The following is a 70,814-nucleotide window of genomic DNA, read 5'->3' as shown; positions in this document are numbered from 1 at the left end:
GAGGGAGTTAAGACCATGTGATATAAAACAATGTCAGAATGTGTTAGTGTCATAGAGAGCAAACCTCAGTTGTCACCTTGAACAAACGTTAACGCATGTACAAAATGCACAGAAAAAAAACAACTTGCTGTAGACTTTCAAATGTCCCCGATTCCATAAATAGCACAGGAGCTAGAATACTTCATCATCTGTTTCCTTGGATACCAAGCACCTCCCTGCTCCTTCCCCTCACTCCTCCCTGCTCCTGCACTCTTTTTTTGTCTGCAACTCCAGCTTCTCAAGGCGGGTCTGTGCTGTCACGGCAGTGGCTGTGTGATGCTGCGGTTCTGCCCGGGCTATATTTTTTTTTATTATGTGCTTCTTGTAAACACAAGTGCAGCACAGGCCCCCTTTTATTATATGAGCAGTCTGTTGGTAGTTTAAATGTTCCCACAGCTCATTATCATAATGCAGCCTAATCAATGTCATTAACTAAAAAGCAAGTAAAAGGCCTTAGATGAAACGATCATGATAATAAGTGAGTTGAATTCATCCTCTTGTGTATTAAAGTTAGTAAATGTGTTAAAAAATACATTATTTTTAATGATACAGTGCATGTTTGTATGGTATAGTTAATAACTGAAGGTTATTTTTACTTTTTGCTTTTTAAATACTTTTATTGAAGTTCAAACAATAACAACCACAGGATACATCACATCTCCACGTCACGTGAACACAAACGAGCGGAGATGCTATATATATATATATTTCTGGTTTATTTTTTTATCTATTAGTGAGTAAATTATTGTTTTATAATTGATATCCATGTTAAGACAATTGTTTTTAAGTTTTTCCCAGACTTCCTGTGCTCGATAACAGTCAATTAAGAGGTGCTGTTTATTAGGTTATTTGTACTGCCCCAGGTCACTACATGACTTGAACTTATACACAAATGCTCACTGAGGGCCCCCAGTGGCTGATTGTAGAAATGCATATCTGCTGCTTTGTGCTTTTTTCAGTATAGGGTATAAGAATGTGCAATATAGAGTTTCTAACATCCTTTTTTTTCCCAGCACAACCTAAAGGCAATCAGATTGGGAAAAAAAGATAAATATAAATAAAAATATAAACACACATGAGCAAAAAGTAGTATTGAATTAGTGAAATTTGGAAATACGTCACAGTCCAAAGTTCACTTAGAACTTAGGTCATAACTTTGACTCAACAACAAAAAAACACCTGAATATGTCACCTATAAGCATTAATTTATGTGTCATGTGTTGGCGTTAACACAGCGGGGACCTGCAGGTGGTCGGCAGTGCTCACTGCGCCTACAGCACTTCCCAGAAAGCCATCGGTAAAGACGACTTCACCCTCATCCCAGAGGGAACCAACGGAGCGGAGGAGAGGATGAGCATCGTCTGGGACAAGTGTGTGGTGAGCACTGAGCGTGTGTGTATGTGTGTGTGTGATCGCCGTGTGTGTAGCAGTGAGGTTTTTAAACAACAGCTGTATTTGTCTCTGCAGGCTATGGGGAAGATGGACGAGAACCAGTTCGTGGCAGTCACGTCCAGCAACGCTGCGAAAATCTTCAACCTGTACCCGCGCAAGGGCAGGATAGCGGCGGGCTCTGACGCCGACGTCGTCATCTGGGATCCCGACTGCGTCAAAACCATCTCGGCTAAACTCCAGCAGTCGGTGAGGACGAGCGGAAAGTTTTGGTTTAGGGAAGGTGACGAGGGGGAAAGGGAGGATGCATAAACCTCTGTAGGGATAAAGGTTTAAACCTCCATACATACTTTTAGCAAGATGAACTCACCCTTTAAATACAGTATAAGCAAAATATTGCATATTCTGTACGTTCAGGAGTCAGGTCTCAGTGGGGGAAATTTGCCTGGAGCAATGTTATACAATACAGTAGAGATATTCTACAGTGGTTAATGTATTCAGTCAGCTCTGCCACTGTCAAAAGCTCTAATCCAGGCTGCTCCTGGCTTTAGGATATAATCCCTTTCACCCCACACCCATTCCATGGTACATCTTCCTCCCCCTCCCCCCCCATTTTACTGCATGGCTTAAGATCTGATGCTGCGATACAATGCTTGCCCAAATAGCTCAGCGCGAGGGTGTCTCTGTTCAATTTGGATTTATCTGTCTCCGTGCTTAATTCCCCTTTTCTTTCCCACTCTTGTATCTGCGTTTCACGCACACACAGGCTTCAGAATACAATATCTTCGAGGGTCTGGAGTGTTGCGGAGGTCCGGCGCTGGTGCTGAGTCAAGGTCGAGTTGTTTACGAGGACGGTAACCTGCACGCTCGTCCCGGCACCGGGCGCTTCATTCCCCGCAAGCCTTTTCCGGACTTTGCCTACCAACGCGTTAAATTCAGGAACCAGGTACAGAAAACGTGGATTTAAAGAAGAAATAAAAACAATGTAATATCAAACGTAGCGGCACATATAATGTGTTTGTTTTCCGTCCCTGGTGAAGGGGAAGCAGGGCGTCACCCGTGGGATGTACGACGGCCCCGTTCACGATGTCGTTTCCACGCCCAAATATATCACTCCTTCTCCGTCAGCCAGAACTTCACCCACCTCCAACCAACCACCAGCCCCAATACGGAATCTACACCAGTCCAACTTCAGCCTGTCAGGTAACACAAAATACACCATTGGCTCACTTAGAAATGTCCTTATTTTTGAAGGAAAAACACTTTTTTTCAATGAATATAACATTAAATGAATCAGAAAAACACTCTATACATTGTTAATGTGGTAAACGACTATTCTAGCTGCACATTTTTAATGGAATATGTTGTACATAACAAAAAGTGTATAGGTGAGCCCAAACTTTTGAACGGTAGTGTATATATTTTATAGTCAAGTCAGACAGAAAGTAAAAAATGCCTTTTTCATGTGTCATTTAAGAGATATTGATTAATTAAGACGCCGTTAAACGCTGTTGACGCCGTTGAACACTGTTGACGCCGTTAAACGCAGTTGACGCCGTTAAACGCAGTTGACGCCGTTAAACGCAGTTGACGCCGTTAAACGGCGTTAATCGCAGTTGATGCCGTTAAACGCTGTTGACGCCGTTAAACGCTGTTGACGCCGTTAACCGCTGTTGACGCCGTTAAACGCAGTTGACGCCGTTAAACGCAGTTGACGCCGTTAAACGCTGTTAACGCCGTTAAACGCTGTTGACGCGTTAACGTTCGACAGCACTGGAGTAAATCTGATACCGAATCTCGTCTCGTGCTTTCAGGGGCGCAGGCTGACGATAACATTCCACGCAGGTCTGGTCACCGCATCGTGGCGCCGCCTGGTGGTCGCTCCAACATCACCAGCCTTGGTTGAACACACTTGAATGTGCACAAAAAAACAGTGTTGTGTGTGTGTGTGTGTGTGTACGATGTATGACTGAGAGTGCGAGCTTATGAGTAAGAAAAAGAGAGTTAACGTTACAATGGACAAAAAAAGCACCCAAGCACCTAAATGTCACCCCCCCGGTATCATGTCATAACTTTGTCGTGAGCGCGACGTCCTCCGCCGTCTTCCTCAAATCACGTGACTTATTGTGTAGATCTGCTCAGACACGGTGCTCCTCCTGACGGCTGAGGAAATAGGCTTCCCATAATTGCATGGACACATCGCTGGAGTTTGCACTAAGTGTTTCGATGGACAAACACTCTAAATATTGTACTGATGGCACATTTGTAATGAACAGCACAACCTGTACAGTGTTCATATTTTGTCATTTGTTCATATGTTCACATTTTGCTTGAGAATAACTATATCAGTATGCAATATGCTCCTGTCATGTGTTAGCTAGACGAGCAGCTCAAAGAAACACACATTGACAGATGAAATCTCAATTTCTGTGTTTCAAAGTTTCTGCAAATCACTCTCGCCAGGTATAGATTTTGCCGTAATGACACGAACGCGCTGCTGTAAAAGGGCTCTCGCTCTCAAACGTCACTCCTTTTGTTGTTGTTGTTTTTTTTTATTTAAATGCCATTTCTGAATTGTACATTTGAGTGTTTCTATACGGTTTGTGTCGCTGTTGTCTCCAATGCAACCACTTGTGCTCAATAAAGACTTGTAAGACTGTTGTAAAAACAAACCAACAAACAAACGGTTGTCGATTCATTTCTGTTTCAGTTTGAAGCTTCAAAAACAAACGAGAGAAAAGGAAAAGCAATTTCAAAAAGGAATTAAGATGAAGGAGAAGCACAGACTCATTTCTTCACTGCATTAAAGGAAACAAAGGAGATGTATTTTAACGTCAAATTCTGACTTTGCTGTGACACATTTTGGAATTTATGTCCTTAAATCTTCTTCCGCAGTTTCTGAAAAATAGAAATTATACATCTTTTTTGTTCATCTTTCTAAATGTAATGACAGCTCCTCATGTTTAAATCAGTCAGTCTGAGAATCCTGAGAATACTGTGTCACAGTCTACAATTTATTTAGATCAACAAATCTCGCATAAACATAAGATAAACACACATGTGCAGGGTTTCACTCCTCTATATGCTTTTTATTAAAAAAAACAAAAACATTTTTGTCATAAAACTCTGTATAAATAAGTGATAATACATTTATTAACACTTCACCTAATACATTTATTTATTCACCTAATTTCCACTTTTCTTCTGGTGTATTAACACTGTTTTTCAGACTCTTACGTGATCATATAGTTGTTTAATTATATATATATATATATATATATATATATATATATGTACAGTGTATTTCATTTATTGGATAATTAATTTCAATTATATGAATAGATTTTTAAAGAATTAAAGAATAAATGTAACCAAAGATAGTGTAAAATAAAGGTAACTACTCCGCAACATATTGCAAAATAACTAGTATTTTTTACTAATTCAATTTATTTATACAATGATACACTGCGATCTAGTGGCGGTGCCCGTCACTTTGCGGGTAACGCAATCGCCATGCATTGTGGGAAATGTAGTTTATGGTCAACGCACGCCTTAAAGCAGCTTTTAAAACAGATTTTTAAGACCAATTAATCACTCGCGGGCCGCATAAAATGACGTGGCGGGCCACATCTGGCCCCCGGGCCTTCAGTTTGACACGTGGACTAGATATTCCACCCATAATACTTGGTACACATCACATATTTTACTAGTTTCTACTGAGCTACTATTTAATTAAAAGGTTTTTTTCTCCCCCATAACATACTTCCTGCTTATTTGGAGATAATAGGAAGACAGCTAAAGGTAGGAGGAAGTACACACACACACAAACACAAACAGAGATGCAGGTCAAGACACTGAAAGAGGACTGGGAGAAATAAAAAGACACACAAAGGACGCAGAGAATAATTGGACACGGGTGAAAACAGCCAGAACAGAGTGTCACAAAGATGGAAAAGGAAATATAAGGAAACACGTTCAAGATGTTCTTGTAAGGTTTCTCATGGGGGGTGAAGTCATACAATGATATAGAAATAAAAATGCAAAGCGACTTCACAACAACACAAAACAGCATTTGCGATCTCGCCGGCACCTCTTTTGCCTCCAAACACCTTCATATATATTTTATTTATAACCTACACGCCGCATATAAATTGAAAATTTTTTTGGCCTTGCTGCAAATGAACTGATTCCAAACAACATCGACCAACAGATCCCCCCCCCCCACCCCTCATATGCTGCTGCTGCTGCTGCTGCTGCCATCTGCTCTGGGAGCAAACCAAAGGGATGTAATATTGAGTTTGCAAGAGTGGAATTATGCAAGTTGTCGGTCGTAAAAATCACACAAAACTGGAAACAGTCTCTCTCTCTCTCTTCTTGCTCGGTGTAAAGACTTGAAAAGGTGCCATAACAAAAACACACAAAAAAAAGGGCTTCCAGTCCCTTGAAAGGGAACAGGCGGCTGAATAACAGGGAGTGAACTGCATTCAGGGAGACGGTTAGTGAGCCAGCTGTGCCGTTCTGACACTGACGCTGCCTCTGATCCCCGCTGTGCACATCTGAGCTCCAGCCAGTCGCTGTGCAACTGTGCAAACGCAGTAAAAACAACAAAATATGCTGCAGCTCTCGTCCAGAGAAAGCGGCCAGATTCTGAAGCAGATCAAATAAAGAAAGCAACACTGACGGGGCGTTAATTCAGCACAACTGTGTATTAAATTAAATTAAATTAAATTAAATTAAATTATGTGTTGTTTTTGACTGTAATGTTCAAGGTGTTTCACATGGTAACCCTTCCTTTTACAGTCCCCTTATTACCAGGTTTTTACCTGGTAAATTCATGGTAACACAAAAATGTTACTAGATAATTGCCAATGGTAATAATAAAGTAAATACAATGAAACTATGGCCAAAATGTTACCTGGTAACTATGATGAATTTTAGTGTATTATTGGGTAATTACTGTTGGTAATAAGAAAGTAAATACAATGAAACTATGGCCAAAATACTGGGCATTTACCTGGTAACTATATAGTAAATTATAGTGTTATTGGGTAATAAGCAGGCAGCTACAGTCCCCTAATTACTAGCTATTTACCCAGTTAATACATGGTAACATAAATGTGTTATTAACCTGTAATAAGAAAAAAATAATAACAATGAAACCATAGCTAAAATACTGGGTAATTACCTGGTAAATTATAAAGCGTTATTGGTAATAACTACTGGTGATAAGTGGGTCAATACAGCAGAAATACTAGGCATTCATCTGGTAAATTATATTGTGTTATTGGAAAATCACCACTGGTAATAAGCAGGTAAGTACAATGAAACTATGGCCAGAATGTTGGGTATTTACCTGGTATCTGTATTGTGAATTGTAGTGTATTATTGGGTTATAAGCTGGTAATAAGCAGGAAACTACCGTCCCCTAAGTACTAGCTATTTACCCAGTAAATATATGGTAACAGAAATGTGTTACTAGGTGAAACTATGGCCAAAATACTGAGTAATTACCCGGTACATTATATTGTGTTATTGGAAAATTACCACTGGTAATAAGCAGGTAAGTACCCAATTTTTTATGTATTATGTGAGAAATTGGTTGCAATGCCCACTTTTGTCCAGTTGGTGTCGACATTGAGCTCTGAAAGCAGACACAGCTGCACCAAAGTCTTCTCTTAGGGTGGGGAAAGCCTTTAACTCTTGGCCAGTGAAAGTCAATGTGAAGCCAGTGGAGTAGTTTTTAAACTTTCTAACTTAGCATCAAGGTTAAATCCAAGATAAACCAATCTCTTAAACGCACCGTATCAAAAACAAAGCTCTTTCTTTGGGCTGCGTCTGATTGCAGTCTCCACACACAGCGAGACTTATCTGCATTGCTGATTTGGCATAGATTTTTCTCCCAACAGATGCCAAAACAAAAGAAAACAAAACACAGCAGTAAAAAATAAAGAAAGAAGACTTTTCAACCCTACTACGAAAACAACACAACTATACCCAGTTTTGTGTCGGTATAGAGCCGATCATAATTTACAAATATGTTTTTCGGGGGGGAAAATTACACCCTTGAGCTAGCAAATGGGCTGCTCGCACATCACCACTGTCATAACTCCAGCTCTGAGCTGTCAGTGATGCATGCAGTACACACACACACACACACACACACACACACACACACACACACACACACACACACACACACACACACACACACACACACACACACACACAGAATAGCCAGGGCTGAGCACTAATTTGGGAAAAACAACAGGAGAGAGTGTATCTGTCGGTCTGGGCTTTTAGGAAGCAGGAGGTGTCAACTAACGGCCAATCAGAGGATGAAACACACCCCTGCAATCACTAGAGACAGAACTACACACACACACACACACACACACACACACACACACGCAGGTCATCAGTCTTACTCACTCACTCACTCACTCACAGCCATTCTGCAGCAGAGGAAACTGTATGGCTTGAAATAATGTGCCACCATAAACTGCATTTGATTTGAATTATATTTGAATTTAAATGGCTAAACTTGAATAATTGCATTAAAAAACAAAAACAAAAAAAAAATGAATTTGACTCACATCATTTGAATTTGTCAAAAATAATTTGTGAAGGTGTTGATTGGCCAAAGATGAGACCTGCGTATCTGCACTCGATTGCTCTTCCTTTGTTTACTAGTACCAGGATGTCTGTCATGTGAAAATATATAGAATGTTTTCCAGTGCAATGATTCAAATTAAACAACACAAATACAAAATAATGTGATTTTGTTTAGCAATTTAAATTCAAATATAAATGATTCAAATTCAGTTTCTGGTGGCACATTATTTCAGCCCACAGAACTGCATTGACTTCCTTTCATTATGTCAACCTTAACAAACCATTATCCCTTACTTTAACCATAACAAATGAATGCCTAACCTTAACCTTAACCTAAACCCAGGGCCGGCCCAAGCCTCCATGGGGATGGGGCCCTAAGCAAAATATGATTTTGGGGCCCTCTGTTACTGTCAATAATAATGATTATTGATTATTCTACTCTGTCACGAATACGAATACACTTGTAAAACTAAATGTGAGAACTTTTTGTCGCATGGACACCAGATTTGCTCAGCAACCCCCCCTACTGGCGACACAGAGAATCAATACATAAAACCAAACATGTTTATAAATAAAATATTAAGATATTAAGGTCTGAAAAAATGTGCACAATCTTTGGGGGGGATTCAAAATACACTCCTGTAATACAAAGATTTGACTTTTATATGTAAAAAAACTAAAATAAACAAATAAATATCAAACAAATACTTAAATAATAATGTAAATCAACAGAGGCACACGGAACAAGGTAATAAAAACGGTTTTATAAATAAAATATAAAGTTTTCTCAAAACATTTTTTTTTTAGTTAATTGCTCTTGGGGGCCCTCTAGTGGTCACGGGGCCCTAAGCAGCGGCGTCGTTCGCTCATGCCTTGGTCCGACCTTGCCTAAACCTAACCACAATTCAAAATAACCCCTTACCAGATTAGGTTCTCCCTCATTATGATCTCCATAAGGACACTCCTGGTCCATGAGAAGATCATCTATGCACACACTTATAGTAGTATGTGTTCATATCCTGCTCTTCTTACCCAGAATGCACACGGCTCTTCAGCGTGTCCATAAAAAGATGGAAGAGTCATAAGTGACAGCCTTACTGAGGAATCTCACATCAAGTGTCTGGCACACAGCAGCGAGGAGGGATGTTTACAGCTCTGCTGCGAGGCTTTTCCCGAGCAGAACAATGCACTCTGACAGAATTGATCACGTCTGCGATGCTTTATGCTCGTGGCCCGTTGTGTTCCTGAACGCTGCTTTGCTCGTTGCTGGAAGGATTGCAACGCTGGGCTATAGATGTCAGCTTATAGTGACTGTGGGCATCAACATATCACACGATTATATTACACCCTTTTTCCACTTTGAGAGGCCCCTGGGTTTTATGCCTGTGCGTGTGAAGGCGATTCAAAAGGCATTTGGATTCATTTGCTTGCTTACAACTCAGAAACGGCGACTCTACTAAAGCAATTTTGACAACTCTTAAGACCTTGCGATGCACTCGACTGTGTGTGTGTGACATTCTCAGTGTTGCCCTGTCTTTTATGAAAATCTGTAAAATGTTCGTCCCTGGACTTTTATTAAGAGTTCAAATACTTTCTTTTTGCAAAACATACAACCGTGAGTCCATTTAATCTGCTGAGCTATTGATTTACAGGACTAAAAAAAATATTTTCATGTGAGTGCATGCAGAGGCGCAGTTTGTGAACAGGCAAGGGCAGGCAACTTGCTTGGGGCCCCCCGAGCCGATAGGGGGCCCCCCGACACTCGGAGCATGAGGGCTGTTTTTACTGAAATGGGCAGTGACCAGCCGCCTCCCCGTCCTCCTTAAACAACAATGGGGCGATTTGCAATGACATCTCAGTAGGAAACCTCCCTAAAGGGGCCCCACCTCACTTTAACCTGTGTGAAGTTATCGTTCTGCAAGTTGGATTATTTACAGTGTAATGCATATCTTTTTTACTCAGTTTATATATGTTTTTTTCCAGTATTTTATTGTTCTATATATCTATATTGTTTCATAATGTGGGTTCTTTACAGTGTAATGTATTTTTTTATACTAGGTTTGTATAGTTTTTTAAGAGCTATTTACAGTATTTTATTGTTCTTTACATTTATAGTTTCACATATTTTTTAATTAAAAGGTTTTTCCATGTTATTTCATTCATTTTGAACATTATAACATAATGGTGATGAACACTGGTTGGAAGGGCCCCCTGGGAAATTTTGCTTAGGGCCCCTACAGACTGTAGATTCGCCTCTGCTCGACTGTGTGTGTGTGTGTGTGAGGAGGTTGACATTCTCAGTGTTACCCTGTCTTTTATGAAATCAGCAAAATGTTCGTCCCTGGACTTTTATTAAGAGTTCAAATAGCTGGACTTCATTTTCTTTTTGCAAAACATACAACTGTGAGTCCATTTAATCTGCTGAGCTATTGATTTACAGGACTAAAAAAATGAGTGTATGGCTTTTGTGTGAGTGCATGATTGATATGATATGTGATGTTTCTGATGCTCTAAAGACACTTGTTAATAGTTTGTAGTGTGGCGCTGTAATGATTTTATTTTATGTGTCTTTTTACGACTTTACTGCCGGCTGCAGGACAATTGCTCCTTTGAGGATAGTAATGTCTGGACCGTTCTTTCCTGAAGACCCACAACTGTGCACAGTTATTCCCTTTTTCTTTTTCTTTTTTATTAGCTTATATACTCTCGGAGGATGTACTATGTGACAACCCAGCAACAAGTTGGCCCAGCACAGGTCGATTACCCGAATATGCGAGTTGGAAATCACGAAGAAGAAGCTACTGCGCCTGCGCGTCACGGAGGCAACACATGGCTACTTGATATGCGGCTCGTTAAGGCTACTGCGGGAAGCTACGTGTGTTTTCATCGTTGAATGACCACGGACAAGGAAAAACACATTGCAGAAGGACTATATTGTGGCTGTTACAGCGCATATATGTGGCTGTTCTTCTCAACGAAGACGGAGGACGTGGAGCTAACGTCTGCTATGCTACGGAAATGCTACGGAAGTAGTAGCCGCAACCTGTAGCCGCAAACTATCTTCTTTACTGGGTGAGTTTTCACTGCTGCCGTTAACCTACTTTACTTTAGTGTTAATTGGAAGTCACATACAGGAATTAAAACTGTGTTTTTCACTTTTAATAATCCAGAACGTTATGTGCCTATTGGCTAACGTTGTTGTTAGCTAGCTCAGTGTTGTGTTGTCTTAAAATGCAAATGTTTTCATATTCAAAACTTGTGTTCGAAGCTGTACCGGTAATATGTGAGGATACGCTATTAATATGATAATGTAATATGATGATAATAATAATATGATAACATAATGTGTGAATGACACAGCTTTGTGTATGAAGTACGATGCTAATGATTTAGCAACTAGCTGAGTTAGCACATCAGCAGGTTCAACAACAGACTGATCCATCCACACTACGTCCACAGAGCCACTTAAATGTATTTTTATATGATTTGATATTAGAAATATATATCTATATTAGATCCTTCACACTCTGAAGTATATAACCTTTTATTGTTTTTCATTTTTATGAAATTTATATTCATATTTCATTTGACTCTTCCCCTGGGAACCCACTGGGACCTATTCATAGAACCCTCGGGGTCCCTATACATGTTATTGATAACCATTGTTTATACTACTAGAATAGTTTCTGTCCTGTGGACTAAATGTATGTATATCTGATGTGACTGACAGCTAGACCAGGAGGGTGTTGGATTATGTAAATGTCATGGTATAAATCTTTGAGGCTAAAATTCTCCCTACATTGTTACACGTGTTACACAGTGTTATAAAGCTTAGAAATCCCACTTTCAGAATCTGTAAATAACTCAAAATGCCCCCTGGGAGATTTGTTCCTGTTTTTTCCATGGCTGGGCACATCATTTTTTGGCATCTTCACCTAAATGATCACACTAATGGTGGCGATGGGGAGTAAATCGGAGTAAAAAAAAAAGTGAGTAAATGTCTCTTTAGAGTTTGACAGCTGAGATAGGGATGGTACAGAAGTGGGTCCCCACATTGAGTTCAGTGTATAAAATGACTGCAGAGAGAGAGAATCCACTAGAGAGTCATTCACTTCCTTATCTCTGAATATGGTTGTGGCGTACAACAGCCAGACCTTTTACAAAGCTTCATCTCTTTCCCTGATTTACTCCTCCGAATCGCACCTTCAGAAAAAATGCATTATCCTCCTATTATCATTTTTTATTTGCAGTGACACAAATTGTGAAATATGACTTTGTGCCTTCCGCTCGCGGGGCTTCAGGTATACGCTTTCCAGTCTGACTCGCAGTGAATGTCTTCTCAGTGTTTTATAGCAGAATGGGGCTATAATCTCGGTCATAAATTAATCTGGAAGACGTAGCTTGTCACCGTTTGCTCAAAAAGGCCGTTAAACCGGAAATGCAGATAAATTAATTTGTAGCTCTTCTGTTTTTTTTGTTTTTTTTTAGTTTCCCATGTCTCTACTCCATCGAAACTGTTTTTTAAAGCGTCGTTTATTCAATCCTTGAATATAATTAAGTGAATTTGGAACAAATGAGAAGAGCTCACCAGAGAATGATTTAAGCACTCTGAGGAAAAAAACGGTTCGTCATACTGATTTATGACCACATGATGTCACTGTTGTATACTAGACTTGAGGGAATGTATTTATTATTTATTTTTTTGACATTTTGATTCATTCACACTAATCTTAACAGGAGTTAACACCTCTGAGGCATTTCCTGATAGGTCTAAGTCCAAATTGCTCTCTTCACTCTCAAAGTTTTCTTGCAGCGGGACCCCGTTTCAGAGATAAAAGTTGATGAATGTTGCCACGTTTTAGTGGCGCGTTAGAAATATACTGTTCTTGGGTGTCAGCCAGGCGCAAATTGACATTGCACATTAAAATGTGAGAATTAAGGTGACATTCTGCCAAACGGGAAAGATTTGGTCCTGTTGGTTGGACATGAAAGCGTTTGACCTTGGAAAGAACATTCACAAAAGCATATCTGGCTTATTCTGAGGCTTTCTGCAGTGCAGCGATCTGATCTTCAACCGCTGCGTCTTCAGTGTCAAAAGCTCCTGTCCAATTTTGCGAGCAGACCTTGAACGCAGTATTGTTTCGTCAACAATGTGGTGCCGTTCGGAAAAAAAATCTGAGATTTTTTAACACACCACCTGCTGTAATGAATGGCTATTCAAAGATGTTAAGCTTAAAATGTCAGTCCATCTTAAACCTGCTTCTACAGATGACCTGAAAGCGCTCGCTTTGAATGGTATTCAGGAAAAGAAGTACAGTGAATGTTTCCACCAAGGCCAAACAATCCAACACACTGGTAACCTGAATGATTAAATTGAATAATAACAATAATAATGATTCACATATTTGCCCCTCAATGGCACACCCAAGCGACAGTCTAAAATATTTCTAGCCTTGCTATGGACTGAGCTTCTTAAGTGAGTGGCAGAGACTTCTTGTCTTCTTCTGGTTTGAACGGAGCTTGACATTCGCCTGTATTTGGAAGTTACTCCACCTATGCTGGAACTTGGAGTCACACAGTAATTGTACAACAGGACACGTAGTGTGGAATTCAAAGTAAATACTGTAGACAGACGGGGAAAACACAACCTCATTAGTGGACGTAAAAACCCACTGGCAAAATGTTAGTCACTCGCAGCGCCATCGACAATGAATAGAGTTGTTATCTATCGTGTCAGGAGTTGTTAATGTTGATCAATTATAAATGAGTTTTGGTCGCGGTGCCCTTTTCCATAAAGTGAGTGGTCACATTTGAGTGTGAGTCCATTTACTGGGGTGTTTTTGACCAATAGTGTGAGTTTCATGCTGATTATAAGGATTTTCTGCAACCTGGCAACCCAAAGGCATGTATAAATAGCTCTCAAGACAAACAATAAGCAATTAAGGGCACTCTTGCATGTACTATGGCACTTAGGGTACTTTTATTATTAATTAGCCCCAAAGCTGTCTATTTTACTTTTTTAGAAATCGTATCGTAGCATAACGTAGCATATTTTGAGATTGCATTGCTGTGTGTTGAGCCAAAAAGATTTTTTCTGATTCTGACTAATAATTGAACCATTAAAAAGGCCACTAATTACATATTATAAACAGTTAATGTCAGTTTATTTCCCTTGCTGTCATAGCAATATTATCTCACAGTCACAATCTTCAGAAACAGAATGGGAAAAAAAAGAAAGACAAACAAGAGTATTTGAAGTTTTAATGTCAAAGTCAAACTTTTACATTATTCATCTTCATACCAAACCATTCATTGACGGCTCCTCTTCTCCCTCATCATACCAAATGCAATTAGTTCATTATGTAATTACAGGTTGGGATACAGCAAAAAATAGAGCCAGTCCCATAAGGAAAGAAAACAAAGGAGAAAATAAAAATAGTATTTTTTTTCCTCATTTTTTCTTTTCAAGTGCAGATTTGAAGACCTTAAGCATGCCATTGTCTGTTATGGATTCCAGCTGTATGTTTACAGTGTAGTTTTATCTGTACATGGCTATAAGGATAACAGCAGGAGGGGAAAGTCAGGTGTCCACTGAAGCATCTGTTTTTGAAAATGTCTTGATCTCGGGGCTTTGCCGCCCTTCTCCGTCTCGTCTCGTCTCCCCCCCCCCTCCTCTGTGCTTCGCAGTAGAATAAAACATAGTCATGTTTAAACGTGCAGTATAAAAAAAAAAAGATACACACACACACAGATTCATTTACAGCAAGTTCCCTTAAATCTAAAGTGGAGAGTTTGAGACGTGTCGTAATGGAACTGCGATAAAACAGCAGTTTGAGAAAAATAATCCGTGTCCTTTTCACATCTTCCAAAACCTTCGTGACATCCGAGGGTTTGATCCCAGAGAATGTGCACCTGTCTCGGTGAACGGACTCTGCAGGACTCACAAAAAAAACCAACCTTTTTCAGTGTGAACTTTACATTTGTTTTGTCAGCACAGTCCATCATCATCAACAACAACAGAGCTCGTTTAAACAGCCATGCTGGGAAATTGGGGTTAACGAAGGCTGAGAGAGAGCAAGTACGTCAGGGATCCAGAACAAGCTACGGAGTTGTAAGGTCGAGGCCGTATGCAGGTATACAATTTGAAATCACATCGACACCCACTTTCAGACTGAAAAATCGACCGTGTTGCCTACTACTTTACTATTTCCACACATTAGTGAGGGGCAGCCAAGCAGCAATGTGCAGCCAACGCCGCACGTACTTACTTAAAGGTCAAACACTGTTGTGCATCCTACCTGAGTGTTGCTTTCTGACTCCAAATCATACAAAAATCTATGAAACTTAACTACATCTGATCCAAAACTGCCAGCAGACAAATTGAGCGATGCGCTTACTTGCTAGCAATTTTTATTTTATTTTTTTTTACATTTGCCTATCTAAACCGTAATGAGACCTTTGCCGATCGAGAGAGGAGAAAGGAAGCTCATTAAGACCAACGGGGAACGACCTAACCCTATTATCCCTATCACACCACTGAACCGAACACTGATGATGAGAATTAAGACGTGCCGGCCTTGATCTACGCCCACTCTTCCGCGCGGTGCAGCAGAGTGTGTCTGGAGCTGTGCAGAAGCTGCTGGAAAGGACAGAATGTGAAGGAGTTTGTTATCCGCACGGTTCGGCACAGCGGCATTGGGGTGTGTAGAGGTCGCCGATGCGCGGCGAAAAAGGGTCGCGGCACTATGCACTCCCACTATATTGTGTTTTTTTTATTTGGCCTCAGCCTGCAGCAGCCTTCGTGCCAACTCTATGGTGTGAACCAAACAAGAGGAAAAAAGCCAAGGTTAGCCCAAACTCGCCCTGTGATAGATAAAGAAGCATCAGTTAAATCCACTGAACGCTAACTCCCTCGCTGCCTTCATTATCGCAATTTCCGCCCCGTAAGCAGACACACATTTAGTACAGATGTATCCAAATAGGCAGGGTATTCAAAAAGGCATGTGGTTTTTTTAAAAAAGAGAGAGAAAAAAGTTAGCATTATCTTTCTTTCATGCAGAGTCTTTTCTTCTTTTCCTTTTTTTTTTTTTCTTACAGAAACTACAGAGATTTGGTTCGTCTATGAGTCCTAGTTACAGTATGCGGAACGTCTCGTAAATTCCGACGTTGTTTTATCATTACATTACAGTAGATGTGATTTGAAATTCCCTCTGATGTAGCCCCAGATATCGGTCTGAGAGATGAATAATCATTTAAATACACTTCATGTTTAAGTACTGGCTGGAGAGGAGCAGGCAAATGCTACAGCTAGTTCAATGAGAGGCGATATGTTAAATAAAAGTATGATGGAGACATACGCACATAGTGCATATGAATTTTGCACATTGCACACATTTTTAATATGGTTATATTTTATTTACTTATGTTCTTATATGTGTGTCATGTTTGTAATGTTTTCTGTATGAAAATCAATGCAAGTCATTATTATTATTATATACTTTATATTACACTGCCACGTAATCTTGTTTTATAAACTGTGGCCCAATGCATGTTCACATTCTGCTGATGCACGGTTTGTGTTTACATGCTAAGGTCTGTTCGAGTAGGCGCGTGCATGCGTGCATGTGTGCGTAAATGTGTGTGTGTGTGTGCGCGAAAGAACGCGGTTATGATACATGATGAACACCGTTGGGGTGCTGTCGGCGTGAAACCGGCAACCTCAGTCTACTCTGCAATGGTGCGACAGCAGCAGGGAAAGAACACTGCCATTTTTCTTTTTTTATCAAATACACGTACAATATATACATTCTGGACGAGAAAGGTAAAAACATAAAGACAGATTTTTCACGTGAGCCTGAACCTTGAATTTGAACGGTTACATGTGTATAAAAAGTCACATTTTTTTGCAACTTGAATATTGATATTCTCTAAAAGTACAAGACCTGATTTTTTTTACATTTTTTTTCTTTTAAGCGCAGCACATTTTTTTCTCCAGCTATTGTTTAACTCTACCGTTGCACACCTGTTGTGTGATTCTCAATTCATGACTACAATGGTTACTTTCATTGGTTAATATTTCCATTTTTGTTATACAATAGACTTGATGAGGCTTTGCAAAGTTGATCGTTGGTCACAATCGAAGACCCACAGCCTCTTTGTATCTACGTTGACTAAGACCTCTGTGGTTTTTTCAGAAGATATTTCATCAGTTGAGTTCAAATCTGTTTTTTGCTTTCGCCTCAGAGAAAGTTTTTGTATGTACCAAGGCATTTAGAACACCAGGATTTACTCAGTTTCCGTCTTCTTCACAGAGATCCCTCTGTGGCAGAGGGTCAGGCATGCATTAAATTCAGGTCAAAAGAGGAGATGAAGCTGTCCTCCGCTAGGACATAGTTGGATATTTGCCTAGAGGCAATGTTCTCTGGTAGTTTTAAAAAAAAGAAGAAGAAAGATTTTTTTAGAGAGTACTTGTGATCAAAGCTGACAGGGATGATTGATCCATCACTTCCTGAAGTTTAAGTGCCAATAAATATTAGTCAGAATTCAAAACTTCCAATCTGGTGCACAGCTTTTTGGAAAAACATCTTCATGTTCACATCTTCACAGGTTTGTAAGGCTCTCCAAATGATGACTCTTGCCAGTAAAGTCTTAGCCCCTCCCTCTCTTAACCGAAGAGGGAGTTGTGCTCCAGTGCAAGGCTGTCACAGGTAGACCTCACGACGCGACAACGTGAGACAGGACGTGGTTTTGTAGTCCCCTCCTGTCCGAGTCAGTGGTATGACCTCGGGTGGGTTCTGGCCCTCTCCTGCCTCCTCGTCTTGCTGGCGCCTCCCGAAGCCTGCGCTGCTGAAGGTGTCGTAGGATGCCGAGGTCATCTTGCGGTTGAGAAGGTTGCGGTTGTGATCGCCCATGTTCCTGTTGCGGTCTCCTCTGCCCAGGGTGCCGAGAGGATCCCCGTTGACCAGCGGCAACCGCTGGCCTTCTCCGCCGCCGCCGCCGCCGACCACGCCCGGCTCCGAGCTCCCCGCGCTCCCGGCGCTCTCGCTGTCGCTCTCGTGGTCGTTGCCGCGGAGGTTGTTGTTGTCGTCTCCCGGGGCGAAGGTGGAGAGCCGCGGGGGGTCGCTGCCGTGACGCTGACGCTGGCGAGGTGAAGGGCGCATGGGCATCCAGCAAGTGTCGGAGTGGCCGAATTCATCACACTCCCGGGTACACTTTCCCGTCAGAGCGACGTCTGGCAGCTGTCTGGCATCTGGGTGGAGAAAATGAGAAGAAAAGAGTGAGGAAAAACCCATCAATAACTGGCAGAGAGGAAGTAGTTGATACACATATAAGTGTGTTTTTATGTAAAGCACTTATATTCATAAAAAGTGCTGGTAACACTTTAGATTAGAGAACACATATTCACCATTAAGTAGGTGGTTACTAACATGTATGAGTAGCATACTAGCCCTTTATTAGTAATGATTAAGCACGTATTAAAACCTTATTCTACATCTATTATGACATGAATTAAGATTTTTCCTACATAAGGTGTTAAAGGGATAGTTCGGAATTTTGGACATAAGACCCATTTTCCAACTCAGCTGGTGCTATGGCTAGCGCAAGTCAATGGTACCTGCTAGCATGGCATTAGAAGGCTATGGCAGCGGCGGACTGATTCATGCGATGCGAGGTTAGTTTTGTTTCGAATATTGTTCTATCAACACAGATATGTACATGGATAGTCTGCCGTTACAATTGATTTGCCTCGGGTGCACTGTGGAGTCGGTATGAGTCTTTCTAATGCCATGCTAGCTTGTACCATTGACTTGCGCTAGCCATAGCACCAACTCGGCAACTAGAAGAACTGAATGAAAGTTCTTGAAAACGTCTCCATCACACTGGCTGAGTTGGAAAATAGGTCTTATGTCCAAAATTCCAAACTATCTCTTTAATATGTGCTTAATATTTACTAATAAACGGCTAGTATGCGACTTAGATGCAACCTAGTTAATGGTGAATGTGTTCTCTAATCTAAAGTGTTACCAAAGTGCTTTATAAATAAAGATTGATATCAGATAAGACAATTCAAATGAAAGGGAGATTAAATACAGGAGGTGAATGTTGGCCACGGATACAAATGTGTAAATAAAAAAAGCTCGAGACAAAGGTTAGGGGACAGAATCTTAAGGGAAGCGAGACAAAAATGCAGCGAAAGCAAAAAACGAAAAATGCTGACTCCAAAAGAATCCTGAAGAAAAATAGCTCTTTGCTGTGCTATAAGCTTTACGCAGAAGGTGAGAGGTGAGGTCAAAACGACAACTAAAGATAATTATCCGATATTTGAATGACCAAATTTTTTCCTCGCGTGCAAAGGAAGGGATTACGTTGCATCCCGTGGGCGCTGGATCGAAAGGTTAGCGAGGCACCAGAGATTGAACGCTGCTGTCCCACACAGTCCCGTGTCAAAGGTTATGTTTATTATCTGTGTAAAGCGGTCATTTATGAATCAATACTGACATGGCGTTTAATCCGGACAGCAGTTGTAAATGATGATTGACGAGGGTAACTGTTACTCGTACGCGCGTTTTGGCGCAGATCGTAATGTATTCCATACATTCGACTGAAATCCATGTGGCGTTCACTGTCAATTATTCTCCTCTTGAATAAGAAAAATAATTATTCCTTTTCACGCCTGGCCACGAGGTCAGCGCTTCCCATTTTGGTGAAAAGACAGCATTTAATTGGAATCTGATATAAAGTGATAGAAGTCAGCCAAGGTCAAAATGACCTTGTGTGGCTGTGTATTCTCTGTTCCAGCTCAGGTATAAGCACATACACAGGGATGAGGGCGAAACACGGTAAAAATGAAACACAATATTTTTTCTTTTTGCCCATTTCCATTCCACAAAAACCAGTTAGAAAAAAAGGTAAAAACACAATTTCCTCAGTGAAAGGGAATACGGGGCCGCTGATTGACAGCAGCAAGGCCACGGACGAGCGACAACACTTTAGATTTTCTAAAACACTCTTCGCGTGGCACATTCAAGTGTTGGCACGGAATATGTGCGGCAAATGCAAACAAATACAAGGCAGCTGCTTCTTTTTTTTTTTGAGAAAAGACTCCTGGAACCTTGACAGCAAGTCAAGGTTTAAATAAAAATGTGTGTGTGTGTAAGAGAGATTGATCGTGTGTTTGTATAAAGCATTTTTATGTCTTGAGTAACAAAAAGTAAGTGAATGACTCTGGAAGGCCCCTTGACTGCAATTTGAAATTATATTTGATTGGTGATTCACTGAATTAATCAAGCTCGGCGCCCGAGAGAGAGAACCTCGCTTCAGAGGTGTCTGATTAAAGTTAGCTTAAAGTTGTCTGTTTGTGATTATTATCAGAGCGAGTGGTCATTTTCATATCTGTGCAGATCTGTTCTCTTCAGTCTGTAGCATAAGAGGAGTATACCATTCAAAAGTTGGGGGTTACTTACTTACTGTTAATGCGGTAAACGACTATTCTAGCTGCAAACGTCTGGTTTTTGATGGAATATGTACATTGTGTAATGGTACATTGTGTTTGCTAATGGCATTAGAAGGCTATTGAATGATTGGAAAACCCTTGAAAACCCTTGTGCAATGATGTTAGCATCAGTTTTGCTGGTTCTTTGACGATTATTTCTAATCTTGTCAATGTCTTGACTATATTTTCTATAACTATAACTCTTTTGATTAATAAAAGTGTGACTTTTAATGAAAACACCTTTTGGCTTTAAACAAATATTGCGCCTCCCACGTTTTGAAAATATTGCAATTTAGGTAATATTTTCGATTAATTGTACTCCGGCTTCCTCCCACAGTCCAAAAACATACAATATGGGGATTTAGCTAAATTGGACACTCTGAAATTGACCGTAGATGTGAAAGTGAGTGGTTGTTTGTCTTTATATGTGGCCTAAAGCGGTAGAAAATGGATTGATGGATGGAAGGAAAGGATTTGGCTTGGTGTAAATACTAGTGCTGTAGTGTTTCCATGACGACTGACCGGAAAAAGACCCACGTGACGTCATGTTTACGTGACTCCCGATTGTTAAAACAAGTCTCTAAAGTAACGCTAAACTTTAAAAACAGAGGCACACATACGCAGTACACAGGTACAGCTGGTTATTTGTAGCGCTGCTCTTTTCCTTTAATAAAACAGACCGCTCCAGTTCGACTGTAGGCGCGCTAACCAGCGCTAAAAGGAGCTAATGCATCTAACGGAGCTAACTGGTAAACGGTGCCTGGACTCCTGTGTCGCGGCACGTAAACGTGACGTCACGCGCGTCTTCTTCCGGTCAGTCGTCATGGAAATGCGCTAACGCGTGTTAACCTTTTGCACAACTCTAGTAAATACACAATAAAACATTAGTCGCATTGTTTTGCACATATTTTCATGCAGAAAATGTCACATAATCATCAAACTGTATCTTTAATGATACCTGGTTATGGTTAACGTTAGGGTTTAGGTCAGACTGCAGTATCCTAACAAGAATAGCTAGGTGTGCATGTTTGTGTTGTTGTTGTTGCTCTGACCGTTCTCCACGTGCTCCTCCTCCCCCACGCTGCCCTCGGGCGTGGTTCGCTCGTATCCTTCCTCGGGCAGCGGCAGCGCTCCCAGCCGCGGCCCCGACGAGCTTTTGCTGCTCGGCGTCTCCGAGTCCTCCATGCCGCTGTCGTAGCAGCCGCCGTCCTGAGGCTGGCTGACCACCGAGAAGGTCACTCGTCGGAGGGTCCCCTGCAAGGGAAACGCACACAAAAACAATATGGGATTAATCATACAGATTATCATCCTCTATTGAAATTCTAAATCTAGGGATTTGGCAAAAGTAGTGAGGCAAAGACATCCAGATTATGTGAACGTGTTCGCCCTGATTATGGGATAAACTGCTACAATGCTGCATAACAATCAACCAATCTTGTTATTTAAAGTTTCTCAGTTGGCTTTTAATCCAGGTTTGGATTAAATGCTGCTGGACGTGGCCAATGTTTACAGACCTCTGTTTTTATTTGGAGTGTAGCAACAGCTGGGCCATAAACTGTAAAAAAAAAAACACTTGACTTGCGATGCTATTAAAGCAAGCGAAGGTTTGAGCAATAATTCTAGCGATCGTCTATAGTTTTCAACAAATGGATGAACTTTTCTTATTAAAAAAGACTTGCTGTGTAATCCAAAGCCTCGTGTACTGTAGCTGCTTCCTCTGTGGCACAGAGACTGTTGTCAATTAAACACACACCAGTGCACCGGGTGACGTGTTCCTTCTTAATAAACAACATCGACACTGTAGTTTATTTTAGCTCAGTCTCACCTGCACTGTCCTGACTGCTTTGTGTGTGTTTAAAAAAAGCTCATTAGGTTACATAAAAGTGAATTAATCCATGGCTGAAAAACCAATTAAACCCAACTAAAGAACTGTAAAACTCTATATTTACAACCCAAAACATAGAAATTCAAATTCTGAATGCCACAGATATGACGGATGAATACTTTTTTATTTTTATTTCTCACATTTAAATATGAGAACAATATCTAGTAAAACAGTCAGCGTGAGGGTGTGTGTTGGAAATCTTCATGGGCACATTAAGACATTTTTAATTTTGGATATAGAGAATATATTGTTATTATTTCAGTTTTAAATAATTCATTTTTTTTTTTGCAGTTGTATCTTATTTTTTTTTTTTCCCCATTAGTACCAATTTCTATTATTTTACATTAGGCCAGGGGGCCAGTAGAAACCACGGTGTGCAAATTAATTGTAATATGAATAAAAATGAATATCCCTTTCTTCTCGTGAACGCAGGAAATTGAACCACGGGGGTTTTCCCCGAGTTATACTGCGGCCACAAACCAGCTCACAATCCACCTGTGTGTGTGTGTGTGTGTGTGTGTGTGTGTGTGTGTGTGTGTGTGTGTGTGTGTGTGTGTGTGTGTGTGTGTGTGTGTGTGTGTGTGTGTGTGTGTGTGTGTGTGTGTGTGTGTGTGTGTGTGTGTGTGTGTGTGTGTGTGTGTGTGTGTGTGTGTGTGTGTGTGTGTGTGTGTGTGCGTGCGCGCGCGTGTATGTATATGTGTGTATATGTGTATATATATATGTGTGTGTACGTATATATGTATATATGTATAGTATATATACTGTATGTGTGTACGTATATGTGTATACTATATGTGTATATGTATGTATGTATAGTATATATGTGTATGCATATGCATATGCATATAAATATATATATGCATATACACATATATATATGTATGTATGTATGTATGTGTATATGTATGTATATATATATGTATGTATATATATATGTATATGTATGTATATATATGTATGTATGTATATATATATGTATGTATATGTATGTATGTATGTATATATGTATGTATGTATGTATGTATGTATATATATATATACATGTGTATATACATATACATGTATGTATATGTATATACATATATTTTTATATGTATATATAAAAAATGTCCCAATCCTTTAGTGGACGTGTTGTAATTCACAAACAAATCATTTCAATCACTCACACCTGCTGTGATCTCAACACACGAATCATCCCGCTCTATTTAGCAGAGCAGCTTTCACTTCAGAGAGAAGGGGGAAAAAACAGTGTAATAACTCCATGCTGAGGGAATATCAAGAGAAAGTTAAACAACTCCTGGCCTGGAGGCATCACACTGCACCAGGAAGCCCGTGTTCTATACCACACCGCTACTATCTTTTCTCACACTCATTTAGCCGCCTGCAAAATTACAACCCTTTCAAAATTAGACCTGCTTTGAAACACGCAGCATAAAGAGAGGAAGTGAGGGAACAGAGGGGAGGGCGGGAGGGCAGGGGGGGGGCGGCAGATTACAGTGGAAGATCTTCAGCTCAGAAACGATGCCTCGGGATAATCTATAGGGAAAACTGATGGACAACACGGGATAAAAGCCAAACCTGAACTAATCCTTTTTTTTTCTGCTCCCCAACGACCCCGAAAGAAGGGAAAAGGAACATTTAAACATCGCAGCTAATGAACGTGTAAGACAAGAGGGGAAGAGAATGAGTTCAGCAGAATGGAGAAAAGTCAACACAACATTTGTTTCCTCCTGCCGCGTCTTCACGTTCAGATGAAAGAGGAACGAAAGGGAGTCGGACAGGAGGGGATGGTGCAGACTGAGGAAGAGATATTAGAAAGCTAATGGAAAAGCAACAGCGGCTTCAGAGAGAGAGGGAGAGCCATTTATTTTTAGAGCATTAGCTAAGATGAGGAAGTCCAACCTCTTTTCCACTTGTTCAGACTAACTGAATACACAGCGATGAAGTGAGACGACTTTTTTTTTGTTTTCCTGTAGCTGTGACAAAGACAAAAAAAAAGTTTGTTTGCAAACTCCAGTGTCAGTGTGCAAACTTTCATTTGTTTTTGCAGAAATTGAAGATTAAAAATCATCACAGTTGTATTTCAATGACCTAATTATATGAATTGTTGTGTTTCATTGCCCCAGAATGAGCCTTTCAGCCCTGTGGCGGCCACCATTTGGGACCACAACGGCAACATCCTTTGAGATTTGATGCTAAATGGGCGGAAACATCCAACACACAGGTGAGAGAAACGTGCAGCTCCACCAATAAATGTTGCTCTGTTTTTACGTAATGTACCTTTAATTCTCAACCTAACAGTGTTAATAAATACGAGTTAGAATATTTTTATTTATTCAGATGGTTTGACAGAGTTTAAAAAAGTGACACGTTTGCACACATTCCAACGTTTTTTTGACGCCAAACAACGAGGTTATTACGGTAATTTCACTGGCGCCGTTTCAGGAAGCTCAGAGAATCGGCGTCTTTGTTGCCAGAGTGGAGAGAGTGGGAAGAACACCTGTACATAGTTTCCATTTTTTGGCCTTGATTTTTTTTGCACATTGAGACAAAGAAGCATTCAGAGACTCAAAAAAGTGATGTTTTATACTGTTCAAATTTCAAATTGAACATTGTTTGTGTGCAACTGCAGTGTTTTAACATGGATTAAATAGTAAATAACTGCCAGATATTGGAAGTTATTCTGGAAAAATATACATAAGCACTTAGTTACAGGACATTTTGGCTCTTTTATGGTTGAAATAAGCAAAGAAAAGTCCAGGTGGGACATTTTAAGGATTAGGTGTTAAAGGGTTACAATATTTTACATTACAATTGAGACACTGGATCGTGAATACAAGATCTACGGCCACCAAATCCCCATTTCAATTGCAGTCTTCAAATTGTTAAAACAGTGTTTTAACATGGAGTAAATTGTAAATAACTGCCAGATATTGGAAGTTATTCTGGGAAAATGGGCAAAAGTACTTAGTTGCAGGACATTTTTGGCTCTTTTATGCTTAAAATAAGCAAAGAAAAAGTCCAGGTTGGACATTTTGAGGGTTAGGTGTTAAAGGGCATGACAATTGAGACATTGGACCATGAATTAAAGATTTATAGCCACCAAATCCCCATCTCACTTAGGGCCGGCCCTGATTTCATCTGCCGATCAGGTGCTTTTTTTTATTACTTTATTTGTCACACACAGAGAACATGAGGCTTTCACAGATACAGCTACAAAAAAACCCTTGAATACTTTAAGTGGCCTCTTCACATTCGACTAATTCACTGCCAGCTTTTACATCTTAAAACACTGAGGTGTTTTTTTTTTATTTCTCCTTGGATTTTTTTTTACCACAGAATGAGAAGTTGTGTTGCTTACTTTATTTCTCGTATCTCATCGCTTTTCATCATTTCTGATGGCGCGGGTGTTTGTTCTTTGCTTGCGTTTGTCGTCTTTTATGGATTCCAATTTATTTATTTATTTATTTGTTTTTAACTCAACACCACTTTGAGCAGCAACAACAGTGTTGTTTTTGTGAAGAGCTTGATGAATAAAAATTGGATTTAAATACGTCCACTTCGCTGAACGCTCTTATGTCTTATGTCACGATGGAGCATGGTTTAAGGGAGTGATTTACTGTTATTGAAGACCAGGTGATGCTTGTATATGTGTGTGTGTGTGTAGGGACAGAATTCATTTGCTCACCACTGATTCCTTCTAATTTGATTTCCCTCTAACCCTCTCTGTCTGACCAGAGCTGCCCCCCTTTCATTTCTTGTCCTGGTAATTTTATTTTGCTGTCTCCCTCCTGCATCCCTCCCTCCCTCCTTCAGCTGCAGTCCACTTCCTTTCACAGTCATAACTCTACTCCCCATCCCTTCTTTCCTTTGTCAGTCAGCTTTATGATGTGGCGATCGATGAGGTGTCCTTGACCTCGTTATGAGTCCCACTGCTCTCTCCACAGAGCAGGCTTTATTGACCCGCGACGTCTCTAACCCCTCTTTTCTCTCTCATCTTCCATCTCAGCCTCTCACTCGCATTGACAAACTTCTCTTCGATTCCTTTTGCCAAATCCCTCGTATTCTGACATCCTCCCGTATATTAACTTCTACTTATTGTGCACGCTTCACAGTCTGCCGCGTCTCATTTCTTCCCAAATATTACTGTGTATTATTTCTGTTGCACCCAAGGCACAGTGCTCACATTTTCCTGTCAAGGATGTCCTTTAAAGCCGTTTACGTCTTTTTCTTCTTTCGCTCGTATGTTAAATTTATCTCGCGTTTCCTTCCCACTTCACCCGCTGCAACCTGTAAAACTAAAAAACCTTGATGTTTTGCGGGCCTCATTCTCTGAGCACAAAGAACCTTTCTGTGTGTGTGTGTTTGTGTGCGAGCTTTCTATTATTTGGCTGAGTAAATGCAATAAAGAGATTTGTATGTGCGAAAACACACACACACAAACACGCTCACACACATATGGATAAATTGGCTTAAGTCCAGCGTGGCCTATGAATTCATGCCTGATGGAATATTAATTGAGTTTGACGAAGGACATTAAAAATCCTTCCCCTTAATCTGACATGGGCCATTACAGTTCAATACTGACATGGGAGCTGCACTCATCTGCACGCCACGGCGAGCGCGTCTGAATGCGTGTGCGCGTACGTTTGTGTGGCTTTCGTCATCGGGCAGTATATACGAGTGTTCAAAAGTTTGGGGTCACTTAGAAATGTCCTTGATTTTGAGGGGAAAAATGACTTTTTTTCAAGGAATATACCACATTTTGAGAAATAAATTAACATAGTGAGAAATAAATTAACATATTGAGAAAAGAATTACATATTTAGGAAGAAATTAAGATTTTGAGGAAAAAAATTTGGGGCAAAAAATAATTTGAGAAAAACTTTTTTTTGGGAAAAAAAATTTGAAGACATTTTTTTTGGGGGAAAAAAATTTGAAGAAATTTTTTTTTTAAAGATGCCTATATTTTTGAAGGAAAAGCCCTTTTTTGATTTTGAGAAATAAATTAAAATTTTGAAAGAAAATGTCTACAAAGAAACTAAAATTTTGAGAGAGAAAAAAATTATTTTTCGAGAGAAAAAAAAATTTGAGAGAAAAAAAAAACATTTTCGAGAGAAAAACATTTTTTTTGAGTGAAAATGTGTTTTTGTTTCAGAAAAAAAAATTGAGAAAAACTTTTTTTGGGGGAAAAAAATTAAAATTTTTGAAGAAAGAATTTAATTTTTAGAAAAAAATATTTTTTTCATTTAAAAGGAATAAGTGAATATGAATGAATATAACATTAAATGAGAATTCAGAAATACACTCTATACATTGTTAACGTGGTAAACGACTATTCTAGCTGCAAACGTCTGGTTTTTAATGGAATATGTACATAGGTGTATAGAGGCCCATTTCCAGTGTTCTAATGGTACATTGTGTTTGCTAATGGTGTTGGAAGGCTATTGGATGATTAGAAAACCCTTAGGTTTGAAGGACAAAATAATTATTTGGAATAAAAATCATAATTTCTAATCTTGTCAATGTCTTGACTATATTTTCTATTCATTTTGCAACTTTTTCATGAATAAAAGTGTGACTTTTATTGGAAAACGCAAACCAAATTATACAGGTGACAGTTAAGTGTTAATTTATTTCTGACAAATCTGACTGATGCCTCTGATTTAAGAATAAACATCATTTGAATCTCCCAGTTTCCTGAGAAGGTGTTAAAAAAAACATTCAACATAGTTTTCATTTTTCATTTTAGCATATGCTCACACTTAAGAGTGAGACTTCGCACCTTCTCTCCCGTCTCATGGCTGCGGATGAGTGCGAGACTTTTCAAAGCCTGCAAGGATGTGTTGTGGCAGACTGCGTGAAGAAGACACACTCGTGTGTGTGTGTGTGTGTGTGTGTGTGTGTGTGCGTGCACGGGCACAGGTTGGCTTAGTCATCAAGGTAATTAGTGAGTAAACCTCCTCGCTGTCGGTTCAAAGAGAATTAACGTGCTCCAGTTAATTAACAGTCTCCCTCTCTTCTCGTTACATGTGTATGCATATTCAACACATGTGTTTCTTGTGTGTGTGTGTGTGTGTGTGTGTGTGTGTGTGGAGTGGAGGCACTTCATTTACACATCTCAGGGTTTGTGTGTTTGTGTTTGTGTTTGTGTCGGTGTCCTGCAACCGTCTGCTGTGCATAACGGATCAAGAGGATGCGGCTTATGCATAAAACAGAACTACAAACATGGTTCTAGGACGAGTGGAGCCCGCATTTGGATCTCTATTCTCATTTATCTACAAAGTTTTGGGGTCACCTGTACAATTTTTGTTGTGTTTTCCTTTAAAAGACACACTTTTATTCATCAAAAGAGTTGCAAAATGAATAGAAAATATAGTCAAGACATTGACAAGATTAGAAATAATGATTTTTCAGCTGTGCTAACATCATTGCACAAGGCTCATCATCCGATAACCAGACATGTATTTCTGATCATTTAATGTTATATTCATTGGAAAAAAAGTGCTTTTCCTTCAAAAATAAGGACATTTCTAAGTGAGCCCAAACTTTTGAACGGTAGTGTACATCACTTCTGAGTGTAGGTGCAGGAATCTACCATGTAATGGTCTGAATTTATCATTTATCACCTTGTTAGACACATACAATATATTCTTCAGTACTTTTTTTGTAACAATGCACAAAATGGAGGTCAGATTTCTACTGCGGCCACACATTCATCCGTTCACTAAACTCAAAGTCACGCTTGCATGTCAGGAGGAGTCGGGACGTCATGCATCATCCATATCTTACTTTAGTTGAACTGCAGTGTTACTTTATAAACTTTATAATCACTCATTTACTGCAATAACAATCCAACTGCATTTGAACAGTTATGGCTTATTTAAGACTGATCCCGACATCATTGAGGATCAATACCCCCTGATGGTGTCTGATAGCTTTTTTTGCTCTCAAACTGATATTTAATAGAGTGAAAATAAGCTAAATTAATTGATGGGAGGCTGTTCAATAATCACATTTGGAATAAACAGCTCTTAGATTTTTAATTACATAAATGATGTTTTTTTCCCTCTCTTGCTTTTGTTTATTACCAGTGTGGTACAGACTGTGGCAGAGAGGATTTGTGTGTTTTAACGACCCGGAATGAGCCATGACCGTTTTCTAATACTTCACAAGTGTTCATCAGTTATGGCGCCGTTAGCGTCGCGGTCGGGGCAGCCTCGCGAGCTATAGACGACGTTTTTATCTCGCGTTTCCAAAGCCATCCCGCTCCTCCTTTTCCTGCACGATGCCGCGGGCTTGCATTTATAAGTGGTAAAACAAAAGCAACTAGAGGTAAAAAAAAAACAAAAAAAAAACTGTTTTTCCATGCAGAAGGTTCGTTTTGTGTGTGTTGAAATAGGCAGAAGTGGGACAGTATTATGAGCCTAATGTCAATCACACTGACACCTGACACCCTGTTTGCAATTTCTCCCTCCAGACACCTGGAATTTTTCCTCACGTTGACTGAGAGGTGTAGCTTTGCATGTTAATTTAGTTGTCAGCGACTGGCAATTTCAGCTCATGGACACATGATATTTGAAGCCGCGCATCAATATTTTTTAAACGTGATTATCCCTCTGCCAGAAATAGGATTGTGTGTGTGTGTGTGTGTGTGTGTGTGTGTGTGTGTGTGTGTGTGTGTGGCCCCTTCAGGGATGCTAAAAGTCGCAAATGAAGTCCAGACTTATGGAGTTCCTTAAGTGGCTTAGCAGCTCTGCAGTGGATCGAGTGGCTTATTGTGCACGGCGAGGATAAATCTGCTAATAAAACACGATGTGTTTTTGTGGAATAATTACTTCACAAATAACATCACGGGGCGCTTTTATTTATTTTTTTTCTTTCACGGCGATATATATCAAGCGGATACACAAGTCTCGAGTCGCTGGATCGATAAAAAAAATAGTCTAATACGCGATCAAATGATGTCACCTCATCCTGTTTCCTCATAATGTGATAGCTTATTTACTACCTAAAAATAAACGTCCCCCATCAACAACGCCGAGCATGTAAGGAGATACCGCGCAATAAACGCTAATATGTGTATCTGTTGACACCACACGAATAAAGTCTGACTTTACAGAAACGGCGTCCACTTTGACGATCAATCACGTTGACATTTGCTTCCGCTCCCGTGTCGTGAATCTTATTTTAATGAAGTTATCTTTGCGAGGCGAGGAAATGGAATTAGAGTGAAATTAATAACTGTTTCTTTATTATAATTCAAACATTATGGGTCTGAACTGATTGTTTTTGTGTGTGTGTGTTGAAATTATTGAGTGTTTTTTTTACAGCAGGGAATGCGATGTTCGTTGCATGATTGAACTGCCAGGTTCACGCCGAGACACCGTCTGCACGGATTTATTCATGCTTTTGTTTAATTCATACATACCAAAGTGAAGGATCACGCGGTGTCAATTGTGTTGTTATACCCACCGGCATCCGTTTTTTTAGGATTGATTTTTAAATTTTTCATCGTCGGGGTTTTTCTGAAGCTCTTAACAGTTTGGCACCGTCTTACCTCTCTGAACTTCTTTTTCTTCGCGCCCCCATCCCGAGCTCTGAGGTCTGACAACAGGCTGCTTTTTAGATGTTGCCAGAATCCCGGCTAAAAACTCGTCTACTTTCTGTGGCTGCCCTCAAACTTTGGAGCAAGTTACCCTTGGAAATTAAATCTGCTCCCCAACATTGAACATTTCAAACATCTTCTAAAGACCCAGGTCTTCTCCTTGGCCTCTATCATTTTATTCTGTTACTGTTTTACTTTTATGTTTTTACTGATTTAAACTTTTTGTGTTGCTGGGCCTTTAACGCTGTAAAGCGATTTGGTTCGACCTTGGCTGTTTTTAAATGTGCTCGACACTCTTAGAAATAAAAGCGCTTAGTAGAACCATATAAGGTTCTTTGGCTTGTCCTCATAGGAAAACCTTTTGGAGGGTTCCACCAAGAACCCTTTTAAAGAACCCTTTTAAAACCCTTCATTCAGGAAAGGGGGTTTAAAAGGTTCTCTGGATCAAAATGGTTCTTACTGGAACCATTAGTGTTAGAAGCAAATGTTTCCAGGTAGAACCTCAGCCCTTGCAGTAGGACCCTGTTGGAACCCTTAAAGTGCCAAGTAGAACCATATAAGGTTCTTCGGCTTGTCCTCATAGGAGAACCCTTTTTGGCTCCAGATAGAAACTTTTTTTTAAATAAAGGTTCCACCAAAAACCCTTTTAAAACCCCTTATTCAGGAAAGGTGGTTTAAAGGGTTCTCTGGATCAAAATGGTTCTTACTGGAACCATTAGTGTTACCAAGAACCCTTGAAAAACCCTTTGTTCGGGAAAAGGGGTTTTCAGAAGCAAATGGTTCCAGGTAGAACCTCAGCCCTTGTAGAAGGACCCTTTTGGAACCCTTATTTCTAAGAGTGTAGAAAGAAAGTTGGCTTTAAAGCTGCAACTAACGATTATTTCCGTAATTGATTAATCTGTTGATTATTGTCAGAAAATGCTAAAATCGCCGATCAGCGTTTGTCAAACCTGGAAATGACGATGTTCTCAAACGTCTTGTTTTTGTCCACAAACCAAAATGTTTCCGTTTTAATGATTTCTTTGTTATGTGGAGCAAAGAAACAAAGAAAATATTCACATTTAAGAAGCTAAAACAATCTTGTTTTAATCATGAAAAAAGCTTGAATCGATTATCAAAATAGTTGACGATTAATTGTTTCAGCTCTCGTTGACTTGACTTGATTTAAAGGTGATTTGTTGGAGCTGGATTTGCGTCACCTCGTCCTCCCTTTTCCTTACCCGTCCAAGCGAATTAGCACCAAAATTCAAACGGTGTTTATTTTATCACTTTGTTTGCGGGCTAAAAATATGAAAACAACCAGGGTCGCCTAATAAAGCCTTTTTAACAAGCGTGAAAACCACACGAATATCTTTGGGTGTTTCAGTTGTATTTGCACGTGCTAATTTCACGTGTGAATTTTTAGACACGCTTTCTTTCAATCGCTTTTCCTTCCCCGTTTTATCACCTTGTCAGATAAAATCCAACGCTAAAGCGACTCTGACTAAGTGAGCGAGTCACTCGGTCAGAATGTCTCGATTCTGAGGTCACATTTGATCAAAAACCTCTGAAACAAAAAAGAAAACCCTTTGCTGTCGACTCTTGTCTTATGTGTCAAAGACGGCGAGGGAGGAGGAGGAGGAGGAGGAGGAGGAGGAGGAACAGTGAAACGTGCTGACAGAAAGCATCTCACCGGGGCTCCGTGAATGGCAACGACGTGTTAACAATTCATCTCGTGATGATATATTTACACTTTTCATTTAAATATAGACCTGATCTAAAGCTGGTGCTGTCATGGACTGACGTGTGTGTGTGTGTGTGTGTGTGTGTGTGCAGGGGCTGGAATGCACTGAAAAAGACAGAGTGTCCTGTTTAACAAACTTTAGCCGTCAGGTCAAGCAAGACAGGTGAGGTGTTGAGATAGAGAAGCAGGGAGACTAATGGTAAATAAAACAACTGATAAAAGAGTGTTGTGCATCACCACCACCACCGCTGACTCTGAGTCTGTAGCAGAAGTAAAGAAATTAGGAGACAAAGACGAGCGCCGTTTAGAAGGCGAGACGTTTTCTACGACTGTCGCGGTATTTGCAGAATGCAGGAAAATGGCTTTCGGAGCAGGTTGGAACTCGGAGCTCCTCGGGAGGAGGAAGGAGGAGGAGGAGGAGGAGATGAAGCAAACGCGAGCGGCGTCTCTCTTCAAGTGTCTGACTCGCAGACGTTGACGAGCAAAGGCGCCGCGTTACCACAACACACACTCTCTGAGACACATTTTCCATGCAGATACAGTATAGTCACACACCTGTACACACACACACACACACACACACACACACACTACTACATTTATGAGTGTGTTGCAGTGGGACCACCTCTGCAGTAAAGAGCTCTCCTCCCTTCTTCATGCTACCACTCATTTCCTACTCTTCCCATGCTTCTACATCCCATCTTTGTTCCTTTATCAGCTTTTCTGCACTCTTTTTCTTCTGTCTTTTCTAATTCTGCACTCCCCCTTTCCTTCTTTCTTTCCCCACTCTCTCTCTCTCTCTCTCTCTCTCTCTCTAAAAGCAGGTGATGTAGAAGGGTGCTCAGCAGTATCTGACTATCAGGCCTGACTCTGTGAGAGGAATGATAATCACTGTGCTGCACTGCAGAGAGGAAGAAGAGAGAGGGAGAAAGAGACGTGGGGGGGGGGGGGGCGAGAGGGAAAAAGGGGCATGAGGTAGAGGGGAAGGGGGGAGTGCAAGTGCGGCAGTAGCATGAGGGGAGGGGGCAACATGAAGTTGGGGATGTGAGAGGAGAAGGGCAAGGCAGTGGGACAAAGAGAAAAGAAAGAAAGGGAACGAAAGAGAGGAAAAATGAGCACTATTCCCCCTGTATACACACACACACTCGCACACAGACAGACACACAACAATGTCACTACAATAGCTTGTAGTACAGCAGCCCCCGCGGTACGAGGCAGAGCCTTAGCCTTGTGTCTGAACGCCAGAGAACATTAACTGCAGCAGCGAGGTCATCTGATCGGCACTATGCGGTCCCTCTCTCCTCCTCCTCCTCCTCCTCCTCCTCCTCCTCCTCACATTGCTGCAGTCTGCATCAGGCCCCCGTGTGGCCGCTACCGGAACTGCGCGGGCCGTGCTGCCTGCAACAGCAGTCCTGATAATCACTTTTTCTGTGTTGTACAATGTGTGTATGTAATTTGCCGGAGCGTGTTGGCTATAAATCACTTTCTCTTACTGGGAGCAATTTAAGCCAAACCCTGTGGCCGGTGCTCATTATCATAGTCCTAACCAGTCGCTGTGAGCGTGCGGGGGTGTGTGTTTTTTTTTCTTTGAAGGTATGCTGTGTATGTATAATTTGTGTAGAGAGAACAGAAAGAGAGACTGCAGGTCGACTGCATCCCTATCCACCGCTGCGGCTTTGTTGCCGCCAAACTCTCCACTCTGCCACTGAGCTTTCTTCCTTCTCCATCTGGGTTGTCCACCGTGGAGATAAACACCACCAGAAATCACTCTCTCCATTCACAGCCTTTGAAACGTTTATCCTTTTGTGCAGGCTCCGGCGGACAAAACCGAATCAGAAAGCTTCTTCTAGTGAGACGTAAAAGCGAAGGCTTATACGGAAAACAAACGGCCGTGATTCAGATTAGCTCCTTTGTTCGGTATGGTGTCGAGAGTTGATGTCTATTGCTTTTCCACTGCCGGTGCCTAAAACAGTCGTCGCTTATTATATCCATGACGGTGGTCATTGTTGAGGCAGATGCAAACAGGATGGCGGGGCGAACAACGGGGCCCTCTGTGTGCGCTCGTGAGTAAGGCGAGAGCATGCATATGTATGCCTGCCATTTAGATGTCAATTACTGGCCGTTGTGAGCACATGTGTGCATGTGTGGACCGTCACGCTAATCGTGTGCGTGATGGGAACAGCCTTTTTTTTTTTTTCCCCCACACACCCCCCCCCCCCCCCCTGGCCATTGTCCATTAAGACTGACCACACAATGGCTTCCACTGTGGGGGCCAGCGCATGAAAGAGTAAAAGTGAGGGACGATGAGGGCTAAAGATACGTGCTTGTTGCACACAAGACGCACAGACAGACACACACACACACACACAAACCTCCCTGTTGAGAGTGATTAGGAGTGCTGCTGTGAACAATAGACAGAGTCAATAAAGGAAAAGGAGACATCCGCATACAAGAGCAAGGTCTCTATCCAACCACCGGGCCCTACCACCACCACCACCACCGCCACCGCCACCACCTCCACATTTTCTCTTTCTCTGCACCGTTTCTCCCCTTTTCTGTTTTGCTCTTTCTCTGCCAAACACTTTCATTTGTCACGCCTGACTCTGAGCCCGCTCTATCTCTCGTTTTCAAGTCGTCCCTGTCCTGTCGTTCTCTCTCTTTCACTCTCTTTGCACTTGCATATACTCTGTCTATGTTATTCTGTGGCATTCTTCTTGTCTTTCGTATGAAAAAAAAACAAAACAAAAAAAAAACTGGCAGACGTGGCTGCGCTGACACGGGCTGACACGACAGAGCCGCGCAGTAAACCGAAATCCATCCTGTCAGTTTTGGATCAGTGTCACTCACTTTTTTTTTTTTTTGCAAGGTTAAAGATAGCTTTGCCTAATTCGCTGTCGGATATAAACAAATATGCACACAGGGCTTGGCACACATACACAAAAGTATATGTATATATATATATATATATATATATATACATATAAACACCTGAGACTTGGAGCTGCTGTCATCTGTAAACTGAGATTACAGCAGTGCATGATTCAACATTAGCACACAAACTTGAGCTGCAACTAATGCTTATTTTACCGATTCACCGAGTAATCGTTTGGTCCATACGTTAACGTTAAAAAATGTTCGATCGGTGTTTGTCATACCTGGAGATTATGATGTTGTGATGTCACGTTCAAAATGGTTGATGTTCTCGAATGTCCACGAACCAAAAAGTTTCACTTTCAATGATATCTTTGTCATACGGAGTAAAGAAATTAAGAAAATATTCACATTTAAGAAGCTGAAACCTTGTTTTAGTCATGAAAAAAGCTCAAACTGACTCATCGATGATCAAAATAGTTGGCGATTCATTTAGGAATCGATTAATCAAGCAATTGTTTGGTCCATAAAATGTCATAAAACGTTAAAAAATAGCGATCAATGTTTGGCAAAACCTGGAAATTATGATGTTGTGATGTCACTTTCAACAATTTCTTTATGTGGAGCAAAGAAACAAAGAAAATATTCACGTTTAAGAAGCCGAAACAATCAGAAACCTTGTTTTAATCACGAAAAAAGCTTCAAACTGAGATGTCGATTATCAAAATAGTTGACGATTCATTTAGTAATCGATTAATAATCCATTAATCGAGTAATTGTTTCAGATCCAATTAGATTTGCAACAAAGATTATTTTCATAATCGATTAAAAATGTTGGTTTTTGTCAAACCTGGAAGGTATGATGTTCTCGGATTTCTTTCGAGTTTTGTCCACAAACCAAAAAGTTTCACTTTCAATGATTTCTTAATGTGAAGCAAAGAAATTAAGAAAATTTTCACATTTCAGAAGCTGAAAACCTTGTTTTAGTCATGAAAAAAGCTTCAAACCGAGTCATTGATGATCAAATCAATTCATTTTGTCATCGATTAATCGAGCAATCGTTCGGTCCATAAAATGTCCGAAAACTTTAAAAAATGGCAGTAGGTGTTTGTCAAACCTAGGAATTATAATATTCTTGAATGTCTTGTTTTGTCCACAAACTTTCTTTGTCATATGGGGCAACGAAATGAAGAAAATATTCACATTTAAGAAGCTGAAACCTTGTTTTAATCATGAAAAAAAGCTTCAAACTCCGACACAAACCCCCACATATGACTATGTAAATAAGTGTCATATAAGATATTCCTGAGCGTGCATGTGCGTGTTTGTGTGCGCGTGCACATGCGTGAGCGCGAGCCTAGTCTGAGCCCTCGCACGGCTGTGACAGACTCAGTGCCACAGAAAATGTCTGGGGGGCTTCTCTCTTCCCAATGTCTCGACAATAGTCTCAGTGTGTGTGAGTGACACGGAGGGACTCTGGGGACACAGAGAGGGCGTTATGCTGCGGTCGACGGCGACGCCACCACGCACACACTCAAATGCAGATACGCACATAATGTTAAAGAGGCAAAGACAGTGCGCTCTCTCATTCCCTCCTCTCCTTGACGCACTGAGACTCCATCATTCTGTCTTTTTTGACGCAGAGAGGAAAATATTAAACTGGTCCCCTGCTGTCTGTGGACGGTAGAATTAAAATGTCTTTCATTTTCTTTTGCGCTATGAAGTACAGCATGCTTATATATATATATATATATATATATATATATATATGTATATGTATATGTATATATGTGTGTGTGTGTGTGTGTTTGAGAGTGCTCTCTCCGATATACACCAGAGACTGAGTTGCAGAGTAAGGCTGGCTACCGAGCCAAAGCAAAGAGGAGGAGGAGGAGGAGGATGAGAGTTAATGAGAGCGTAGTGGTTGAATCCAACCAGTTCTCACTGATAACCTCAACACCCCACTTCAAGCACATACTGTACGTATGCATATTGGCTTAATTTCAGCACCCCTCCCCCCCTTCAATGGAAATGAGGTTGCAGAGCATCAGGAGCAGGATTACAAAAAATGACTTTAGTGAAGCCACATTCAGCAGAGCTTCAGAGAAACGCAGAGGCCTAATTATCATGCACAAAGTTTAAAAAAATGCTAATTATTCCCAAGCTACAACAAGGAAAATACTGCGGCTGAAAAAACATAATGTTTGCCGCGTATTAAGACAACAGGTATACACTGCGCTAATTGCTTGTGATAAATATTATTCCACTCTCTCACTCCGTATACAGTACGGAAATAAATGTGTGTCAACTACAGCTGATAGCTTCATAATTGGCCATTTGGGGATTTGTGCTTGCATATATATATATATATGTATATATATATATGCATTTGTGTATATTTTACAGTCATTGTCACTTTTCTTTATGTGTGAGATCATGTTGAGACAATATTGTGGGGTTTTTTTTGTCTCCTGAGCAATTACTGGCCACAGTGGATGCTGTAAAGTCATGGTTTTCTGCAATGAGTCTGCATGTTTGCATGTTAGCATGTTCTCTGTGGACGCTTGCAACTCACAGCAGGTGTAAATGTGAGCGTAAGCGGTTGTTCGTCATGTGATGGCAGCGGTAGATAACAATTGAATGAATGCACAAACGACATTAACACCTACCGCTTCCTTTCATTTATCGAGCGATGAATCATTTCATCATATAGACGTCGATGATAATCAGCGAAACATCACACTTCTATCATTCAAAACTGTAAATTAAAGCAGACCTAGACCGGAAGTTCCAATTAACGCTGTTTTTTTGGTGTGTATCTGCGTCATTACCTTATTTACGAAGCCCTGAAGGTTCTAAACAAAGACTTCAGCCACTGATTAGAACGCTGTGTTTTATTGTAATCTCGGGCTCAGCGAGATCTCTGAAAAAACCCGGTCCGGTTACGTAAACAGCGGTTCTCCTGAACAGCAGATCGTCCTGCTCCGGGCACTAGTCTGGGCACATCCGGTTGCGTACATTGGACCGCAGAAGAAGAATAACGTACGTTGTGGAGGTGTTTCGCGAGCGACAGTGTCTTCTGACACTTCTGAAACTATTTTTAAGCCTTATTAAAACAATGTTTTGATAATGAGTAGTTGTGCATCCACCGTTCCAGAGCGGGTGTGCTGAATATGTCACTTCCGGGTATTGGCCAATCACAAGACAGTTGGGAAGGCTCTACGCTGGCTGGCCAATCACAACACACTCTGTCTTCTGGGGGTGAGATTTATGTCTGAAATATCGCGGCTGAGCACAGTGTCAGAAAAGACAGATTTCTATTGGCTCGTTTACAGCAACTAGGAGGTTTTTGAACATAAAAACAAGTTAATGTATGCAAGTAGACCTCCATAACTAACATATATGTGCAACAGGACCACTCTATGTGAGCTTTAAGGACAAATTACTTTGAATTATTATTAAAATACTTGATTATCTATCGTCTAATGTTCAGCTCTTGCAAAGGACGTCTGTGTCTCTGCATCTCCAAAGTATGGCGTAGTAAATATTTCATTAACGAAGACAAACTGTCTCGTTCAAAGCTTTTAAAGCTGAGTCTTTCCACTCAATGTATCTGGAAAAACCGAAACATCACAAATACCAACGAGACCTACAATAATATATACAATATTTGCTTAAGTTAAGTGTGTGTCTGTGTGTGTGTTGAGATGCTCCAACTTTTAATTAAGCACTTTGTAGATGCGAGCACTTGAGCTAATGTCTAAGTTGGGGTCGTGCTGTGTGTAAATTGGCTTCCTTACAATCTCCATCTCAGACTCACATTCTACATAAAGCCCCATATGGGAGCAGGGAGATCAATTATTAAAGCACTCGTAATGATCATGCCATGTGAGAGCTTTGTAAAAAGTCACGGAGAGACATTTTTTTTTCCTTCCTCGACGCTCGCGCGGAAAACAGCGCCGGGCCGCTCTTTGATATTCAGTTAGCACTTTTGTCAATAATTTCAGATTCATGTTTGATCATCCTTGAAACGACACCGCTGCTGCTTTGTGGTTAAAAAAGAAAAAAAAACTCAGTTAAAAATGCAGCAGTGCGTGGTGATCCCGCTTGAATTTTTGGAAAATACAGAAGGGGTGGAGGGGGGCGGCGAGGAGGCGAGGAGAGGACTAAATAAAAAATTATAGACATCATATTGAGGTGAAATTGTTAATTCAACATATTTTCTGACAGAAGGCTCCCCGCATTGGCTCTGCTGGATTTAAAAGTGCCTCCATCAGCAGGGGCTGGCGTTAAGCAACGCTCTCGCACATCAAATTCTAATCAAAGCCTGCTCTTTTTAAACAGCCGTGAAAGCTTTCATGTTAACACGACACCGCGCGACTGAAGCTTTTATTCGCACGTTTAAAAAAGGGGGGAGCGAGCGGTCAATGACAATACCCCGTATCCGTGTCCACGCGCTCTATCCTCGCTTCTCATCTTACCGCCGACACTGTCGCTGACTCCCCCAGCCATGCATACACTAAACTGTCTGTGAGCCCCCACTTAAACTGCGCACACCTGCGCACATGTGTATATTTTCCCCAAACAATCTCCAGTTGTCGGCTCGGTTTGCGAGCGTGCTTTTATCCAGCCAATTAGAGGTTACCGTTTCATCTCCATGGAAACCTTTTTGGGCCTCCTAATTGGCAGATAGATTTGCATTAGTTTTTTTTCTGCAGGCTTGTGTTTAAGTTGTGTGTGTGTGTGTGTGTGTGTGTCTGTGTGGATCTGAGGTATGCTTAATAGGAGTGTGATGTTCTGGTTGTGTGCGTATTTGCCTGTCAGTCACTGTCTAAATAATATCTATGTAGTCGTCTGAATAATGCATGCGACTCGCCTGCGTGTGGGTGCAGCGTCGACCCACTATGAACCCTAATGCTGTGCAATTACTGTACTATAGATTAGATTAGGAGCACGGATTGATTTTAGGTTAAGTTCAATTCATCAAAGGTCAGTTGGTCCCAGCTCGGGCTGAACAATTAATCGAAAATTTGATTTATCGGAATCACAATACGGCCTCCTGCAATTTTCAAATCGCAGGAGGCGCAATCTTTTTTAAAGCCAAAATGTGTGCGATAATATAATTTTACATCTATGCACATCTTATTCTTATAATTGTTTTTCAAATGAAAATGAGAAAAAATTATGTAAAAATGGCCGTTTCCTCTGATAACGCGATTTCATATCGCAATTCCTGTCACTAATCGCAATTACATGTTTAATGCCGGTAACACCGTTAATGTTAACATATGACGCGTTTCCATGACGACTGACTGGAAAAAGACACTCATGACATCATGTTTACGCAACTCCCGATTGTTAAAATGAGTCTCCAAAGTAACGGGGTTTTTCGTACCGCGGAGCCAGAGTGCAGCCACCGCTTACTGGTTAGCTCTGTTAGCTGCGTTAGCTCCTTTAGTGCCGGTTAGCGCGCCTACAGTCGAACTGACGCGGCCTGTTTATGAAACGAAAAGAGCGGTGCTACAAATAGCCAGCGTACCTATGTACTGCATACGTGCGTCTCTGTTTTTTAAAGTTTAGCGAGACCCATTTTAACAATCGGGAGTCACGTAAACATGACGTTGCGCACGTCTTTTTCCGTCATGTTGTCACGGAAACTCGGCATGTGTTAATGACCCAGCAGTACTTTTTAAGTGATCTACATTTTGCCGTTATTTGCTTTGATTCTTATGTCGGACGTCTTGTGCCTGTCTTTCCCAGTGACGACACCCTCTGACCAATCGGTGGACACCAGCAGTCTGATGACGTCACGCGTTGGATCGGCTGAGCTCGCTTGGAACCTCACCAGAGAAGGTACTTAAAAAAAGAGTATCATGTACTGTCGCTGATGGAAAAGCAAAAATAACCACGTTGTGCCGAGGCGAGGCGAGGCGAGACGCGCTGGGACCGTGTAGTGGAAAAGCGCCATTTGTGTTGGTTTGAAAGGAGTGCAGGAGTAGAAATTGATTATTTTTAACCCGGTGTGGTATTAGTGACCGATTGTAAAGGCGGTGTGGAGAAAAAAAGGCAAAGGTCAAACTATTTGAATGCCTCTGTTTGAAGACGCCGAAAGGATTTATTTTCAGCTGCTTGACCAGTTAGTACTTGTAGTTCAGCTATACCTGTCTCTGAGTGTCTCTGTGTGTGTGTGTGCTGTACAGGTGGGCGTCTCTTATCTGGTTTATTTCTGACATGAACAAGCAAGGGCAGCTCGAAAATGGATCTCTCTCTCGCACACACATGCGTGCACACAGGGAGAAAGAGGCCAGGGTCAGTCGTATAATATGCAGCTTTACTGTACACGGAGGCCTGCCCACTCAGATTTATATAACTTCTTCGACAGGGCAGGTAGAATGCTCACTAATATCTCCATCTCACACACACACACACCCACACGGTGTTTGTGCAGCTATTGTTATGAGGACACTGCATTGACATTGATTCATTTGGACAACTTCAAACAAAGAGTTATCCCTGACTTTGATGATAAAAAAGTTAACCTGAACCGAACCACTATTCAAATCTGAGCCGTAAACTTAACAGAAATGAGGTTCTGCTGCCAGGTTTTTGGTCTACTGGTCCTGACAAGGTCAGTGTTTATGCCAGAAAAGGTCCTTAAGAGGTAACAAATACAAGCGCACACACACACACACACACTGAAGTTCCTCCTTTCTGCCCTCTCTCGACTTCAGCTTTTTACCCCTAGGCAGTACCTAAGAATGCGTTCTCATTCTGCAGCTTCACATCTCCCCCTGCCACTCAGCGAAGCATCACCGTCTCTTCCACTCCCTTAAGTCCTCCTAATACACCTCCCCTAACTCTCAACCTCAACTCCTCCTCGTCCTCCTCCTAAACCATTCTTCTTTAGCCATGGGTACTGTTGTTTTTTTGTTTTGTTTTTTATCACAAATTCCCTATCTCTTCATCACACTATCTCCATCTTTCAATTTATCCATCTTCCACCAACAATTCTAAAACAGATGGGATACATTTTGCCCCGGGCAAACACATAGGCTTTGGAGGACAACACTACCAGGGCCTCCCCAACCCCCCCCCCCCCCCGCCCCGTCTTTCACACTCACACAAGATCTAATATGCTGATATCTAATTTGCCGGTGGCGAGAATGCATAAACCACATTGCGTCGTGCAGTTATTCACACCGTAGGCTTGTTCCTTGGTCGCACGCTGACTTTTATCCAATCCGTATAGCGGACTTTAAGTGCGGTCTACGAGACGGAAAGGGGTCGTGAAGTAAAATAATAATAATAATAATAATAATAAAAAAACAAAACAATTAAGTGTTATTAAAGAAAAATAAAGTTTGGGACCAATAAAAAAAAAAAAGAAAAAAGGAAAGTGCCTTGAAAAGATGAGTCCAGATGGAGTGTGATGAAAAGAGATGAAACCACTTAGGGAGAACTGAGAGATCAATCAGAGAGAAGACAGACGGAGGAGGATATGAGGGTGTGTGCGCGTGTGTGTGTGTGTGTGTGTGGGGGGGGGGGGGGTAGGACAGACATTGGGGATGCAGAGATGGAAAGAGACACTTTTTTATGAGAGGAGTTACAGAGGACTAAGCTCAGAAGCAGACGGTGCAGGTGACGATCAATCATTCATAATGGCGCTGCTGAATATGTCGCTCTGCTGCCGCGATGCGAGTTTATAACTCTTCACACTATATCATCATATGAGTCTGCATGTTCAATTCTGTGAATTAATTAGCTTACAAAGGTGGAAATAAGTCAAACGAACGGTCGCAGACTCGTATCGTCGGGAGTGAAAGGGAAGTGTCTGTAACAGCTTGCTCGGAGAAAATGATTCAGTCCTCGCCGTCACGGGACGGCGAGACAGCTGTTGGTTGCTATGAGATCCCAGACAGATGTCTGACTAATGATGTCACCAGGTATGATCTGGTTATTTAAGAGCACGTCAACATGCGATGGAATAAAACCTGCATAAAACCCCGGCAGCAGATTGGATCAAAGTCTCAATAAACAAAAAACTATTGAAATTCACGAGTCACAAAAAGTAGGGATGGGGCTGAACCGATCCGGTATCGGGTTCCGATACGGATGTAATTGACGGATAGGAAATATCGGATCCAACTGTAGAGATCTCCAATCTGATAAGTCTGTGTTTTAATGTCTGCACAAGTGATTCCCTGACTGCTCTGCTAGCGGGCTGCAAAAAGTGGAATGGATCTCCTATACGGAGGCGTGTCTCAATGAGGCGCGGAGTAATGATGCGAGATCCGTTCACGAAATCCATTCCACAGTTTACAGCCAGCTAGCAGGCGAGCATAATTGACCAGGAGTTCGGCTGCAGAGGACATAATCCCAGCCGCCACCGCTTCAATACGCCTGAGGATAGCACTACTGACCGCGGCATAAAAACAATCACACTCCTATAAGCAAGAGTTTACGATATGCCGGTTTTTGAAAGTTGCGAGATTTGTCGCTGTTTTTTAAAGTCCGTAAAGGGGTCTGTAAAGTCGCTGTAAAGTCATACATATCATGCTGATGATGATAATACTAAAGCAATCAAAGCATCCATATCGGAATAGTATCGGTATCAGCAGATATCCAAATTCCGGGATGGGAAGTGAAAAAAAGTGGATCGGTGCATCCCTAACAAAAAACAGCCAACACAGTGAAGCGTGTACACCGACAAACTTCAAAATAAAAGCTTACAGGACAAGGTCAAGGTCAATCCACCTAATATAATGAAAATCCCTCACATGATGCCCACTGCGCTGACAGCTGTGGCATCCACTGGCGAGGTAAACACATTTAAATCCCTTCCCTTCAGCGTGCTCCACCCTAGTCTGATTTAGTTTTCAGTTTGACTCGGTCTTACTGAATTCTTTAACGTTTTGAATTATTCAATTGAGCTCAGATGTGCTCAGTCCAGTTCAATTCAAGTCTATTCAATTCAACCCAACTCAATTCCACTTAATGCACTGAAGATTCCTTTGTGTAGGTGGATAAAAAAAAAAAAAACCAGTCACAGGGCTACTAAGCTGTCTGCAATCCCTGTCTAGTGTGAGCGGGAGCACTTTTGTTTAGTAATATCGAGAGAAATTGCTCAACCCACAGACAACCCATTAAAGTAATGCTGGAAGGCAGATGCGCCAAATACAGCGCCGCACAACGCAAGAACAGAATCTTCAAGAAGCAAATAAAAGGAAGCAACTCAGCAAGGAGCTCGCTATATAGGTCTTTGTGTGCGCTTGAGTTTTTTTTCGCGAGTGTGTGTCACAGTGTTTGTACGCCTCTACAGATGTGTGCGATTCTCAGAGACACCGTGTGCCCGGACTTGTGCACGTGACTCAATCTCCAGAGGGAGTGCGAGACGAAAAACTGATGTAAGAGCCGGAAAACTTTGTTCTCTGCTGGTGTGTCATCATATTCGTATCAGAAGTTTGTCTGCTCGAGGTGACTGAATAATATGCACCAGAGTCTGGGAGGGTGTGTAATTATGTGCTATTATGTACACACATAAGAGTGTGTTTCCCCGTGTGTTACGATCACACGTCTGACACAGGCTGTGTTTGTGCCTCAGCTTGTCTGTGCACGGACATGTGGGAATGACATTCCCACATTCCTGCCATTTTCGCAGAGAGCCTTGAAGTGAGGAGTTGTTCACACAGAAACATTATCAGCAGCAGAGCGGCCCATCCGTATTCTCCCGCACAGACAAGACACTTCCCATCGCATTCCAGCTCTAAGTGACCTTGATGAGTGAGGAAAGAGACGATATTTCTCTCCCCACTCGGCTTTTTGGCTTTGTCTCGTCCCGCTGTCCTGCGCTTGCACACAATAGAAACACACAAACACCTGCGTCCTTCGACACCGCTAACCACCGTTTATTGATAGAAAAGGACCAGCGCTCACAGTCCATCTCTTTTTGTCACACTTAATAAAAAAAGGTAAAGACCAGGTAAAAACGTTAAGTGGACGTTTTTATCTCACTTTGCCTGTTTAGTTCATTGTGTTGTGTCGTGTGAGCTTGGTCTGCTTCAACACTGCTCTGAGGTGACCTTCAGCGGAAAATGTCTGTAAAACTTAGTGCTGGGCATGTTAAAGCATGACACGTTTCCATGACGACTGACTGGAAAAAGACGCGTGTGACGTCATGTTTACGTGACTCCAGATTTGTTAAAACGAGTCTCTAAATTAACGCTAAACTTACAGTTTGTAGCGCTGCTCTTTTCGTGTAATGAACAGACCGCTCCAGGTCGACTGTGTGCGGGCTAACCAGCGCTAAAGGAGCTAATGGAGCTAACGATACTAAAGGATCTAAAGCAGCTAACGGTGCTTAAGGAGCTAACGCAGCTAACTGTAAACGGTGCCTGGACCTAAACATTGTGCCACATGCGTCTTTTTCCGGTCAGTTGCCATTGAAACGTGTCATGCGTTAATGCTAACGGCGTTAACGATGTTCAAGTGCCCAGCACTAGTAAAAATAGTAAATCAAGTTATAGTTAGGGTCTGTAAGTCCAGAAAAGCTAACGGTAGCAGGCTAGATTCAAAACTCTACATTCCAAAGGAGATAACGGAGTTAAAGGCACTAAAGGAGATAACGGTGCTAAAGGAGCTAACGCAGCTAACCGGCGCTAAAGGAGCTGTAAACTTAGCCTGGACGCTGGTGCTGCGGCACGTAAACATGAGCGCGTCATAGTTAATGAAGTTATAGTTAGACTCTGTAAGTTCAGAAAAGCTAACGGTAGCATGCGGTAGCATTCTTGTTTTAACTGAATAAAACTTGTGCGACGTTAACTTTAAAAACTCATACTCGTATCAATGACTAACCTTTAGTAAGCTCTATGTCACCCAACGGCAGAAAAAAGCCGACATTTCGAGTCAAGAGCGTATCAATGTTTGCACGCGTTAAACACCAAATGTACGATAATTGAAAAAAAAAGAAAGAAAGGCCCTGGTGTTGAGTGTTTTTCTTTGTTCTGCTCTGATGGAATCGGAAGTATAAAAGAACCTTGAAGCTTAGTGTGAAGGTATGAATATGATCCTAGTCGAGCAGAAAATCAATATTTACAGGCTGAGCATGTGTTCCACCTCCACAAGCGAGCGTCGAAACACAAACATGCATCTGTCTCCTTCATGTTTGAACCTTTCTTCATCATCATCATCATCATCATCTCAGTGTCCGGCTCGTGTTCTCTTCTCTGATGCCCATGCTTTGGCTCCTCACCCCCCCCATCCCCTCTGCCCCGCTCTTTGTCTGCAGGTCAGTAGATCAGTTTTCAGTCTGCCTCGTACGGCGATCCCCGCTTTTGGTTACCGCGTCCTTCTCACCTCTCGCTTTAACCCCACCTCCTCGCCCCCGTGAGCATATGGCCGGTGAGCGTGGCCTCAGCTCACTGTGCCTTTTTAATAAATGCATCAGCGCGCCGTGGTATCATCATGACTGGGGTCACGAGTCGGTTACTGTGTGTGTGTGTGAGTGAGTGTATAACCCGAGAAGGAGGAGGGGCCAGTGTGCATTTCTGTTTATTACCGTGCCTTTGCCACTATGACCCTAATACATGCCATATGTTGTCACAGGCGGTGTATGTGCGCCTGCGTTCGTGTCGCGTGCGTGCGTGCGCGGGATTGACTCGATGACAGACGCTCATAATATTTAATCCTGCAGGGGATTTTGTTGAAAATGAAAAGCTGCTTTTCAATTTTATAATCCAGCAGGCCTGATCTCTCCCCCCTGGCTGTCCATACAGTCCAATTAGATGGACATGACCGGCCCGATGAGTCCTACTCACACATCGTCGCGGTGACACCTGGCTGTGACCTTCAAACCAGCATTGTCGAGCTGTGCAATAATGCAAGAAAGTGCGCCGTCAACCCCACCACCGCTCTCTGCTGCAGTCTTGGCCTTGTTAACTTGGCATTGATTAGGTTATGGATGTGTACGTGTGTGTGTGTGTGTGTGTGTGTGTGGGAGTAGGTGTGTCTGGTTTTGATTCAGCCTCAGCGGCACCGCACACTCAATGCATCCAGAGAGAGAGAAAGTGCTCACGACAGTAAAAGAACAAGAAGTCACACTCGCTGAAAAAATGCTGAGTCCATTGGTTCTCAGAGGTCAGCGCGCGCGGTGCCACGGGAAGGTGCAAAGGTAGCAGCGGCAGCGGCGGCAGAGTGGTTTAGATTTATGGCCGTACGTATGGAAAAGAGGGTAAAAATGGCAGAAGGTGGCAAGGAACAAAGGGTGAGAGGTGAGGGGGGGGAAACGAAAAGAAAAGAACAATGCAAAGAAACAGCTGTAGTGGACTCAATGTGTGTGTGTACTTGTATTTAATTGTTGGTTTTGTCCATAAAATGTCAGAAAATGTTAAAAAACTTTGATCAGTGTTTGTCAAACCTTGAAATAACGATATAACGAACCGAAATGATTCAGTTTTAATGACTTCTTTGTTACGTGGAGCAAAGAAACAAAGGAAATATTCACATTTAAGAAGCTTGAAACCTAATAAAAGCTAGAAGCTAGAAACATAGAAAATTAGATGTTTCCTGTCTCAGTCAGAAAAGCTGGTCCATGCTTTTATTTCCAGTAGACCTGACTACTGCAATGCTTTTTTGCTGACTGACTGAAAAACCAAACTACATAAAGTCCAGAGTACTAACGAAAAACAAAAGGTTTGAGCACATCACTCATATTTAATCATCTCTTCATTGGCTCCCAGTGAAACAAAGAATTGATTTGGAAATGCTTCTTATTGTTTTAGCATTTAAGAAGCTAAAACAATCAGAAATCTTGTTTTAATAAAGAAAAAAAAAAGCTTCAAATCGATTATCAAAATAGTTGACGATTAATTTAGTAATCGATTAATTGTTTCTGCTCTAAGGTTAAGGATAATTCTTTGTTTAAAAAGTGTGTTGTTTAAGAAGTATGACTGCACAAACTTGTACTGTACTTGTGTGTTTGTCTGTGGGGTAATGGTTACAGGGGAGAATGAGGCCACTTTGCCCGTATCGACTGCAGTGCCATGTGACTGCTGCGATCATTAATGTGTCCTGATGCCAATGGGTATCCTGATGACCCACATCTCAGCAGTCCACTCTCTCTCTGGCTGCCACCCAAACCCACACTCTCTCTCTCTCTCTCTTTCACTTTCCCTGCTTGAAAGCACAGATGCCAGCCTTCTCTTTCACATTGTCTTCGTCAGCATCAGGGCTGGATATCGAAGGTCAGCGTCGTTCCTCGTACCAATTGAAATGTGTTCGAGGAAGCAGGCAAAATCACTCATTCAAAGTTCTACTTAGACATTTGAAGCTTGAGTATTTAATTCTGTCTCACAAAGGGATAAAGATGTGTTAAAGATGCAGGAATAACTGTGTTCATAGGTCAAACAGGTATCGTATAAACATTTAAACATGGTACCAAACCCTCCTCCACACGCACAAAGCACTCTCATCTGCAGCTCCCTGTTTTCTCCTCTTCCCTTTGCACTGGTTGCTTTTTAATGTTATTGCCGCTCTCTGTTTAACACTTAGTTACCATTTTCTTACCATTCAGTTTATCTCTCAGTCCTCTTCTTGCTCTCTTGAGAATACAGCCCTTGACTCATTATTTTACTCTTCCCCCTTCTCTGCTGCAGTTTAGCTTTATTCGTGCCCATTAGTATGGATAAAAGCCTTCTTCCCTTCTCCTCAGTGAATATCTCTATATATATCTATATGGCTAAACCGCATATGGTCAACTGTAATAGTTGGAAACAAGTGGTGTCATTGGGTCAAATTTGTATTTCTAGCGTCGTCCCATATCAGCCCTTAGCCCCCGTTAGCTCGCCGCCTTCTCTCTGTTTTCACACATACAGCAACATTTGCAATAAAGCCGTTTCTGGAAGTGTGTGTGTTTTCCCCACTTCCTTTTGTCAGACAACAAAAGAACAAGTATGAAAAACCGAAGGCCTCACAGCCCATCGAGACTTCATGTAAACTACCGGCTCCACTCTCCGAGCTGCTTCACGGCTGCGCTAACATGCTGATTGTTATAACCGCGTTGTCGTTTGACAGAATCACCGTAAAAGCAATTAAGAAAAAACAACAGCTTTGCTGTGATATTGGCTGTATTTACTCGGGTAAATAGTCAGTCGGAGAGAAAGTAAGACGCTCAGTCAGATTATATACAGAGTATCAGCTGCACTGGAGGCCAATTCTCTTCAACTTGAAGGTTCAAGAAGTCGGAAGATATCATTTGCTCGGTGCTTTTTTTATTTGAAAGAAAGTTGCGTCAGCTTGTTGCCGAATGTCGATTACGTTATGGAAGCAGCTTGCATGAGATCCATTTAATAAGAGCAAAAGGTGCTCGGGGGGGAAGAATTCGTATGGTATCGGCTGACCAGTGGTGTCACTTTAAAATCCTCTCACTCAATCACTTACTCCCCTCACATGCGTTTGAGCTTATAGAGCAGACCTTCTGTCACAGTGCAGCTAAAGTGACGCAACGCTCTGGACAGAGCAGTGCTATTTAGCCCCCATAGATATATACTGCAATGTAATAAATGTCCACTATATGTCGACATTAGTGTTTTGCTTCAGATTTGTGAAAAAGGTCAAACTTAGGCTTCCCCCTACCCCTTGTTTTTGCGCCTTCATGTGAGGGTTAAGGCTGTCTCGTTTCTCCTTTGGGTTAAGGGCTAGGGCCAAGTCGAAGGGCTACGTAACCCTTGAAATGAAGTTTCCAAAGGACTGCATTTGAAAAAGAGGGCCTGTCGGCGAGGTTTGAAAGCCGGCCGGTAAATCTTTTTTGGAAGCGATGGCTCAAGCCAAGGACTCACACTAATGTGTTTTCAGCATTTTTAATTACGACAGTCATGTGTAATGATACTATTGCGGTCTTCTCCAATTGTCAACGGTTTTTCTGAATCACTAGTCAAGTTTGTTTTGGATTGCTAGCTAGCCGTAGCCGATGCTAATATCCTGGTGTTCCTTTCGTAACTGGTTAGCTAGCTGCTATCGCTATTTGTTTTGGATGAGATTTCCGATAACCCTTGACACGACACGTTGAAATGGTAAAAGCAACAGACATTACTTGTGAGGACGGCATTTTTGGATTGTTGCTGCGATAGGCTTGCCGGGGGAACTCCGACAAAGGGGTAGGAGGAAGGGGTGGGATTAGGATTCAGCCTTAGTCTTCATTGTGTCGATTATTGCTATAAAGTGATTTAAAAGACTTTTATCTTAATATAATATCAGCCAGGCCTATCCATTCACACTAGGCTGGTGTGTCTTTTCTGGATACTGTATGCTCCTGCACGTCTGAGCTGCATCTGCCAATCAACCGCTCATCCGCTGCAGTATTTAAAAGCTGTTTTTCCCCTTCCCTTCAGTTCCCCTCCAGATAATTCAGCTTCCTTAATGATGCAAATGTTACGTCAACACTCGACTTTTCCCAGTTTTCACAACAACTTTTTTTTCCCCCCAGTTTCCTGCCTTCAGTCTTTGTATCTGGGTTCATCGGGCTGCCGTTACCCAGTAAACCAGAATCTTCTCCTATACCTAACTGGTTTCAGATCGACTATTTTCTTCGCCTACTGGCTGTCCCACTCGACAACCTGCCTGGTTTGGACTCACTCCTTGCTCTGCCATCTGCCAGCCCTCCTCTGCCAGTCACAAGTTCCTCTGCAAAACCCCCCGTCCAAGACCAGCCACAATAATGGGTCTCCATCTATGAAACCCAGTTTCCTTTTTGTCATTTTCCCCTTTTCTGACTTCACATGAACAGCTTTCACTGACCCAGTAAAATTGCTCTGACCACCTCCGTCCCAACTTAACCACCTATAATTCTCTCGTACTCCCGAGCTAATGCCGCTTCAAATTCGGTCGGTGTCCTAGTTGCTGCATTTGGCACCTATTACTCCCGGAGTCTACCTCTCACATATAAAAATGTACACTCTCTCATGAAATAAGCAGCCCCCCCTTGAGCGCAGTGACGGGCGCCAACACATAAACCCCCGCTCATGTCGCACCCAAACTGTTCGAGTTAACAAAATCTGACAGATATGCGAACGCAGCCGTGCACACGAGCATCCAAAGACTTTGACAGGCACACAGAGCTGTGTTTAAAACCAATGGATGCTGGATATTTTACTTTTAGGTGAGCTGGAGCAAGGGCAGGAGTTAATTACCCCATTCGATCAATAATTCATTACGCTGTCGGTCCGCGTGTCTGTGCGTTCGCTCCTGTATGTGCACTGGCATGTTGTGAGTGCATGTAAGCATGAGCACCAAACTCTCCCTGTAAGCATTTTCCTTTCCCTGGGAACGGCAGATTAAGAGGATTGACTCCGTAATGGATTAACCTCTGGAGTGCGTGCGTGTGTGTGTGTGTGTGTGTGTGGAGCAGGATCAGAGGAACCCATGTATTAGCCTAAGAAGCTCCTCTCCTCCTGTTTTAATGACCACATCAGCACTTTTCCCACCACGGGGAGGATAAAAGTGGAGCTGTCCATCAAGGAAATGAGACAACGCCCCTTTAAGAAGGGTTATCTGTCACTCAAACATCACTCACGGGAGCGCTGTCCGCGGACTAGGGACACCCCGCTGTGTCAATGATAGATGATGTGTGTGTCTGTGTGTGTGTGTGTGTTTACACTTGCTTTTGCCTCTTCAGGACCTTTTTATCGCACAAATACTGACTTTTTTTCACGACCAGCGGGGCCTTTGAAGAGGAAAGTCATTTGTCAAGCTCTGGTTAAAGTCAAGAGGTAGATGTGCATTGTTTTAACGGTAACGATTAGGGTGAGGCAGTTACTGGTTATGTTTAAGATCAAGTGTGTTTGTGCATAAAAGGACAAGCGATTGTCTGAATGCAGTATTTATCATGTCTTCAGCTTGTAACTGTACTTTCAAATAAAAAAGAAAACAACAAAGCCATGTGCATTCATTATTATTGTTATTATTATTATGCAACGTGTGTCGTTTACAGCACGACCATACATGCTGACTGCAAGTAACATAAAAGCGTGACAAAAGCAAACGGAGACAAAATGACCAATTACGCTGCTGGAAGCAGCAATTCGCCCACTCCCTCTGTGTCCTGACGCCAACTGAACTCCTCGGGGGTTTTTCGACACACGGTCACACAGGCAGTCAGTCATGCATGTGCACATAAATGCAAATTCACATATTGTTTGCCTACAATAGGGGGTTGATTCATGTTTTTTTTGTGTGTGGGTGTGATAGCTGTATCCTGAGAAAAAAGGGTATATGAACCCTTTGGAATGTATCATGAATTTATCATAAACACCGAGCTAATAACAAACAATTCAGTTTTCAGGGGGGAAAAGTAAGAGAACCCTCGGACCTGGTAACTGGTTGAACTTCCACAAACAGCAATAACCTCAACCTCAAGTGTTTCTGGACCCTGCTCGGTGTTCACGAGACATTTTCAATCACTCTGTTTCAGAGCCGCTTCAGCCTCGCCGCGTTCTTTGGATGTCTGATTTGAGCAGCTCATATAAAGTCATTCCACAGCGTCCGCTATCCAGCGAGAAATCAGGGCTCTGTCTGGACCAATTTTCTTTTGTTGGATCCATTCTGAAGTTGATTTACTGCTGTCATGTTGCCTCGTGGTTCTTGGGTGTTTTCATCAGTCAAATTAATGCTGGAGCCACATTTCCAAACTGTTTCCTTGATCGGACACGAGGTTTGCTAAAAATCAGACTCTAGTTTTTAGGATTTGCTCTTGGGCTCCCCCCGCAGTTGGTAAACATTATTTTTTTCGTACAATTAAGTGATACCGGTTAACTGTGGAGAAGGACTTCTAATGTCCAAACGATGTTTTCAGACCAGGTACAGTTGCCTATGTTATAGCATCTTATACAAATTCGATTACATTGCTTTAATTTATGACTAACCCCGAAATAAACGACGAACGATATCGCTTCAATTTGCGTAGCTTACGATTTCAACCATTTTTTGAATCACTTGATTTCTAAACAAGATTTCATGCAGAAAGCCAGACAAATCCTGGGTTCACTCACTTTTCCTTGCCACTCTAAATAAAGAAGGGACAGAGCAAACCAATACATCAACCCAGTCATCTTCCCAGAGCTCCTACCTGCTTGTTGTACTTGTTCCCAGTCTGGCATCCGTACTCTGAGCACTGGTCAGATCCCAGGGACATGGCATCTGCATTGCCACTGCCCCCGCTGCTGCTGCTGCTGGAGCCAGCGCTTCCCACGCAGCCTCCGCTGCCCACGAAGGTGTTGGACGGCGGCAGCTCCTGGACCGCCTGGTGCTTCTTCCCTTCGGCTGGGGGGGAGTGGGGCTGCAGGTTCACTGCAGGGAGAGGGGAGCTGGATTTGTAGTGCCTCGCTAGATCTGGGCTCGACTGGTGCCTCCTGCCGCCGCCCATCCGCGGGCTGCCGGGGTCACCGTCCACAGCACAGTAGCGGGCCGCCAGGCGCTCACTTGCGCTGCTCAGATCCTCCTCGTCGTCGTCGTTGGCGTGGCGACGCAGTCCGTTGACCGTGACGATGCCGCTGTAGAGCGACCGATCGGACTTTCCGCCCGCTGCAGCAGCACCGCTGCCGCTTCCGTTCCGTTTGTCCCGGCGAGGTTTGCGTCCGCGGTCCGATCCGCCGCTACGGCCGGCATGCGGTTGAGCCCCCGGAGGACTGAAGAAGTCCTCCTCCGGCTCCTTCTTGCCGGCCTCGTAGCCGTTCTTGCCCTGAGCGCCGCACTGGCGAGCCGTGACGACCAGGAGGATCACTAAGATGACGGCCGCAGCGCCGGCCAGGACGCCGATGGCGACGCTGAGGCGCTGTTTCCCGAGCGCGCGCTCGCTGTCTGGGTCTCCTGCGATGTCCAATAACAGTGGAGCCATCATGCTTCGGGCCACCTGTGGTGAGAGTAACAGGGAAGAGATGCAGAGGAAAAGGAGGAAAAACAGACAAGCCATCAGAGAACTGGAAAAAAAAAAAAAAATGACACAGTGGGTGTGAGCCACAGTGAAACATCAAACAGCATCTTTAGCCTAATTAAACTGATCACTGTGTTTTAGTCGGGGGAGCTTCGCCATTATTCCCAGACACACACAGTCACTAAATATATAATTGCTGCTGCTGCTGCTGCTGCTTCCTGGTTGCAGCGTTTCAAATTGTGAATAATTCCCCACCTGTAATCTGGCATCATCCGCGTCTGTGTTACAGGAAACACCTACTGCTTAACGCTCTTAAAAATAATTATGGGCAGCTTACATTGAGGTCTGGGCAGTTGGTGAAACAGGAAAGGTACGAAACAGTCGATACAAGAGATGCGGCTGTGACTACACCCCCCCCCCACCCCCAAGTCTTCTCTTTCATGAATGAACTGTGTCTCTGTTGTTAAATGACTGCACAGACTTGGATTTGCGAGAACAATTTGTCGCGCTTGGCTTTAAAGATGGAACATTATTGTAAATATGTGTCTTCTGTGAAATCGTTTGGAGCCGTTTTTTTTTTTTTTTTAGTTGCTTTTCATTTGATGGTATTTAGTTGTTTTAGACAAATCCATGCTAATCCATTTAGATCAGTTTGTATTACAACATATTTTGTATTTAGAAGGCAAATAACAATGGCGTCTCATTGCAGCCCACACACACACACACACACGCCCAGTCTGAGCGTATATACACTAATAAAACAACAAGACAGTTGTTTGTGCTCGTCACAACATTGCTTTGTGGAGACTTGTTCGAGAGGAGCCAGTGAGACTGATCTGCATCCTGCAGGGTGATGAATCCGTCTATGCTAATCAATGCACAGAAACTACACAACCATTAAGCAGAAACATCTACACAATCCTGACGCGTGCAAGTCTGCAAAGTTGTGTAACCTGCCTGTAAGCAAGGCAACTTATTTCTCAGCCCTGTGACACCGAGTCTCAGAGCTCATATATTCGACAATTCCTTTGGCCCGTCAGGGGTGGATATTATATACCATAATCCCTGCTGCCATACCAGCCGTGGGCAATAAGGCTTGCAGGAGAGAACTGGAGAGAGAGAGAGAGTGAGCAGGTAAGCGAGTAAAGTTAAATTAAAGCACCAGCGTTTGCAATAATAATAATAATAATAGTAATAATAATAATAATACCTGCAGCAGTGTAATAATCACTCCTACAGGAAAAATACCCACTTTAACTTGCTTATTACATTATCCAACGCGTACTTGGATTATTCACATAGAGCCACATTATTCCCTCTCTCTACTTTGCGCCCGCAGGCAAAGAATGAGTCCGTTATACTTCACTGTTTCATCACCATCTATCTTTGGGTTAACTTTAATTGTTTTTGAGCAAGTTGTGTTGGTTATGTTCCATTACTCTGCTTCCACTGCACAGATGAGGCTCCTCTCCCTCCCCTCAGCGCTATTGTTCCTCTCTCGCCCTGCAGTATTTTTTTCGCTCCATTCTCATTCTGCCGGGGTATCTCTGTGGCTTAGCGCATCCATGCACTGTCTGCCTTATTGTGTGTGCAATAGGCAAGTTTGCGTGTTTTTTGTGGACTGAGCTTTTGCGTATGTGTGACGCAGAGTTAGAAAGTGGATTCGTGATTCAACTCCCCATGCATGTGTGGATGTGAAGAGACGAGATAACCCTCACAGAGTGCAAGCTATGTATAGTCGTGTAAGTGCAGGTGTGTGTATGCTGTATAAATGTATGGCAGGATAAGTGCACCGGCACCACTTCTCCATCACTGCCTTCGAGTACATTCCGTGGATGCATTCCCAAAAAACTCCAATCGGAATCCTCCATTCTGCTGCAGGAGCTTCGTTCTATGCTTTAGAACTTTAACACGCTCATCAATCTGGCCCCACTCTCCAAGGATTGTGTTATCTGCATGTCACTGCAGATGTCGATTCTGTGACCAAGACGAGGAGTTCTCCCCCCCCGACCGCACTATTGACCAACCTAGAAAGTGCCCGGTTTCCTGTTGTACTTCAGTTACAGCCGAGGGGAGGATAAATGTTAGATGGTCCTTGTGTTGATGGGAAGCGACTGCACATATTTAGGAGAAGACCCTTAAAGTCTACAAGAGCAGTGTTCTTTCCCAGATGACGAACACTAGATCACAACCAAACGTTCCTCCAAAGTAGCTCAAACTCCGTAGTCGTAAATAATTACCCAACATGTGGTTCACCCCTGATTGTTGGACAGAAAAGACTGGAGTCATTTTCTGCCATGGTGCTACAGCATTCACAGCCGATTTCCCCCCCTAATTACATCTGGCATCCGTCCACTACTCAGTTCGACTTCATTATGAGATGGAGGTATTCTCTCTCTCGCCTCTCTCTTCAATGACTTGTACTCAATTGCTCCCCGAGTTCCTCCCTACGATCAAACGTAACTATGTTTATTGTAATCAAAGATGGCTTTCGTACCAACCCGGACACATTACACCACGTTGTTCGATTCAGTGGACCCCGGTTATTTATTTGGACTCGTTGCAGTTAATTCCGGCCGTCAACAACATTGTTCCAAAAGCTTAACGCTCAAGTGTTTTAACGTTCTAATCCTCGCCCCCCCTTGATTGTTCAATTTGTAAATTTTAGTCGACTCTGAGTGGCGAGTGTTACGCTCAGATAAGGGTTTTGTTGGCTAAATCCCACACCTTCTGTCCACACCTACTTGTGAGGTCAGTCAATGGCTGGGATTATACTAGGGTTAGGGTTTTTGGGGTTAGGGTTGTGTTGACGTTGATCAGTGTTCGTCAAACCTGGAGATGACGATGTTCTCCAATGTTCTCGCTGTGTCCACAAACCAAAATGATTCAGTTTTAATGATTTCTTAGTTATGTGGAGCAAAGAAAAGAAGAAAATATTCACATTTAAGAAGCTAAAACAATCAGAAATCTTGTTTTCATCATGAAAAAACCTTCGAACTGTTGGATCGATTATGAAAATAGTAGACGGTTCATTTTGTAATCGATTAATTGGTTCAGCTCTAATTTGGATTCAATGTGTATGTAATGTCTTGAATTAAAAAAGTCATTTTTTTTGAAAGAAATACTAGGACAAACACGGGTTATACCAATAATTTGAATTAGGGTTCCACTCCAGTAAATACTTGACACTTTAACCTGTGCAACCTAAAACTGCATAAATGGCTCCAGTTTGTTTTTTGAACGTGTTCCAGTACAGTCATTGAGACATAACCCTAACACTCACTGTACGGTGATTATAGCGTTGCTAAAACAATAAATCTAATGGTGGCACAAGACTTTTGCACAACACTGAACGTTACCCAATGTGTGTGACGAAACAACCTTTGCGTGTCACCGCGTTGACACGCAAAGGTTGCAACAGGGAACCATTTGTGCGTACAGATGTGTGCAGTGTGACTCTGTTCTGACTCCTTTGAAAGTATAATTTCAGGTAGCAACAACAACAAAAAACAAGAACCCCTGTGCCTTTTATCTGCATGACATGTTCACTTCCTCTCAATTATCTCGCAACTATTTCGCTGGTACACTCTTCTTTACGTCATGTTACATGCACAGACCTGACAGTGGTGGAAAAAAAAAAATGAGGAAACAAATATTCCAAGCAGTGCCTTAAAACCACACTCTGTTGATTCACAACTCATTTTAAGTACGAACAGTCGGGTAATTAATTATTAGTCGATACAAATTACTTTACCCAAACCAGAGACAACTTTATTTATTACCTGCCAGCATTTATAGCTTAATTGAACATTTTCTAAAGTATAATAGAGAAGAACGTTTGATCAATATAACAAGGACAGGGAGAAGGGAAAGGTTCCCACCAGCACAGCTCAGGCTAAATTTGAAATCATGCTGTTATAGTTATTTCTGGTATCTCAGTAATGTCTTTGAATCGAGTCAATTGCCTCTGCACATTAGTGCTGGTCTTTCAAGTTCTGCTCCAAGTCTCTATGTGAAGTCCTCAAATCCACGCGACAACACTGGATTTATTCAGTTATGGCGAATATATTAAGTCCATTAATACAAATGCATTTCACATTCCCTTTATTTTCCGGCGTAAAATTTGATTCATTTGGACTTTCTAATGCTTTTTATTTACTTTACTCTCAGCGTGAACGTCTGCGTGCTGCTCAGAATGTGCTGCAGATTTTAAAAAACCTCATCAATATTCAGGCCTGAAGTGAGGAGACACTGCCAAAGTATAACTTCTATTCAAATGAACATACTTCATGCTCGGTATTACAAGGCCAAATCTGGGACAGGTCTATATCTCTGTTTCTCTGCCTCTCTGTAACACTCTCACCCATTGTGTGCTACATCTCTGTCTCTCTCACACACACACACACATACACACACCCAATGCTCTCAGCTATGAGTTCAATGTACCATAAAAGAACCTCTTCAGTAATAACAGTTATTTTATCCACACCATCATTATAAGAACGCATCCTAGACAAAGAACACACTTTGGTAGGATTGCGAACAACAAAGAAGGTGGTACTGCCAATAGCCATCAGACGACAAAACGGGATTCTATATCTGGGACAAATAAAGACGTAATTATTTCCTCAAAAAAATAAAACGGGCAGACAATTACAACCCAGAGCGCCATGCAGAAACGGTGCATTTATCTCATTCCATCAAGAAAAATAATCTTCTTTCCAGCTTTAACGGCTACAATCAGTTGTCGTCGCCACCCTCCTCCATTGTCGTGTGTTTTCACTGTAATTTGAATGGATCAAAGGAGAGGATCATCACTGTCATTATGTGATATCATTACCAGCTCTGTGGAACAATACAGGTCGGCACGCACCAAAACAGTGCTTAATTACCTCTTCAGCTTACATTTCCTATCGTTTAAGTTACACTCGGAATGAAACCGTTCACGTCAAAAGCTCACCTGTGCCTCCACCAGGGTGGCGTTGGCCACGCTCTCGTTTATGAAGATGTGAACCAGGGCAGTGGCGCACAGCGAGGGAGCCCCGCTGTCGTTGACCCGGACCACCAGGCGATGCAGACCCCTGTGGCGCCGCTCCAGGGGTTCCGCCAGCGTGATCACGCCGTTGGTGTGGCCGATCTCGAACAGCCTGAAGGGGTTACCGCCCACCAGGGAGTAGTGCAGGTCGGCGTTCGGCCCGGTGTCCGAGTCGATGGCGGTCACGGTCCTGACCACGGTGCGAGCGCTGCTGGCGGGCGGCAGCAGCGTGTAGGACTCGTTGGTCGGATAGGTGATGGAGGGAGCGTTGTCGTTTTCGTCCGTCACGAAGAGCGAGACGGTGGCGGTGGCCGTTTTGCGCGGCTCCCCTCCGTCCACGGCGCGGACGCGGAAGGTGTACGTGGAGAGCTTCTCGCGGTCAAACGACGCGGACGAAAAGATAGTTCCCGTGTTGTTCTCGATGGAGAACACCTCTTCGCCTCGCGCTTTCCCGCCATCCTCGCCGTCCATCTTGTCCCCCTCTTTCTTGTCGTCAGCTCTGTCCATCTCCACAAACAGACTCAGTTCTGCGTTTTCGCCTTCGTCCGCGTCGGTTACCGTGACCATGCCGACCGGGCTGTTGGCGAGCAGGTTCTCTTTGACGTAGAACGTAAATATTTCCTGGACAAACTTTGGCGCGTTGTCATTTCTGTCCGTCACCTGAATAACGACGGTCGACGAGCCTTGCAAAGAGGGCGTGCCCTTGTCCTTGGCGATAACGCGGAGTTCATATCTGTCTCTCAGCTCACGGTCCAGAACCCCAGTGGCGCGGATATCTCCGTTATCTGCATCTATGTAAAACGGCCCGTTAGCAGCATTAGGGTCTAAGGAGTACGCGATCTCCGCGTTCTTGCCGCTATCCGCGTCCGCGGCCACCACGGTGACGACCCTCTCGCCGGGCGAGTTGTTCTCGGCAAAGTGAACCTCCACGACGTTCTGTGCAAAGGCCGGCGCGTGGTCGTTGATGTCGACCACTCGCACCATCAGAGAGCTGTTACTGGACAGACTGGGGCTTCCGGAGTCCACTGCCACGATGGTGACGCTGTACTCTTTGGTGGTTTCATAGTCCAGCAAAGCAGACGTGTGTAGGAAGAACTTCTTCTTGTTTCTGCAAAAAAATAAAAAAAATAATGAGGAAAATAGTTTTCACGAATGTAGTCGCAAAAACCCAAAAATGGAAATAATATAGGCCTTGTCCCCAAAGCAGTCAAATAATACACTTGTGTTCTTCACTTTTAATGAAGTAGATAATTTGCCACCAGGGTGCTGGCAAACTAAAAAAATTGTTTTGTGGGTAGTTACTGTGTTGTTCATTTTAGGGGAGGGGTGTTCTATTATCTGCTAAAAAAAAAAAAATCAGCACATAATGAAAAAACATGGTGTTATCTACGCCTAAGGTGGCAGCCCAAATTGCTAGTTCCCTAGCCCCCAAGGCTTGTACTTGACAATGATTTGAGCTGCAAATCCAACACCTGACAACAAGGAGTAAACTTAGATTTCACCAAAAAAAGGTAGCATGAAACATGTTATTAGAGAGATTTACTATCAAAGAAAATGGGGCATATTTTTCATCAATCTTCGATTGGATTAATCAACTAAGTGCTTCGGCTTTAATCTTTATACATAGTAGATTTCAAAAGACTTAGTAATTGCTGTCATCTGCAGAGACACGGCAATACTAATTAGGCCTAATTAAATCTGCAATTCTTTTATACTGGAAAAACCTCTCGTGTTACTTTAACTGAAGAATGTCCTTTGTCTTCGTTACGACAACCGACTTTATGAAAAGTAGTTGCACCGCTAATGACGTAGAATTGCCTTTTCCATTTGCCGTACTCCTATTCAAAAGCAAAAAACCTTAAAGCGATGACGTTTGCAGTCATGGAACTATATTAGAAAAAGTCTAGAATCAGTCTGTAACGACTGTGTAACCTCGGTGAGTGAGTGGCAGCGTTTGAACCGAGCTTCAATTAAATGCCTGCAAAAACACTTGAGACACTGTTGTGTTTCTCTGAACTCTGTGAGAAATATAATATAATATAATACTCCTGGAGGAGTGCTGTATCAGACTTGAAGCATCTGTATATATATCTGTATGATAGTGCTGTTTTCAGGATTGGACAGCAAAACTTGTCTTCTGTGTGCGTCATCCTATCAGGAAAATGCCATTTTAAACGTTTTGAACTAAATTGCTCTTGGTGCATTTGAATCAGACGTAATGGCACATACCATTTTGTTTTTATTTGCCTATTATGACACATTAAGTTTGTGTTTTTGTCGCCCCTCAGGTAAGGGAAGCGGTGAGTCATGTTTCATCATGTTTGGAATGCATCAGTACCTGTAATTATCTTCGCATTATCGTTTTTATTGTCCCTCAATAAGACGTCTAACACGCATCACAGGAAGTGAGTATTGGATCGTGTGCATAACGAAAGCAGAAGTCCCGGAAATATCACTGTTGAAGGGACTGCTTACTAATACACAGAAAGTCAATGGTTACCTTTGGGTTAGGGTTTTGGCTCACCTGTCAAAGGCCTCGTCTGCAGGCAGTGGTGGGAGTGCTGTTTCACCTGCCGGCTTCAGTGTGAACGGAACATCTCCCACAACCGTGCACGTCACGGCCCCGTTCTCCCCCTGGTCTCGGTCCGACACCTGCACCAGAGCCACCGGCGTGTCCACCAGGACGTTTTCGGGCACCAGCGACGCACCGTCTCGTACGGGGATCCGCCCGATCTTTCGTATCTCCACGACCGGGACGTTGTCGTTTTCGTCCCGCACGGCCAACACGACGGTGGTTCGGTCGGTGCGCGGCGGTTGACCCCTGTCCCTGGCTGTGACCGTGAACCTCAGCTGAGCCACTTCTTCCCTGTCGATCCTGTGCAGGACGCTCAGCCATCCGGTCGCCTCGTCCAGCCGCAGCAGACGCCTGACGGACTCGGTGGCGGCTCCGAACACGTACTCCACCTGCCCGTTGACTCCGATGTCGCGGTCCGAGGCCCTGACCTGGAGCACAGGTGTACCCGGAGGAGCGTTTTCGGCCATTTCCGCTTCGTACATGGACCTCTCGAACTGCGGGCTGTTGTCGTTCACGTCTGTGATGGACACGCGAAGCAGGGCCTGGGAGGAACGAGGTGGGTTCCCTCCATCTCGAACCCTCAGGATGAGCTCGTACGAGTCCTTGAGCTCGCGGTCGAGCGTGCCTTTCACAATGAGCTGTGGCTGTTTTTCACCATCTGGGATGTCCGCAACTTGTAGCTCAAACACGGTGCTCCTCGCTCCTCCTCCGTTATCTCCACTTCGCCCTCTCCGGTCCCCAAGTCCATCCACTCTAGCGATGGGGTTTCCTCCTGTCGTGCGCCTCGCTGAGCTTGCGGCTCCGCCGTCTTGGATCAGCTCGTACCTGTCGATGCCGTTCCTCCCAAAATCCCTGTCTGTGGCTGTAGGCAGGAGGTAAAGGGTGCCTATTGGGCGGTTCTCCTCCACCGAGAGCTGGAGCACAGGTGAGGGGAATGAAGGTGTGTTGTCGTTGATGTCCGTGATGACCACGCGGCCTTCGAACAGGTCCACCCAGCTCTGCAGTGGGCCGATCACCGACACCTCAAAGTCCAGGAAACATTCGTTCTCGTCGAATATCATCTGGCACTGTGGGAGCTTCTCTCTGTCGATGCGCCGCGGGCCCGTCGTCAGCTCACCTGTCACGTTGTCGATCTTGAAGTATTCGGAGCCACTCTCCAGGGCAAAGGTGACGTCCCCGCTGCCCGTGCCCGCCGTGAGGCCCAGATCGGTGGCCACGTTGCCAATCTTGACATCGGGAGGGCCCTCTTCTGCCACCCGGTACCGGAGAGCTGAGTCTGCACCCGGCGGCTGAGTCAGCAGCTGCAGGACTAAGACCACGAGGCTGACGAGAGCCTGCGTCGCGGAGGAGTGCACTGCACCAAGCCTCTGCATGGCTCCTTCTTTCCTTCCCCTGCTCTGTGCGTCTCCCAGCTGCGGCTTTATTGGTGTTTTGTGGTCTGGTGTAGATTACCTCACAGCGTGGGTGTTTGATTTATCCTTTCTTGCCTTCTCTCTCTATCGCTCTCTGCGGACTGAGGTCCGGGGAAAAGCTTCTGCACTTCAGTTCACTTCAGCGCTGCAGTCTCCTTTTCCTTTATCCTCCTCCTCCACCTCCTTTTTTCTTTTATTGAACAACTTCTACAAGACTAATCCCGTTGTCTTGCGGTGCCGTTCGCACCACAGCGATATCAGGAAAGCCATCTTGCAGCGAAAGAAATAAAGGAAACTAATTCAAGCAGCGTCGTTAATTAATCCACTTCACTCGCACTTGCGCCGTGGTCTGCGCGTAAAACTGTCCCGCTGCCGCACGCTTAGCACTTTATAATGTCCATGTGTGCGAGTGCGTGTTTTTTTTTTTTGTTTTTTTTTTTAATTCCAGTCACATTCGGGACAGCGACTTTTCTCGCGTTTTTCCACAGTTAAAAACTGCAATGCAGCACCGCTACACAAAAGAGCGGAGAGAGAGGGAGGAAAACACCGCACACTGCTCTGCTCTGCTCTCAGGACGCCGCGGAAAGCAAAAGAGAAACCACTCGCATCCTCAAAGAGGAATTAAAAAAAAAAAAAAATGAAGAAGAATCACTTTGAATTTTGAAAGAGAATAAAGTCTTTTCAGCTGCTGCTGGATCTGCTCTTACCTCCGGATCCAGCTGCGTTTTTTCCCCGCAGTGGAGCAACGTGCCAAGCCGTGGGATTCCTTCACGCAAGTTACAAGGAGGAGGGGGGGGGAGACAATAGTGGCTTTTCAGCGCGACTTTCTCATCATGTTTTATTCGTCATTTAAAAAAACAAAAAAACACTAAAAGAGCAAATTGGCAGCGTTGTCTTTTGTGCAGCCAAAGAAAAGAGATCCCGGCATCAGTTTAGTGTAATCCTGTGAAACATCCTGTGCTCGGGATGCTGTCGGTGATGGACTGAGAGTGGAGATGCGGCTTTTTCCAAGAGTCCCGCATTCTCTCTCTCTCGCTCTCTCTCTCACTCTCTCTCTCTCTTCCACATGCGCCTCCTCCTCCTCTGGCTCTGCTGCTTCTTTCTCTTTTTTTCCCCCTCCCTCTCTCACCTGCACTGCTTGTGACTACTGCTGCTGCTGCTGCTGCTGCTGATCTCCAGCGATGCTGCAGTGTCTCTCTCTCTCTCTCTCTCTCTCTCTCTCTCTCTCTCTCTCTCTCTCTCTCTCTCTCGCCTGCGCTACTGCAACATTCTCTCCGGCCGCGCGTAACTCGATCGTTGAGCTGTAACGGGAGAGGCGGTGTTTGGTCGCCGCGCGTGTGTGTGTGTGTTACCGGGGACAGACCTCACTACCACCCCCCCCCCCCCCTCTCTCCCTCTCTCTCTCTCTCTCTCTCTGTCATACAGGAAGATTAAATGGCTTGGTGTCCCGGCCACTGACAGCTCCTGGTGTGTGTGTGTGTGTGTGTGTGGAAATATCTTTATTCACACATATCCATACAAAAGGACAAAGAGAGAGAGAGTGATGTGGCTTTAACACAAGTCAGCTCAGTCATCATTCTGCTGCTGCAGCGCTTTTTCTTTTTTTTCTTTTTTTTTTTTGCCCGGGCAAAGTGTGAGAAGGTTTTCATTCACTATTTCCCTGAAGGAGACAGGAACGATCAACGCTCGCTCTCCTTTTTTTAACAAGAATTGCCTTTAATAGCCTATTCATGACGTGCAGTCAGTCAGCGCAGCAAGCATTTATGATGGAAAATGCATCAATCATTTCTCTCTTTATTTGTCAGACATGGTCCTCTTCTATAGGTAGTCGCACACTATACTATACACATGTCCACGCTGCTGGGAGGAGGTTGTCGTGTCTCCCCGGGCCAACCTGCTCCGTGAGGAGCGCAATGCAGCATCGCTGCTGCTGCTGCTGCTGCTGCTGCTGCTGTTGAACACTGCCGGGGCTTCCACGCTGCTGCTGCTGCTGCTGCTCTTCTGTTAAACACCCTCTGCATTTATAATTTCTACTCAGGCTGACAGTGCTGCCCAGCCTGGCTGGAGAACAGGGAGTCCCGCACGTACACACTCGCAAACACAAACACACACATTTGTGCAGCTATATTTTTCCTTAGGATATTGCATTGACAGTCTAAAGAACTGTTATTCCAAACCTTTACCAATTTATGCCAAACCAGACCTTATTCTTAACCGTAACCACATTTCAAACCAAAACTAAAGTTTCTGCCTCATTAGGAACTGTTTTTTTGTCTCTTGGTGTTATAGGGAAAGGTCAAAAGGTCAGGGAACCAGTGAAATAAAAGTCAACTGATGGATGATTGAAGTAAACTGTCGACAGACTGCTGGATCACTGGATTCTGGTCATGAGCGAGACGTCCAACACAAACTATAGATCAGTTAAAAGACTTAAAAATCCTGAAAATGTGCGTTAATCTCCAACATATATAAGGAAATGTCTACAATCTCAACATTTAACAGAGGAGTCAAAGGTCTATTTAGACATCACAACCTTTTCCAGCTCAGTTCAGTGGCGGCGTCTGCATTCCAGTCATGCAGGAAGTACTGAACGATTCTGTGAATAAATCTCTTTAATTGACTGATTCTAATGATTCAGTTACAGCGACAACAACTGCGACAACAACTGCTTTAAAAGTCACTATGTGGTAGCGGCAGTTTCATGCAGCCGTGCTATGACGACTCCGCCCACGGCACTGTAGCAGTGTCGCCGTTTATTGCGAAATCACGTTAAGAGGATCCGTTATCCGTGATTTGCGTATTCCTGTAGCAGCCTCCGCATTAAAAACCACTTGACGGTGATTGAACAAAATGCGGAAATGCGGAAAAAACGTCACTTCCACGGTAGCTCAGCTTCTCTGGGAGTCGGTGGAGCCCTGTCTGAAAGGCGGAGCCAGTTTTTGATTGACAGCGTTGGACAGCGGCGCCTTCTCTGCCTCCAGTCCAGTGTGGATTTTTGCGAGTGAAGTCTGCAGACAGCTGGTCGTCGTGCGCTATTTGCCTCGGCGAAGTAGTCCATTTTCGTTTGTACATATACGCTGTAAATAAAAAACACTATTATATCGTTTCAGTTTTACATAATTATCGTCTTTCCTTGTTGTAGTTGTTCATTTGCAAAATTTATGTGAGAATTTATGTTTAAATAACTGCGCTTCAAATGAGCTTCATCTGTTTGAAAGACCAGCAACTGCCACTGGTTTTCCAACTAAAAAAAAACATTATTGGCTAACAGTTTAGGGGATAATACACACACACACACACTGACACACACTGACACACACATCCTGTTATTGGTTGGGCCATAGAGTTCTGTGTACCAGCTATTAGTGGGCAGTTATGGCTGGCAGAGAGTAAACAAAGACTGACAAACTACACAGAGAGGTCACATATCTTTACCTCTCCCCCACACCCTCTCTCCCTCCCTCCCTCTGCCCCTTCCTGACTTTTACTCATTTTTCTCCCTCTGCCCTCCTCTTTCCATCCCATTGCACCACAGGAATAAGCCCGGGCGTGTTGCTGGACCCACTCACGCTCTTTAGACAATTTTCTATGGAAAGCGATGGCCGCAGTTTGCCCTGTGGTGTGTGCATGCTGTGCATGCATTAGTGTGCATGTTAATTTTGGAGTAGGGAGGAGAGAGGAAGTGTCAGTCCATGACAGAGAGAGCAGAGCTGGGCCTGACGCTTCAGCAAAGCACACTGGGACTTTTATACAATATCTAATTAATGTCAACAGGTGCTAATAGTTGAGTCGATTCCTGTTGGCTGCTGCCTTCATACAGGACATGAAAGAGTACCATACGATACTATGTCGTCTAAATACGATACTATGTCGTCTAAAATTGTAAAAAAAAAAATTGACAAAAATTTGACAAAAATGTCATACTATATACTATGTCGTCCAAAGTTTGACCATTTTTTTGAAAAAACAAAAATGTTGGTCCAAAATTTGACAAAAACGTCATACTTTAAATAATGTCGTCTAAAGTTTGACCATTTTTTTGAAAAAACAAAAAATTTTGGTCCAAAATTTGACAAAATGTCATACTTTATACCATGTTTTCCATAGTTTCACAATTTTTTTGAAAAAAAAAATGTGGTCCAAAATTTGACAAAAAAATCATACTATACTATGTTGTCCAAAGTTTGACAATTTTTCAATGTTTTGCTCCAATTTTTGACAAAAATGTCATACTATACTATGTCGTGAGCTGAAACAATCGATGCATAAATTACTAATCAATTACTTAATTGATCGTCAACTATTTTGAAGCTTTTTGCGTGATTAAAACCAGATTTCTGATTGTTTTAGCTTCTCTTGAATGTTTTCTTTTTTTCTTTGCTCCACATAACAAAGAAATCATTCAAACTGAATCATTTTGGTTTGTAGACAAAACAAGACATTTGAGAACGTCGTCATTTCCAGGTTTGACAAACACTGATCAACGTTAATAATCGTGAGTTGCAGCTCCAGATCAAACATTACAGTAACAATGGTCTTAAGGTGACACCAAATTCTGCTTCGGGGCCCTTAAAGGCTTGGTCTGGCTCTGGAAAAGAGACATAATGAATAGTGCACTGGTGTTTGTCAGGTCAGTTCACTTTGAGTCTACTTCATGGGAGTCTGGAAATTTATGTCAAATTTGACCTAATTAAAAGAAGGCCTAATAAAACTATCTTGGTCTGAGCACGCTGTTATATCCAAACCATTAAGATATAATTGAGCATGAATCCTCTTTCATCAGCAAATGAACTGCGCTTTTAATTTGCATATTGAATGAAAAGTGAACCTCATGTGTTTGCGTATGTGTGTGTGTGTGTGTGTGTGTGTGTGTGTGTGTGTGTGTGTGTACTAGTGTGATGTTCTTTGGAGAAACATAACCTGAGTTGACATCCATTCGAGCCCAAAGGCCTGATCTACTGTTTTATACAACCACAACCAAAGAGAGCGTCCCAAAGCCTCAGCACATGATCTTTGGGGGTAACCGTGGAGGGGGAAAATGAAAACAATCTTGACATACATATTTGACGGCTTCTTGCAACAGCCACTAAGCCGAGTAATATTCAAGTGAAGTAGCAAGGATCAAGTTTGCCAGATAACCCGAGGGCATTTTGTGCTCCTTCTCTGTTGCTCTTTAACGGCATATGTGTGTTACACACATTGCACTTGTGAATATTCACCCATCCATCTGTCCATCCATTCACCGACATCGCTAACATCTCTGTTCTGTAGTGACAAACCACCGTGGTGGATTTTTTTTAGCAAGCAGTCATTTCATTTTACTTGTCACTTATTTCCAGTGCAACAGACATGTAAATCATGTAACGTCTTTTAATTTAAAGGTCAGGTCAAAATTCTAATTTGAAAACGCACAAACTTCCGTCACACGCTCCAAAAACACATTAATGAGCAGCAACACCACCGACTGTAGACTCATGGATCATTCACTGGGAGAGAGAAAGTAGTAAACATTATCTTAATGAATGTAAACAATCAACACATCTATTCCTCGAGACTCGGTACGATTTGGGCTAGCAACGTTCAGCCCGTCAGAATTTGCTTCCACACTTTTGCGCTTCAGTGAAACGAACCGAACCTTTTGAATAATATATTCCCCTCCTCGCCTGAGGCGGCGCTGCATCGAGAATTACTGAAGGAGAAGAGAACACTCGCTCGTCTGCTGGTTTAATTCAGGACAACTTGAGAGCAAAACCGGGAGCTGCGTCAAATCCTATGGTTTAATGTGAACATATGACACATATCGTTCTACACGCACCGTGTATGTTTTTGTTGTGTTTACCCACAATGCCCTGCTTTGTAGTCCACTTCCTGAAGTATTAGACCTATGTTTTATGTCATAGGTCTGTGTCATTGCAGTGCCATGTTTGATTGTTCCAGCAATAGCATTATTAAGGGAAGCGTAGCTGCTTGCAGATGCAGTCGTTGATGTCAACTCTGTGCTAAAGTCCTCAATGACAAGAGTTCTGTCACTGTTACGTTAATAGCCATTAAGCCATTGTCTTGTTTTGACTCACCTGAAACACATATAGACCACCGACTGGGTCCTATGCAGTTTTACCCCCTATATAGATTGATCCATGGATTCATTAACTACCATCCTCTACCATCTCATAATGGCTGCAGCCACCGCCTCTCAGGGGGCTCGGCAACTTTCTGATAAGTAGGAGACAGCAAATGAGGCAGGGCAAAGCTAAATCTAATGCCTTGATAATACAGCACTAGTGAATCTCTATGATATGTGTGCGTGTGTGTGTGTTTATGGACTCTCTTCTTCATCTATTACTCAAACGACTGCACCTACAGGGAGGCCTGTGTAAAGTTTGAAAGTAATGCTACTTAGATATGAGTCTCGTTCAGTACACACTTAGAAATAAAAGTGCTTAGTAGGAGAACCTTTTTTGGCTCCAGGTAGAACCTTTTTATAAAGGCGGAGGGGTTTTAAGGGGTTTTAAAGGGTTCTCTGGATCAAAATGGTTCTTACTGGAACCATTAGTGTTACCAAGAACCCCAGAACCCTTATTTCTAAGAGTTTGCTACGGGAAGTGCTTCCAGCCCCAGAAATCATGCTCCAAAAAAAAAAAAGGAGACAAGGGCTGATTTGAGAAGATGATTCTCTTCCCTACAGTGCACATGTGGGAGGAGAGAGGTGCCACCTGCTGGGAGATTCTTTCACAGGAGGAGAAGAGTTGGAAATGTTTCTTTTAGTTTGCACTGAGTCGAGAGTACAATTCAATATCGAAGGAGAATAAATTGTCGGAGAACTGCGCCGGTTTTGTGGCACAACTTCCACCTGCCACCTTCGATTTTAACGATATGCACAAGCACGGAAACTTAACTAACCCTTTAAAAAATGAAGCTTTTAAAATAAATAGTACTTTAAGTCACTCAGCATTTAGACAAAGATGTTGATCCCTCTCCTGATGTCTGCAGGACACACTCATTAACAGCGTTTTTGAAAGAGTGCCACGCCGCAGCCATTATGCACACTTGTCCACTGTGTTTGCCTTTTAATTAAATCATGTGCCAATGACACCAGACTTCTGCAAAGTAACCCGCATGCACGCTCCACCGTTAAGATATATAATCATTGGCCTCCGCTCCACTCCAACTTTGTTCTCGGTAAACATCACAATTCACATTTTTTAATTTTTTTAATTAAAGGGGCGCCGCAGTGCAAATCACACTGCCGTTGT

The 70,814-nt window shown here is 42.7% G+C and overlaps 2 protein-coding genes across 4 annotated transcripts in view; one reads left to right on the top strand and one right to left on the bottom strand.

Moving 5' to 3' along the window:
* Positions 1-3,334, top strand: part of crmp1 (collapsin response mediator protein 1) — a gene marked incomplete at both ends in the record, with an annotated part of 9,661 nt that extends 6,327 nt beyond the window's left edge. The window contains 5 exons of one of the 3 annotated variants that reach the window (XM_083909603.1): positions 1,275-1,416; positions 1,507-1,677; positions 2,195-2,374; positions 2,478-2,631; positions 3,243-3,334. In XM_083909603.1, the coding sequence (XP_083765729.1) occupies positions 1,275-1,416; positions 1,507-1,677; positions 2,195-2,374; positions 2,478-2,631; positions 3,243-3,334 (739 nt within the window). Of the gene's footprint in view, positions 1-1,274; positions 1,417-1,506; positions 1,678-2,194; positions 2,375-2,462; positions 2,632-3,242 lie in introns of all 3 variants that reach the window. The other 2 variants (XM_083909602.1, XM_083909601.1) reach the window with 2 other exon arrangements.
* Positions 3,335-17,741: 14,407 nt separating this feature from the next.
* pcdh7a (protocadherin 7a) lies at positions 17,742-63,522 on the bottom strand (the record flags this gene model as incomplete). Its single annotated transcript, XM_083909580.1, has 5 exons — positions 17,742-18,289; positions 21,586-21,787; positions 53,736-54,518; positions 59,500-60,682; positions 62,099-63,522. The coding sequence occupies 5 exons, from the start codon at positions 63,520-63,522 to the stop codon at positions 17,742-17,744; spliced, it is 4,140 nt and encodes a 1,379-aa protein (XP_083765706.1).
* Positions 63,523-70,814: the final 7,292 nt, after the last annotated feature.

Source organism: Microchirus variegatus (genome assembly GCF_963457635.1).
Source record: "Microchirus variegatus genome assembly, chromosome: 23".
Classification (NCBI taxonomy): domain Eukaryota; kingdom Metazoa; phylum Chordata; class Actinopteri; order Pleuronectiformes; family Soleidae; genus Microchirus; species Microchirus variegatus.
Note: the sequence above shows the minus strand (reverse complement) of the source record. Positions and strands in the feature narration are given on the sequence as shown.